This window comes from Columba livia, chromosome 20 (assembly GCF_036013475.1).
Source record: "Columba livia isolate bColLiv1 breed racing homer chromosome 20, bColLiv1.pat.W.v2, whole genome shotgun sequence".
Taxonomy (NCBI): domain Eukaryota; kingdom Metazoa; phylum Chordata; class Aves; order Columbiformes; family Columbidae; genus Columba; species Columba livia.
In genome coordinates, this window is record NC_088621.1 from 5,499,061 (window position 1) to 5,565,962 (window position 66,902).

The window sequence follows — 66,902 nt, forward strand, 5'->3', positions numbered from 1 at the left end:
AGTCTTTTCTAGGAAGACTACAGCACAACTTAACTTGGTGTTTAATTGTGTCTTTCTTACAGTGGAACAAGAATAGATAATTATAATACCAGAGACCCTTCCAGGCACTGTGCCCCACTTTTCAACCACTGAAGTGACTCCAGTTTGAATTCTACAAATTCTGCTCTACATAATGCTGAGGTATTGCTAGCCAAAGGAAGAAGGCAGACACGGCCATGAAATTAAGAGGGAAAAATCACAACAGTGTTGTCAGCAGGGGAAAACCAACTTCAAAAAGGGTTCAGGTGAAAGGAAGCAAGAGAAGAATGGCATTACTTATTTATCTACTGTGTTACGTTCAGTTAGTTACAGATCACTACGTAAACTCAAGTGACAGAAACTAATCTCTCTCTTATGAGAGTCAGAGCATGAGTTCCAAACTCAGAACGACAGGAGGCACATTCACAACACATTGAACACCACCACTGGGAATTCACATCTGAAGAGACTTGTGCTGTACGATGTCACCCCACAGGACATCCAGTTATTGCTTAGGTTTCTTATTCAGGCAAACTTCACGGGCCTTGAACAACAAGAGCTCTGCTTGAGTGAGTTTAATTCCTAGTGCTCCTGGCTGAAGGTAAGAAACACGTATTGCATCAAAACCCACAAAATCCTCTAAGTCCAAAAGTGTTTTGTCTCTGACCAAAATTCCTGGTTATGAGAGGTAAGTTACAAGGAGAATTCTCTAGGAACAAGAAACATGGGAGGATACTGGGAGAAATAACTAGGACTGGAAGCTGATACTGATTTACAAGAAGGAACAGCTGAAATGACATACTTGGTTCACTGAGTATGCCAAGCTAAGAACATCAAGCTAACATAGTACAGAATTTTACTCAATAAAGTCCCATAATCAGTTGACAACAGGAGGAAAACATGAAAACAGACAAGAATCAGATCAAATACTTTGTTCAAATGAACAGTGGACTGTGAACTGGCTGAAGGGAAGAAGCCAGAGAGTTGTGGTCAGTGAAGCGGAGTCCAGTTGGAGGCCTGTATTTCGTGGAGCGCCTCAGGGGTCAGTACTGGGGCCTGTATTATTCAATATATTCATCAATGATTTGGACGAGGGAATAGAGTGACTGTCAGCAAGTTTGCTGATGACACCAAGCTGGGAGGAGTGGCTGACACGCCAGAAGCTGTGCTGCCATCCAGAGACCTGGACAGGCTGGAGAGTTGGGCAAGGAAAAATGTAATGAAATATAACAAGGGCAAGTGTAGAGTCTTGTATCTGGGCAGGAACAACCCCAGGTTCCAGTGTAAGTTGGGGAATGACCTGTTAGAGAGCAGTGTAGGGGAAAGGGACCTGGGGGTCCTGGGGACAGCAGGATGACCATGAGCCAGCACTGGGCCCTTGTGGCCAGGAAGGCCAATGGTACCTGGGGTGCATTAGAAGGGGGTGGTCAGTATGTCAGAGAGGTTCTCCTTTCCCTCTGCTCTGCCCTGGGGAGACCACACCTGGAATATTGTGTCCAGTTGTGGCCCCTCAGTTCCAGCAGGACAGGGAACTGCTGGAGAGAGTCCAGTGCAGGGCAACAAAGATGCTGAAGGGAGTGGAGCATCTCCCGTGTGAGGAAAGGCTGAGGGAGCTGGGGGTCTGGAGCTGGACAAGAGGAGACTGAGGGGTGACCTCATTAATGTTTACAGATATCTAAAGGGTGAGTGTCAGGAGGATGGAGCAAGTAAAATGTGCCAGTAAAATGTGAAAATTAGAAGGATTTTATTGACTGGTATGTTCTTCCTGAAAACTCATTAAAATGTACAAACTGGACATTCAGTAACTGATTTGTACATTCTGTATGTTACACTTATTCTTGCAGCCACTTTAAAGAGAGAATATTATTTTCACTGACAGGATGTTCACATCACTGAAGACACCAAAAGTGTTGATATATTATAGTCTAAAAGTGAAACTAAAAATAGAACCAGACATAGTGGTACATACACTGCTTTATGCCAATCCTATTGACTCAACATGCGGCAGTTTCACACATCAACTTGTAAGTACCTACTGTACAGTTAGTGAAACACCCGACCAAGCGTATGTCTGAAGTCATGACTGCTTATTAAATTAAACCCCTTTTCCTAGACTTCCGAGTTATTTAGAGAGATAAGTGTATTTAACTGAACTTGAATCCCTGAACAACGTTCAGAGGATCATGTCTTGTCAGCATCTCTTTGAGAACCGTGGGTCATACTTCAAACAAAGTCTGTAAAGAACTTCACAAAATTAATTTCAGGTGTAGATATCTATACAAATGTGTGATCAGTTTCAACAGGCTTCAGAGTCCTTGCCAAACAGAATGCCCTATTCTCTGTCCATACATTATCACCTGGCAAACAGTATTATCCCCAGCGAATGACTGCCTGTTTGTATAATAAATTTAGAGCTACTTACTGATTTCAGACCTGCTAGAACAGCTCAGTGTATTTTAGAGCTGCCTGAGGGCTTCAGAGCTGATTTCAGAACTCCCACGTGTGTTTTTAAAATCTGCAGTCATTATAACGCTACACAAAGGCCATGGCAACTGTAACACTCCATTCTGCTGCTGTTACTGAACACTGGGCACTGTCTATAGAAAATATATTAAACACTGTATGCCATACTTCACCTGAGGAGCTGTCTCAGACAGGAACTTATGTCGTCTTTGTACTTGTTTTCAGTTAACCAACATTTTAAGTACAGTCCTGTTTTGTTTTTTTCCTGGCACAATTATAAGAGTAAAAGGTCATTAGATTCTGAAGAAAAGAGGTCTCTTTTATAAGCTTAATACAGTACTTTTATATTTCAGACTATGATATACAATGTATACCATAAATTAATTTAAGACAAATACTTGTCACTTTATCTATGTAGGCACAAGTAAATCGGTGACTTTACTGAAGCGGAGAAATCTTCAATGGTATCATGATTCTGGACTCCATTTCCTGAATAAGGGGCACTGAAAAAAAAATTGGGACAGGGTTTAATTTCACTAACAGATCATGAGCAGTTCTGCACACTCAGTTTGAACAGCTATCATTGTCTTCATATTACTCTCCTAAATAGCGCATGCCAAGTCATCAGTAACCACCAACATTCCTGTAACCAAAGCATAACAGTTTTGAGAACAAGGGATTTTTTTTGAATATGATCTGTCTGCTCCTTTGAAGACAAATATTTCTGTTCCTTTTCACCATAATGAAAATTATCTTACGTTTTTCTGGTATACTTCCTTTGAAATGTACCCTATGGAACCAAAATCTGACGTGCTTAGCATACTTCTTTGAGTTTTGTAATGAAAGCTGTCTTTGATCTCAAAGATCTCCTGCCTTCTAGTTCCAAAGTCTAAATTCCCTGTTCAAAGGAATGCATTTAACAAGGCTCCTGTATTTCATGAAGTATTAGTTGCAATGATTTAATACAAAGATAAATTTCACTATTGGCTCCCTAAGTTTTTGGACATAAACTTAAGCATTTACAGAAATCTATTCTTTTACAGGAGAGGTTCTTGTATAAAAATTTACTATTAACATAGCAATTTTTCAGCAATTAGGCAAATTCTCCAAGTTTGTATAATCAATTACAAAGTTCACTTTAGGGCTTAGTGAAATGCTCCTCGTTCCCCTTACAGTGGAGGAACTGACACACAGACACGCACACACCAGAGACGCAAAGCTTTTTATCATTATACAATGTATTAAAGAACAAAAAATGATGGCAGGCACAAAAGTCTGCCTCCAGCATTCCACGGAAGTTAATAGGTTACCTGTGTAATAGACAAGCTCATCCCAGCCAGGTTTATTCCACGCAGCATTCCTTATATCTTCTCTGGTTTGGAGATCTTTGTAAGCTGGTGAGGGAAAACAAGCACAAAGCTTAGAAGTAACTCCTTGTCCTTCTACACATGAGTAGCTCCCTTAAAAGTATTCTAGGACATAATTAGGAGGCTGCAAACACTGGGAAGGAAAGAAGTCTGAAGCTCTTCTCCACAAAAAGGAAAAGCTCCCAAACCAACGCAAACAGAAGGAACTGGGGAAGAGAGAGAATGTCTTAGATGCAGGTAAGACAGATAATGCAACGGAGTAAAGCTCCAGATTTCTAATGCTGGAATATTCTGAATTGTCGAGATATGAAGATAATACTGCACATTTTCTAAAATAAATATTAGACAATCAGTTTCTTCAAGCTGAAATAACTCTAACATGCGGAAAGTAGCTAAGCATTTGTGGAGACTAACACACAGAGAAAGCCAAAACACCACAATGTAGTAATGTAAATAAATGCTTGACTTTCCTTTTTGTAGGTGAGGTATATGTGATGCTTGAAACTAAACCGTAAAAACCTGACTTCAGCATGAATGGGGATGCAGAAAAGAGATGGCAGGACAGGGCTTGTCATGTTTCTGTTACTGAAAGCAAACAAGCAGTCCCTAATAAGAAAGGGCCATTAGACACTGTACATAGAAACAGAACAAAACATGAAACGTTCACAGATGCTTGCTTGCTTGTTTGAGAAATAGTTACCTACACAAAAAATGAAGGAAATCAACACTGTTGATGTAAAACAAAAACAGTCTTTTAAGACATTCCTTTGCCTTGTGCAAAAGCCTCATCTCCTGGGCAAAGTCAAAAGTCTGTTAGGGGATGGATCAGTGAGGAAAAAGCAGAGAGTGCAAACAAATTTACCCCAAAGATGATGAACCATATACAGCTGTCCAATTTGTGAGAAAAATCCTCCAACCGCTTCATTGTTATCCTGTCGGAAACGAATTGCACGAGCCCTACAGAAGAGCAAAGCAGCCTTTAAAACCAGCAGATCTGGGTAAGAAGTGATAATTGAAAGGAAAGCAGAGTTGAAAGGAAGCACAAATGTTAAACAGCATTTGCAGTACACTTCAGTAATTAAAAATGAGGAAAAAATCCACAATACACTGATTTTAAGCACTAATTAAAATATACCTATATATCTTATTAAATGAGATAAGAATAGAGGCTTACAGTTTCACCAGACTGTGCATTAATAACTTTTTGTCTTCAACATTAGATCCGGTATAACAATAAATGCTGGAACAGTGCAGAGTGGCAGCACATTTTTACAGCAGGTTCTTCTAAAACTAAATAATTGAGTTGCAGTCATACCGTCTTTGTCACACTCATAGATTATGTAGTAGTAGAATCCATCTTTTTTAACCAGGTGGACCTTTGCTATGCAGCTGTCCCATGCAATACTTTGTGATTAGTTATGTAAATAAGGTCAACATCTCTTTTAACTATAAATCTGTTGCACTTTCTAAAACAGATTGGCTACCACTACAGATATGCCTATTTAAAAAAAATAATCTAAATGCAATTGACAATACTGATGACAACACAGCATCTAACAACCCAAGTCCTCACCTTTGTTGCAATAATTGAAAATACTCCAAATTATTTAACTATCAACCATTAGAGCTGCATGGACTTAGTGAAGGTAAACTGAAAGAAATACACACTGGTTTTAAATAAGATAAAATCAGAAGCATATACTCAAGAGAAGGCTGTCTCAAATGCTTTTAATCTATGTATTAAAACACAAAGGTGCTGCTGATTAGGTTTTCAAGAAGCCAGAGCAGGAACACCCAGATGAGGTTACACAGGAAGGTGTCCAGGCGGGTTTTGAATGTCTCCAGAGTAGGAGACTCCACAACCTCCCTGGGCAAACTGAAATCTTTTTTCATTCCCCTCAGACTGCAGGATGCAGCTTCCTCCCCATCTGCCTGGAAGATCAGCAGTGGGTAGTAGTCCGTTGGGTGCACCAGGTTGGGGAGCGTCCTGGTGACGTCCCTGATCTGGGCTCCAGGTAGACTGCACACTTCCCTACGATAAGGGTTAACTCTGCAGACTGGGCCCTCTGTGCCCTTCAGAAGGGAATTGCCTACTACAATTAGCCTTCTTTCTTATTTGAAGCAGTCTTGAGAAGTCAACTGCCTCTTTCTAAGTGACCTCGTAGGTGAGCCTTGCACCACATCCTCACCTACCTCCTCTTCAAGATCCAGGGCCTCAAATCTATTACGGAGGGGCACCTGGGGAAGCAAAGCAGGTAGGGAGGGGGGCTGCCCACGGCCCCGAACTAAAATCTGCTTCCAACCCTCTTCGTCTTTTCTGTCCCCTACCTCTGCCCGACAGCGACAGGGCAGGGGCTGCGTCAGATCTACTTCCTCTGCCTGACAGGGCAAGGGGTTCATCACCTTTTGGGGGGTATTCCCCTGGAGCATCTCTGAGTGGCACGCCAGGGAGTTACTCCACCAGTGGGTTTCCTTTTCACACTCCCTGATGGTCCTCAGTGTCTCAATCTCCTCCTTAAGCTTTGCAACCATGCTGAGCAGATCTTGCACCTGCTCACACCTCACACAGGTGGGATGCTGGCCATCCTCACCGGGCAGCAGCAGGCTCTGGCACTCCCTGCAGCCAGAAACCTGAATAGCCACGATTCGGGGCAGACAGTCTGTCTGAGTTGCTACAGTCTTCTTCAGACAAGCTCTCTTTCTGGTCAAGACCACGGTTGGCAACAGTATGAAACAGTGGCAATAGGTGAGAGAGTCTAACTAGCAAAAGTGACAACCTCTACACCCTAGTGCACCACCCGCTGCTGCAGCACAGCATGGGTGCTACTCACCCGCGTCACAAGCCGACTGCCCCTTCCAGCACCTGGTGGGCAGCGATGCTTTGCTGCCTTCCCGAAGGCTTTTTCAAGAGGAGGGGCGGGGGTGTGATTGCCCTCGCCACAGTAACGCCCACTCCGTGTCAGCTGCTCATGCAAGGGCTGCTGAAATTGTTTCTTCTATATTACAATCAAACTAAAAGGGTTAAGTGAAGGAAAACCAAACCACAGAGCCTATGATGTTGTTTGCACACAGATTTCCTCTTTTTTTCCCTTGAAGTATAAATGAAGGGTCAATAACTATCTTACAATTTGCAGAATTACAGAAGCAGGCCATTCACTGGGTGACTGAGCTGCTTTGCTACTGTTCTGCTACCTCCACTTCTTCAAACATACATCTCTCCTATAGAAGAACACAAGTGCTAAAGCAACACTTACCAGTAATTTCCCCACTCAATCATGGTTCCGGGCTACAAAAACAAAACAGACTGTAAGAACCGTAGTTTAAAGAAAGTCAGAATATTTGGACAGTTTTCACAACATTTACACAGGGAAAACACTGTTTATTAACAAAATCGCTTCCTTCAAGCATTAAGCATATTATAATCATCTGTAATTACTTTGTTTACTTACTGTATTACTTCTAAGTCATTTACCTGAAGTTTCCTTCAAATGAAAACAGGCCCTACAGATATTAGTACCTTGTTGGAACCTGTCTTCATTTTGGACCCCACACTTTGAGAGCAACAATGACTCAGACATCAGCTCTGATAAGAACCACATTTCAAAGATGAGACCTGTTTTCCATCTACATTGTATAAACATCCTTGGAACATTTAAAGAAAAAAACATTTGAACATAAAAAGAAACATTAAACTTACTCTAAGCTGATAGGATCTCAGTTCATAAATATTAGGCCCTTCTCTGGGAACAGGTTCATTCCAGAAACTGAACTCCAACAATAATTGGTTCTTGCGTGAGAGAAGCATGTTACCTCTTTCTTTGCGAAACTCTGTGAATTCCTAAAAACAACGTGATCACTGTCAAACTGTGTATTTTGTCTCAACAACAAAAAGCAGTTTAACGTACAGTGGCTTAGATTTTTTTTAATGCTACCTTGAGGTTTTGGGACACATGTTTCTAAGTTTGTACAGGAAGTGACGAGATATTGAACTAAACACGAGTATCCAAATATGCAGTTTTTCTCTCTGTTCTCTTGCAAGTAAAATAACCAATTCTAACAAAATCAATGCATATTACCTTATTTTGACGGAGTTTACTCATGACCTCATTAAGAGCTGGATAGCCTCCTTCATATCTCCACAGATGAACTGAAACAGAAAAAAAGGAAGGTTTTCAGGGATGTCACAGACTAATGCTAAATCTTATGGAGTATCACAGTATCAAATGCTCTTCATACCAGAGAATTATACAAAAATAGAAGTCAGGTAGCAGGTTTAAAAATAGATTTTCTTTAAAGAAAGCACTAGACATTTGAACATTTTAATGGAATTATCTGATTTCTGAAAAGGGCTCTTTTGGAAATTTGCAATCTGCTCTGAGGATAATGGAGATTCATGAAAGGACGTTTGTTGCCATGCTAGTATGATATGATGACTTTACATGACTAGTTGAAATTGAGATTCTATTTAATTGGATGATTTAACTCCAAAAAAGTGTTTTATACAAATTTAATCTAAGAGCAGAGTGGCAAACTTTTTAGTTCAGTAAACTACTCAAGCACAAAGAGCAACACACTTTCTGTAGGACATGAAAAATGGGCAACAATATTTCACCTCAAAGAGTCACAATAGCTGTTTTCTCTCGTCTAAAGCAGCCCTGTGCCTTTTTCAAGAGAGCGGACTGGACACTAACGTAAGGCCCTTCACTATGATAACAAATTCATCCAGTGCACCTGCTTCTGCTGTCTTATCCCCAGGGCAAATTTGATAAATCCAGCTAATATTAACACAGCCTGGGCACAAGTACTGAACAAGCCAAAACCCCATAATCTGCTTTATTACACTGCTAGAACTGTTGCAATAACATTTTCCAGGCAGGCTATGGATGCATTTACAAATACGGTCTGTGTTAATATGTTACAAAAGCAACGAATGAGACTTGGCCAAGATATTCTCATTTCAATTGTCTTCATTCCCCAATTGCCCTTCAACTTCTAGAATTGTTTCTCAGATGTTTTTTGGTTTATCTACTGTTATTTCTTTGCTTTTGTTCAGTGTAAATATTGCAATATGCTGCAAATGCAGGAAAAATTAATGTGGACATGAGTATATTTTTCTGTAACAAGGCAATGACGTTGCTGCTAATAAAGCTCTAAAAATGGAGCTACATAACAAATATCACCACACCACTCTGCAGTCATGGCTTCCCATTCCTTCAATGCCCAGAGCCTAGGAAATTTTTCAGGTTCTCTCTCTACACCAGACTCCTTGTAGTTACCTCTGGAGCAGCTCTTCAGTAATTTCAAGTTCCCACATATGTTCAGTCTGCATAGTCAGGCTGTATCCATACATGAACAGAAACATTTTCACTTTCCTCCAGTAAAGGCCTAGCTTGTTGTTGAGTTTACAATGCAATCATTTTTTCAGATGGCACAAATGATTTTCATTTCATTATCATACAGCAATTAAAGTATCAAAGTCTGAGTATAGCTTTTATACCGGCCAATGCAAGGTAAATCTGTCGGTTTGTTTGTTTGGTTTTTTTAAGCCTTTGCCTTCACCCTAAATATTCAGGAACGTGATCTGTGCCTGCAAAATAGCACAGGAACAAATTTTACAAGCATTTCCCCAAACTGTTAATATACCACCTGGAAAACATGAAAGTGTATTAACAACCGGACAAGTTTTAGGAATTAATGCTTCACTGTAAAACTCAACAAGACAAAAAGCAAGCACTGTAAATGTTAATAAGGCTACTGATAATTGATGCACACACACCCTCTCTGTATACATTGCTAAAGGTTTACTGTCAACAGAGATGATTTAAAGAGAAGAAACCTGCCAAGCACACGGTTCACTTGTATGGTTTTACATTCTGTTGTACTTCTATCTCCTACCAGCCTGATCTTGCTCTCCGTACCACGTGTTCCAAGTCCCCACCAGTGCACATGGGTAGTGTTTTTCTTCATGAATCTTTGGCAGCACCTCTTGACTTGAAAACAAGGAATACAGACACTGTGTTGCATTTCCTCAGGGAGGCTACAGTTGATATGTATAACAAATCACCACACGTTTATCATTATGGTATAAAAATTCACAAGCTCTACTTTTCAGAAGAGAAAGCCGAAATGCAAAATCTGCTATACCAGGGGAAGGATAGCGACAAGACTACGTAAATTTAAGGTAAGCGTTACCATTTCTTAGACTGTATGACAAATACACAGCATGGTAGAATTCTTTCAATGCAATAAATTATGTCTATCACCTAAAAGGCTACCCAAAGCATTAGGAAATTAAACATCAGGATGGCTTACCTAAAGAAAATGCAGCTTAACTACATGGGTGATTTGCTTTCAGAAAAGCTTTTCTTTATCAAGGGAGGTAGAATATCCAAAAATAGGGAAGGACAGTCTTCTGTACCCATTACAACGCTATTAATTCTGTTGAGCTGAATGAGTAAAACCAAGTATTTTGATAGATCAAATGACCATACTTCATAGTATGCAGCCTTATTGCCTACTGCTGTTTCAGAAAGCGGTCTTAGTTGGAGGCAACTTACCCATTAAAGCAAACAGTGAAACTGCCTTAAAAACACCTCCGACACAACATTTCTGTTGGAGTGTTTCTAGTATTTCTAACATTTTTTTTCAAACTTTACGAGTGACCTACATTAGCATTAGAAAATTAAGTTTTACTGATTGCTGACTTGGTTAAGACAGCTTTCATTGCACTGTACTCTGATTAATACATCAATTAGTTAGGTTGAACTTTGCCTTTTCATATTTTTCCCTGAATAATTACCCCTCTTACTCGGTTTGGCTCAAGGGTAATGAGTCTCTACACACTATCAAATAATAGGAACAGGCTGGTCTGTGGCTGAGTCATTAGATATGAGTTTTTTCTCTTCATCCTTACACTGACTTTCCAGACAACCTTAAGCAAATCTCATCACCAATTCATTCCTCAAGATTTTTCACTATGTAGTGTAAATAATATGACAGAATGATTTTCCAAGCATGTTTCACCATTGCTTCATTTTTGCAAAACATAATTAGATCCTAGAAAGGCAGCTTTAAACAGGAATGTTAAATTATTGCAATAACCCTAAAATGTATTTTGTTGTAAATTACAGAAAAAAAACAGCCAGAGATTACCTTGGAACACCATATTTTCCCTTTTTAAAAAGAACTGCTCCTAATTCTTCAGAAGGGGTCCTTAACCACTGTGATTATTCTAACTTGATATAGAGTAAGGAATTAACCTGAACATCTTGAATTTAGGGAGAGGAGCAGAGGAAGTTCAGAGAGGCTTAGTTTTTTTTTTAATTACTTCATTCTTAGTTTTTTTTCTTCCCCAGAATACTTGAATTTGGGTTTGTTTGGAAAGTATAAATCTAACCATACATACTTCATCTGATTACTGTCAGCTGTTTCTTTCTCTGCTGTTGTCTCTTTCCTTGAAAATAAAAGCTTCTGCTTTCACTTGACATTTATGTAGCTCACCAAATAATGCAGGGAAATTGTTCCCTGTCTTGTATAATTGGACATGTTTATATTAAGCTTTTAAACAGCAACCTGGATGAATGCTAATTGTGCTCGTCTGTGTAATTATTTTTTTAAAACAAAAAAGCTAAAAATACCTTATGACTGAATGTTATTCTGGTGGATTTCTGTGTTTGCATAGCAAGGAAAACAGTTCTGCATTATCTAGCCCCATTTCAAAGCTGAACACACGAAGGCACTGAGATGTCATTTGACCTACTCGTGGCTGTACAGCCAATCAGTAACAGAGCCAAGGACACGAACTGGGAGTTGTGAACTTCTCCCCCACCCTGTTGGTGTTCTCGCAAATACAACACGCTTGTAAAAATGGTTGCAGTAGGGTATCACTATGCTAAGAATGTTTTATTTAACTGACAAGATGGTCACTGCCAGTGAGAAAGAGCTATTGTTGGAAACATGTGAGGCTCACTATGTTTCCAAATTTAAACATACAGTGGACTGCAAACTGGCTGAAGCGAAGAAGCCAGAGAGTCGTGGTCAATCGGGCGGAGTCCAGTTGAGGCCTGTATCTAGTGCAGTGCCTCAGGGGTCAGTACTGGGGCCTGTATTATTCAATATACTCATCAATGATTTGGATGAGGGAATAGAGTGCACTATCAGCAAGTTTGCTGATGACACGAAACTGGGAGGAGTGGCTGACACGCCAGAAGGCTGTGCTGCCATCCAGAGACCTGGACAGGCTGGAGAGTTGGGCAGGGAAAAATGTAATGAAATATAACAAGGGCAAGTGTAGAGTCTTGTATCTGGGCAGGAACAACCCCAGGTTCCAGTATAAGTTGGGGAATAACCTGTTAGAGAGCAGTGTAGGGGAAAGGGACCTGGGGGTCCTGGTGGACAGCAGGATGACCATGAGCCAGCACTGGGCCCTTGTGGCCAGGAAGGCCAATGGTACCTGGGGTGGATTAGAAGGGGGTGGTCAGTAGGTCAGAGAGGTTCTCCTGCCCCTCTACTCTGCCCTGGTGAGACCACATCTGGAATATTGTGTCCAGCTGTGGCCCCTCAGTTCCAGCAGGACAGGGAACTGCTGGAGAGAGTCCAGCGCAGGGCAACAAAGATGCTGAAGAGAGTGGAGCATCTCCCGTGTGAGGAAAGGCTGAGGGAGCTGGGGCTCTGGAGCTGGACAAGAGGAGACTGAGGGGTGACCTCATTAATGTTTACAGATCTAAAGGGTGAGTGTCAGGAGGATGGAGCCAGGCTCTTCTGGGTGACACCCAATGATAGGACAAGGGGTAATGGGTTCAAACTGGAACACAAGAGGTTCCACTTAAATTTGAGAAGAAACTTCTTCTCAGTGAGGGTGACAGAGCCTGGAACAGGCTGCCCAGGGGGGTTGTGGAGTCTCCTACTTTGGAGACATTCAAAGGCCTGGATGCCTTCCTGTGTAACCTCATCTGGGTGTTCCTGCTCCAGCGGGGGGATTGGACTGGATGAGCTTTTGAGGTCCCTTCCAATCCCTAACATTCTGTGATTCTGTGTTTCTTGAAAAGGTGGTTGTTCTGGCTCCAGAGCAGTGATTATGTAGGCAGAACAGGATTAATATTTCTGTCCTTAAGGTAATAAAACTAAAATGTTGCTAATTCATACATTTTTTGGAAAACTCACAACAGTACCATTCCCTTAGGAGGATATCGCCCCAATGAAAAGATCCTATCCAAGGATTTGCAGAGTTCTTTAAGATCTCGGCAACATTACTTCTGTAGACGGATATAGATGAGAAAGTCAACCCCATGGCTTTTAAAATCTCCTTGAAGTTGTAATTCAATTGAACAGTGGCAGATGGCTTTACTTACCAGTCATCTCTCCCTTCCTTCCTACATACAGACAATAACCACCATCAGCACATTCCTACAGGGCAGCTGGAATGGGACATGCTGGGACACCAGGATCTACCTGCACGGACCAGCAACTGGGGGACAGCTAAGGGAAGGGGGAGAGCTCTCCCAACAAATGCCACCAACATTTGCACAAAAGGTATCATCCTAAATTCCAGCTTAGGAAATGACACCTCCAAGAGTGAAGGCAGATGGTGAACTGAGTGAAGTATCTTCTGCCATCTCTCTCCAATTTTATTATCTATTTAACACCATACCATGAAAGTAAAAGGATTTTTCCACCTCCCTTCTAAATAATCATATTAGCCAGTTTTCAGAAAAGCTTGCGATCAAATCAACATATCTAGAATATGAAAACATAATACGCACACTTACCAAAGCTTGTTGTAGGCATCTAGACATTCTGGTTTTACATTGTGAACTGAAACAACAACATTACATGAGAAATGCAGGAAAAGAATAAAGACATGGTAAAGGTAAGTATAAAAAATATCACTCACTCTGTAGTTTATACAGACTGCTGGTCTCCCTTTTGGCTAGAAGGTTGGAGTGAGCATCTTTCCTTGGATCGACTTTGCGAACAAATAGCGATTTTAACCAACTGTCTTCACGAGGTCTGCTAGCTGAAGATCCCAGCCCCCTACATATTAACAAGTACATTATACTGTCACTGAGGGTGTCCTAAAAATGCCCACAATGCAGAGAAGGGTGCAATCAAGTTTAATGCAAACACTATCATAACACACAGTTACACATAGGTCTGTCGCTAAAACTTTTCACTGAGCCACTCTCTAGCAACATAAAGATTTCCCCACTGAGATTTACCTCCTCACAAACTATTTTACTTGATCCAGAGCTGAACTGTTAACCATATACTACCCACTTTATTCTTTGTGCACATGGCAGGGGATGGGTGGATGTCTGCTTTTGCTGCCTATTTATCTTCTTTTTAATCGTGTCTTTGCTCAAGAAGGCTGGGTCTGTCCTGCACACAGACGAGTAAAAAAGAGCAAAAAGACAGTGTGCATAAGGAAAAAATTGTACTGTGTAAACAGGAAAGTAACTGCCATATGTTCCTATGTTGCTTAAAGGTAGCTCTGAAAAGGGAGAAAGTTTAATAGTGCATATTTCAAGAGAAAAAATATAATGAAAGTCTAATATGGGGAAAATTGCAAGTGGCAGGAAACAAACAGCCTGCAAATATTTCAATTCCAAATTGTACTAAACAGGGGTACAGATCCCCATTCTTTGTACATTCACAATTTCCCTTTCTTTGAAACAGAAGAATTTCACTGTCTTTTTCAATCTAACTTTTATGCAGTTTCTGCAAGTGCTCTTCCAAAGTACCACCACTTCCTTTTACACCACAGAGTACACAAAACATTACAACTGATACCTCTCATTTTAAAAATGTGTTAAAGGAATCAGTTGTCTCTTTTCCAGCTGGCAGAGGACCCCTCAATCACCAAAAATACATCAGCTTTCTTGTTGATTTTCTTTGAGAAAACTATCCTTGTGAACATGCCTGTCTGCATTACACAAAAGCAGTTCATTCTAGCAGTGTTTTTCAACAATCAACCTCTTAGTCTCAATGTCTGAAAATAACACAGTGAACTGGTTTACGCTGTGGAAGCGGGATGGAGGAAAGGAAAAGTATTTGATAGCAGAGAAACAGTAACAACCAGCAGCACAAGTGCAGCCAAGATGACCTTCAATGTTAAGAAGTAACTGGTAAATACCTTGTTGGTGTATTTATTGAAAATGGTGCCTTCTCCAGTCCTACGCAAACACACCAACTTGTTGCTGTGCTGAAAGCTGAGCAGCTATTCCTGAGCACAAGCATTTAAAGGGCGTTCCATGATAAGACTGGTGCTGTTATAGAATAAAGGGCACGTAGCTGCCTGGAGCTGATCGCGGCTGGAGAAGATGAGGCCCAGGTGGCTGCAGCTGAGTTGTCATATCTACAGCAGGTGCCACAAGGAGCAAAAGCTGTCCCAGATGGTTAAACCCCCCTGCATAAATCCAAGTTGTTTTAAAAACCTCCCTTAAATTAAGTGCTCATGCTCACTGGACAGCAAAGGGGGCTTTAGGAGACAGAACTCAATCCCAGGCCTGCAGTGCTCATTTTTGCAACTCAAATGTGTAAATTGCCATTTTCTCTCCTTTATTAAATGGAGTTAGCAAGCTAATATTTAGAACGCTATTCTATGAGGACTATTGCTTGCAGCAAACTTTAAGGATAAAAGAGACAAATAATCATGCTGGGTTTTTTGTGAACCAGCTTTATCAGCAGCCAGAGTAAGCTGGAGTTACAGGGATAATACTGAAAAGCAAATTCCTTTGCTATTAGGAGAGTCTCATGACTTGAATGTTAAACTGCACCTAAAACTGGAGGTATATTTAATTTTCAATACAATGAAATGAGTAATACTTTACATTTATGTAAAATCTTCTACCCAGCTATTGTGGAGTTCCTCACGAACAACTGACTAACAAATCATGACTATCCATCTAAATATATATATTCTATGTATAATAAAGAATGGTAACAGCTGAAGTTCAATAGATAGTGCACCAAATCTGAGATACCAGGGCCTTATTTTTAATCCATGCCCTTAGAGAAGTCCTGTACTACCGGTGTCATTCTAGACACCCACAAATCAAGAAGCCCTGAACCAATTACTAATTCACTTGTGTGGGCAATTCTGTACCCAAGATTAACCCTGGAAGAGTAGGAACTAAATTCATGTCCTTGGGCTTGCAGTTGTGAACATCAGTCTCAAATTAGTTCAAAACTAATCCATCATCTAAAAGATCTATTTTAAACTAACTTCTTAACATTATGTCCCACAATATTATAATAGCTGTTCCAAGTAAAACAGATATTGTATTCAAATTGTTCCAAAACTCAAATACCACTAATTAGTATGTGAATATACAAATAGAATTAATGTAGACACACTATGTGGAATTACCATCACAACTGACAACTTTTTATGTTCTGGGAACAATACTTTAACTCTCTTTAATGTTTTCATGCAATCTTCTAAGGCACTGCTTGTCTTTGCTAGTCAGTTCTTAACCTACAAGTGTTACCTATGGGCTTGGCTTTCTTGCTGTAAATATTGGGCTGTGAACATGAAAATATAACACTGAATAGCTTGCCTAAATTAAAAATGATGGTGAAACACTTCTATCCCACTTAGCTTCTGCTTTAGAACAAAATATAAACTGGGTGGGAGATATCAGGTCATATATTTAAATTCTGTAGAAAACCATGTCTGCCTGCAAGAAAAACAACTTGTCTATAATTTACTGTTTTTGATTTGTGGTCTAAACAGACATCCAAGTTTATTAACTAAAAAAAAAACCCAACAAAACATGCACATAAAATCTCACAACATATCGTACACAACTCTCCCCATCCCTGTTTTAAACAGCTGCTTGCAGTGATGCCTTTTGTCTTGCAAAAGGGCTGCTGCCCATTCTGAGGCTTGAGACAGCAGCTTTCCCTGTTTCAAAGAAAAGGAGGAGAAAAAAGTGTGTAGACCCATCCGAGCTTGGCCGATTTGGTCTCCAACACCCAGGTAGCACGTGCATCTGCTGCCTGTATCCAAGCCACATGTGTGCACATCTGTACCAAGAGCTCTGTGTGTGCCCCTGCCACCCAAGTGGGATGTCTGACCCTTTGCACATCACACACGCGGGAATACAACCATCTGCACCCCAAAACTTGATGGATGTGTCTGTGCATGTGCCCTGACACCCCTGGGGTCGCACACATGTGTACACACATGACAGCTCCTACGGGAAGTGTGAATATGTGTGCCCTGACACCTGAGGGGCATGCACACTCGAGGGTCCATGTGTGGCTGTGCACGGTGAAGGCAGGAGGATGCTGGTGTGCGCAGCCATGCAGCCTGACACTGGGGGAGATGGGGATGTTTGGTATGGTGCAACCTGGCACCATGAGTGGTTATGTGCCCTGACACCACAGGGTGTTGTTGAGTGTGCAGCCACACCCCCCAGCACCACAGGCTATGAGGTGCAGGCTGGCTGTGCACCCTGTTGTCTGCTGGAGTTGGGATGCAGAGTAGCTCTACACCCTGGAGAGATATTTGGGTGCAGAGCATCCATACACCCCAGCACCAGGGATACGTGTGTGCAGGGTGGCTGCGCAGCCCGACACCCGGCGGTGAGTAGCCGTGGGCTGTCTGTGCAGCCCGAGCCCCGGACGGGCGGCAGGGACCGGCGGGCACCCAGCTCTCGGCGCGGCCATCACCCCCCGGGGGCGGACTTGGGGACGGAGAGGAAGGGGCCGGCCTTGAGGCCCATGACCTTGAAGGCCACCCCGAGCAAGTCGCACTCCCCGCCCCACGGGAGGGCCGCGGGCCCGGCCCGTCAGCTGCCCCGGCGAGCGGGGCGCCATTTCCAGTCAGAAAAGGGGAGGGGGGGTGTCTACGCGGCGAGGGGAGGCGCGGACAGCGTCGGCTCCGTCTCCAGCCTCCCTCGGCGGCCCTCTCCCGCCCGCCTCACCCCCTCAGGGCTCACCTGAGGGCCAGGCCGCCGCCGGGCGGGAGGCGCGGGACAGCGCTGGCTCCCACCAGGCTCCGCCGCAGCAGCACTCGCGCCGCCATCTTGCTCCGGCCGCCTCCCTCCTGGGCCGGCGCGGGAGGGGAGTGCTGCAGCGGCCCCGCCGGCCGCCAGGGGCGCACCGCCCGCAGGGGCAGGCGCGCACGCGCAGATCGCCCCAACCCATGACCCCCCCCGCCTGCCCCGGTTTTGGGGTGACCCCAGCACTGGTTTGGGGTCTGACCTAAAAGGCCCACTAAATAAAAGCCCAAGCATTTTTTTTTTTAAGATGATTAATGATGATTAAATTTTTCACCCCCAAAGAGCTGAAATGCTTTCTTTGCACCATTCCAGCTACAGCAGTATTTAATTAAAATTCAGTTTGGCTAAACTGGTCGTGTGTGCTAGCATCAAACCCTTAAATTACTTGAAATTAAGAATAATTAGGCTAATAGTTACAAGACAATTCTAAAAGCAACCAGCCAATAAACACAGAAAACAAGTTATTAGCAAACCTTGCCTAGAATTTCTACAGAGGATTCAAGTTTATATCACTTCACTATGCTACTTCCATCACCATTTTATGACTTATATATCAATGCTCTGTGAGAGCAAATCATAACACAATGTGCTTTAACAACAGTACATTGTGGTCCTCTTTAAAAAAGTTTAACCTACGATTAGCATCAATCTTTTAAACAAGTTACTATACAGTTCAGACCATGAACATGTAGTCACATTTAAATCTGACAGCACATTGGGATCGTGAGCAACCCTCTAAAAACCTACCTGTGAAGTGAAAAAAACTGACAACCTTCTGTGATGAATCAATCTTGGAGGAAAAAAAAGACATTTTTTCACAGCTACTCAAGAAAAAAACTACAGGCAATACCAGGAAATATTTACTTCCCCAATTAGATGTGGATGCAATTCATTACCCAAACAGGAAACTTTTAATATTTCTTATAATATATGTCTATTAATAGTTATTAGAACACTCGTATCGCACATACTGAGGGTGAAGCTCCTTTACTGCCTGCTTGGGTAAATCTGAAGCGCATTTTCCAGAGCGTGGGGCCACGTTCCAGCCAGGGTCTGGTTTCTCTCAGTCTCTGCTGGGGATAAAGTTTCACATTTTACATCCACCCAAGCAGGAGGCAGAGCCCAGATTTCCTTCCACTTCAATAAGGGCCTTAATCAGGCAGCCACAGTTACTGAGTAATTTACATAAACCTAAACCACCTTGACAAACGTATCAACCAGAATAACCTACAGGCACATGTTTAAGACACTTCCTCAAAGTCAGAGACCATGTTCACATTATTAATTTACACAGAGACATCACAGGATAGCACTTGAGGACCAGCATTCCAAAAGCAGTAATTTTTGGTTTGAAGCACTGAAGAAAATTGAAGTTTTTCATTCTTCCTGGCCCAAATAATTTGCTGAGTTCAATAGGACTGTGTTAGCAGTTTGCAAGCACCTAAAACTGATTTTCCACAAGTGAAGGTAAAGGGCAGATTTACACCACTGGCAATAGAAGAGAACACAACTAAGAGCTTGCTAGTGCAAGCTGGCTCAGTTTCTTAAAGTAGGATATTTTAGGTCACAGGAACTCTGTTCAGACACACCAAATTTACCTTCTGATCCTAAAGACCAGTGAGATATTTAGACACTTCAAAAAGAATTTCTTATATTACATACTTCATTTGGACAGGTTACAAAGTCAACCATGCTAAGCTGCCCAAAGTCTTTATTCTCATGGCCATTATAAAGGCAAGTGGCTGTGTTCTTGTTAGAGATTTTGGAAGCTAGAAGATACTGCAATGTGGAAGGAGCAACTGTAAGAGGAAATAAGGACACATGCAGGTAGCTGGTTTTAAAATTCTACACTTCCTTTCAAAAGGTTTAATAGCATTATCTTAAGTAATCCTACAAAACACAAGAGACTGTCTGAAATACAGAACAATCAAATATAATGACCCTCCCACCAAACTTAAACATTATACAGTTATATTTTTGTCTTTCTCAATACAGAAGAGTCATTCAAGTGAACAACCAGCTTTTGAAACAGTCAAGGATTAGGGCAAAGCTACATGAAACAAAATGAAGTGTTGACACTAAACTCACACTTTCTATGTATTTTAATTTAGAGTCAAGGTACCTATCAAGCTGCAACATCCACATCCGTTCTTATAAGCAACTATATATTTACTATTTATTTTGACTACAGATTTCACTGAAACATTTAACATAAACCAGCAGGGCCTCAAACATCCCTGGCAGAGACAAGCTGAAAAGCCCTCTGGTTAAACTTTTTCCCCACTATTTGTTGAACAAACTTTAAGTTCCTGAAGTTTTTCACTTAGATAAGTAGTATCTGCCTCCGTCAGATTTTCTGAATCTGACAGATTTTCAAGGAATCTGGTTCCTGCACAGGGCTTTCCTGTTATTGGATCTATGACTTTTCCAACCTTGAAAACAATTTCAGCCAGTTCGTGTTTCACGTGTTTGCTCCTCCGCTCAGGCAAAGCTTTCAGAAGAACAATGTCTCCAACAACACACTGCTGCAACGGATCGTGGGCAAAATAGGTTTTTCGTTTGTTAAAGAACTGTAGAAGGAAAAAAAGCAAGCCTTGGCATTAGATTTCAAAATTAAGCAATTGACAAATATATAGTTAATAAAGAACCAACTAAATCACACTATGGAGAAGTCTTTTTTTAAATGAGATTCAGTTTGGATCATGAAGATAAATGCAACTGTACACTCTGCTGTTTTTCCCAAGGAAGAACACAAGCTGAATGACTTCCCTGTGCAGCCCACACTTCAAGAACTAATATTAATTCTTATTCATCCTAATATGTCTAAAGATCACCAGCCCTGAAATCAGTATTTTGAAATTCGTCATTTGAGACTTTTCTTGCTCAATTTTCTTTCATCTAAAAAGTCAATATTTTTTCTTATTGGAACACCAGAAATCAGATTTATTTTTTTAAATAAAAAATTAACAGGTTCTTCTACTGGATGAAGTTTCATACTGGGATCCACTAGATCATCACCTAATCCTGACTCTATTCTTAATCTTCTGGTCACCAACGGTAAATTATTTCACCTACATGTAGCACAGCTTCCCTTTCTATAAGTGGAGAAAATACCGATTTTTTTTAAATACTGATTTCTTTTAAATCTCTAAAATGTATTGACAAGAAGTGATAAAGACAAAGGTTGTGTAGCACATCACAGTACAGATTCAAATACCAAGTATGATTATGCAGGCAGGAAAACTGCTACAGAATTTGTTGTAAAAGTGACTGATACAATGTCAAGTTTCCAAAAGAAAGCATACTCCAAGATGAAAATTTAAATCTATGTATAGAACAACAAAAACTTACCTTCTCAACCAACAGCAAATGAAGTGAGTGCATTAACAAAGCACTCCAAAGAAACACACTTAGCAGATAATCCGTAAGGAGGTATCCTCACAACAAACTGCTTTTCATCCTTTGCAGTCACCCCCACAACCAAATCATTACCAAGTTCCTTAAAGAGTTTGCATTGCAAAGAGATGCCAAAAATTCTGAGACTCAAAGCAGTAAAGCATTCTTCCACACAGTACAAAAATTACCATGCAAGGCAAGGTGTTAACCAGCTTTTACCTTTAATAAGTAAGGATCTAGCACCAGCCTCGTCACTCTCACTTTGGCCGTTTTCTGCATTTTGGTTCCTATGACTTTCCCGACTATCCATTTTGCATGGACAGCTCCACGTGGTACAGACATGGTTTAGTTATGGTCATCCAGTGCCTGGCAACATGCAAGCAGACATGCTAGTTTAAGAAAGAAATAAGCAGTTTCTGATCACTACCAAAATTAGGATTTCCATTTCAGATTAACAGCTTAATTAGGTTGCTTTGTGGGAAAAACAGGGTAAACACAAACAGCTCAGAACTCCATATATTGCACTATCTCAGCCTTGTTGTACAGTATAAGAAAGGATGTGAACATGCCCCCAGTTACCAGGGAAAGTTACTTCAGGATGGTAGTGAAAATAGACATAACAGTGTGAGGATGAATCCTTATCTCACAATGTCCAAAAGTTCCTGTGAATCATACCCATTATCACATACACAAGACAGATGTGTGCAGCTGCAGAAGTTACTGCTAATTTACCTCATACTCCAGCAGCTGTTTTTGCTGGACACCTGTTACCCAGGTCTGTGTATGTTAACTCAAACAGAGAGAAGCTTGTCACTTCTGGTCAGCACGTAATTTACTCCTGTGCAGCTCCCGATTATTAGTCAAGCTGACAAAAGTCTACAAGAGGTAATAAACTCCTCAAAATATAAAGGACATATCAAAGAGATGCCTGATCTACAGGAAGCGTAATCACTTTTGAGTTAGCTCTTTCCTGGCAGTAATCACACTCCATTACCTTACTTACTTAGTTTAATTAGTGACAGCTTTCCTGTACCACCCTTGCAAGAGTCACAAACAAAATAGACATGTAAGCATTAGAAGACTTGAACCAATATTAAAACTGATGAAGACCAATGACCATTTTGTCTCCCACCCAGTTACATACAGTTAAACACAGCTGACATCTCTCGAGTGCCCCATTTTATCCATTTTGCAACATTAATTAACAATTGCTTTGACACTGCAACACATCCAAACACAAGTTTAGGAACGCAGAGACACATCCACAGGATAAAGTGCTCCAAGCAGCAACACCTGGGGTTGCTTTTACTATCTTTGACTCAGCTGTGTGACCCACAGGGCAGGAGAAGGGAGTCAGGATGAGAGGCTCTCCTGTAAAACAGGACGAGCCACCACCAGCCACACTGTGACCAGGCTGGAGAGAGGCAAACAGGTACAAAATAAGCAATAACCACAAAGCACAGGGGAGCTATAAGGAGGACAGGAGTTAGACAGCTAGACAAGACATCTCTCATAGGGAATAGGAGAATAAAATAGGAAATTTATACAGATTTAGAGCCTTCTCCCCCACCTCTCCACAGCCCTCCGCACCAGGCCCAGCCCCAGCAACCTCCACAGCGGCAGGGCTGAGGGAAAGGCCCTGTCTCGCAGGCACCGGGCCCCAGCTCAACCACCTCCCACAGAGCAGCTCCATCCCCGCGAGTGCCCCATACCCCCCACCCATTTCTCCCCACAACCGCCCCATCCCCCCTCACCGGCAGCACCGGCCGCCGCGCCTCAGGGCCTTAAAGAGACGGAGCCGGAAGCGGCGGAGCCGAAGCAGGAAGAGCCGCGCGGCAGCGGGGCGGGGCCAGTGGCGGGACGGGGCGGAGCCTCCTGGGAATGTTTAAAAGCGCGGGAGCCCGCGCTGGCGTTCGTGGAGGAGGGTGGGGTGGTTGTATTGTGTTCTTCGTGCTGTGTGTGAGGCTGTCACAGCGCTTAGCAAGCGGCCAAAGTCACTGCAAGTGAGGGTTTTTTTTCTCCCTTAGACTGAGGGGGGTAGGGGCAATGAGGAAGCAGGTCCTGTTTTCTCAGCGAGCCACTGTCTGTGGGGAGACCTGCCCTATCTCTGGCTGCTGTGGGTTCACACAGCTGAACCCAGCCTGAGTTTTTGGTACAAATAACTGGTCTGGGTCACCTCATGCAGCAGCAATGTGTGGTGTGGTGGGGCTGGCCTTGGCCTGCAGCTGCTGAAGGAGCTTGAGGTGGGTGTGAGAGCTGAGGGGCTGTTTCTCACTCTACATTTTGGGGGGGTGAAGCTCTTGGGTGAGTACAGGCTCATTTTGTCCCTGTGGCACTGAACCTGTTTGCCCAGCAAGTAATTTTATGCTCTTCCACCTGCTGTTAAATTATGTAAATATACCAAATAAATATACAAAGTCTTGAATATTTTTCCATTTAGTTCTGAAGTAATTGTAACATATATGAAGTAAGAGCTGGCCTAGTGTCCTTGCTTATCCATACACTGGTAAAAGTACAGTTTCTTTAAATCCATATCTAAGGTAAACAATTGAAAAAAAAATCTGTACAGTCTGAATAATGGCAAAAAATCCAGACTTTGCCGTCACCTTTAAGGTAATGAGCCCCTGGTGGCTCATGGAGCCTGTGGTCTCTGTTCCTGTGACTTCAGGTTGAGGCTGTGTGTGGTGGTTTGGTTTTTTTGTTTTTTAATTTAAATGTGTTCACTTACCTCTTTCCACTGGCAAGATTTTTGGCTGCTGCCCACTTTTCAGGCTGGTTGTCTTCAGGTTTTATTGTCCCATCATCTCTCACCACAGGAAGAGGGCAGGTAGGGAATTGTATTTACTTAATAGGATGACACTGTGTAGCTTCTCCTTTTTAAGGTGGCTGGGCATGGTGAGAACAGGCTATTCTTTGTATGGTTGGAGACACTGTTGAAATAGTCTGATCAAATATGTCAAAAGAGTTATTTGGAAGTTTATTATCAGTTCTTACAGATATTGAAGTCAGGATTAATGGGCTTCTCTTGTTATAGTGCCTTATTGCTTGAATTACAGTGAAGTTGGGAGGAGTCTTGCTGGCCTGGGCAGGAAATGGTTAAGAGCTTTTCATATCACCTGGGAAAGCAATTCTTTGATTTTTCAGAGGGCGCTAACATGCTGCAGTTCATAGGAAACAAAGGAAAGGGGATCAAGTATAAAAGTTGTTCTTGGATTTTATTTTCAGTGGCAGAACTTGTGATGGCTGGATATTGATGCCTGCTGAGAAATACGGAGCTTTGGATTGAAAAGGATATTTTTTTCTTCTTACCTTTGTTCAGAAAATGATCTGCAAGGTAAGTCTTGATTCCAGCTGGTGACTTTAGATAATAACTTTTTAGATTGAGAGGTAAGAAAAACCTTTGTATTGCTGACCCATTTTAAAAGAGTGAATTATTTCCTTAAATTGTTACTTGGGCAGGGAGCTCAGGCAAGAAGCGTGAGTCAACAACTGTAAAAAGCCCACAACACTTTCCTGTATTGTCTGCATTCAAATTGCTTGCATTAATTTCTATGCTTAGGTATAGAAATTCAGGAACTGGAAGAAACATAATGAGTTGGGGGAATTTGTGATTAAGAGTTGCAGCAAATATTTCAGCAGTGACAGGAGACTTTCAAATCGTAGTGCTATCTGCATTAATGTAGTTTTGCAGTTGGTGCTTCAAGCATCTTCTATTGGTGGCTCTTAAGTGCTTCCTAAACCTTGTTTCTTTAAGCCACACTCTGCTCCCAAGGGTTTTATATTTCCAGCTGGTGTGAGGACTTTGCCAACAGATGGTATAGTTGCTGTGCTGATCCTGCTTTTGGGGGTGTAAGGGGGGCTTTACCAATTATCATTAATTCCTAGCCTGTCTACAGCTGAGACTGAGGAGATCTCACTTTAAAAAGTGCTGCTGGCTTTTTTGTGTGTGAGAACAGATGCTTTTTCACTTGAGTGTGGCTGCCCAAAGTGTGGTTGGATGGTAATAGTCACTGAGAGCAAGCGCCATGTGAAGGGAAATCGTTATATCCTGTGGAGAGCCCTGCAAACCATCTATTCACCTTGGAAATGCTAAACTGAAAGTAAATTGTAACACTTGGGCAGGTTAATTACAGCCTGTTTGCTGAGGTATTTCTCTGTGTCTGTCTCTAATGTGATGAATTCTGGTGGATTTATTGAGCTTTTGGGGGAAACGCTGGTTTCCTTTTCTTTCTCTTTGGACTTTCAGTTACTACAGTAAGTGGTATCTGATGTGTGGGTTATTTCCCATTTGGATAAAGTGTGTAGTGCTGTGACACCGATAAGCATCAGTCCCTGCAAGAGTCACCTTGCCAGTTCTTCTTGCTGCTGCTGCTGGTCCCAGTTTCCCTCGCACCCCCACATTTTGCTCAGGTGTTGGTTTCTCATTGTCAAGAAGGGAAGTGACTATAATCCCCTCAGAGCTACTGGATGTCACTGCTTTTATCTTGGATGCGAACACACTAAAAGGCAGAGTCAGGAGTGTTTAGTTCCCGCAAGTGATATTCCTCATCAGCACATTTGTTTCCCTCATCAAACAAAGCTTTTATTGGGTTTTTGCTGGTTTTCATAAGGTACAGGAGAAGCTGTGGACATCCATGGCTCCTGAACTATCTGTTCCCAGATTCTAGCTAGACAGGAATCTTTTATCACCCTGCCCTGTTTTGAATTAATGTGTTATTTGGTGGGGTTATGATGTGCTCTGATCTATCGCATTTTGCAGCATGTGGTTCTTGAGCTCAGATCCCTTTGGCAATAGCAGAAATAAACCACTGGAGCTCAGTGACAGAAACTGTCTCGAAACAAGTTGCACATGATTCACAGTTAAGTTGTTATTAGTGAGGATCTAGCGTGGATTGCTTTTGCATTTAAGCAAAAGATTGCAAACCCAGATTGTCTTATTTGGTGAGATTTCACTTATTTGGAGAAGTTATTTTTCTAAAAGCTTGGCTGTTAAGTGCTTTTGCTTATGTTGTCAGTATTTGACATTCATTTAGGCTGTTCAGTGTGAAAACATTCTCTATTTCTTTACCAGTGCAATTGATTAAAATGCAGTGTACATTTCTTGGGAAAATTTGATATTCAAAAATGTCTTTTTGCTGTGAGTCAGAATGTACTTTTCCATGGAATAAAAATTCTGGAAAGGGAAAAAAATGCTATTGGAAATGTTCAACAAATTATATTGTCATTTCAACCAGGTTATATAAAAAAGAAATGAACTTCAAAGTTAAAATGAAAGGGTCTGGTGTGTTTGTCATATTTTGTGAAAATTAATACTTTTTTTGTAGTCGTTCAATTTTCTGTTCAACATTTTCCATATGAAACTCTTTGAGAATGTTCTGTACTGGCTCTAACTCCAGGTTCCTATTTAATTCAATTGGCTGTTTCAAATTACATATTTAAAATGAATTGCGAAGCTTTTTTCCTCCTTTGTCTTCAGCTATTGGTGCTGCTTCTAGAACTAATAGGAGAAGGGGTTATTTTCAATGTTGTATACTAGTTTGTAGTTCTCATGCTTTAACTGCTGTATTCAGTGACACAACTGTTTACAGCAAATCTCTGATATTGAAGAAAACTGGACAGGAAAGACGTCTGGAGTATAACAGGTTAAAATACAGTTTTGCTGTTAGTTGTGTTGCAGCTTGCAGATCAGAGATCAAAAAATTACTGGCATAATTACTGCTGGTTTGGATGCCTTCACGTGATGCTCTCCCTGTCAATATTACTGTGCTCACATTAAACCACACTATTGTGGTCATTTATTGGTTTCTAAATATTCCTTTCCCCTTAGTTGAAAACAGTTTTCTATGCTATATAGAAAGGACTTGAGCTTTGCTAGGTAGTGTGTGCTGAGGTGTTGCCTAAATTACAGAGGAAATGCAGCCCATTCCTTTAAGGAAATATTTCCTGAGAACAAGGGTGTCCCCTGGGGTGATGGGATTTGAACTGTGAATGTGTCTGTCCTCAAAGCACCTGGGATTGCACTGGTTCTAGGTGGTGTGAGCTGGTGGCAAGGACCAGTTTGGGATGGCTGCTTTGGGGGTGGATAGTTCCTCCTGTTCTTGAGGTGGGAGCAGATAATGGCAAACTGTTTTGGACAGAAGTTCAGGAAGATAGAAATTTCATCCTATGATTTTCCAGCATCATAGTATTGTTAGTGATTTTTTTTCTCGGCGTGCAACTTGTCTGTGATTTAAGCCCATTATTCCTTGTCCTAACCATTGTGGTCATGAAGAGCAGACGGCTCACCACACTTGTCCATTCCCTGTACTAACCAGTACTTTCATTTTACCACAGATTATTTTCTAGACTTTGGATTCTCTCCAGTTAGCTCATTACCTTTCCTGAAGAGCATTGCCCAAACCAAACAAGACTTGAGCAGAAGCTTTACCACAGCCAGCTGGAGGGACAGGACTCCTCAACTGCTGTCAGATGAATTTCCTCCCGAGATTCACTTCCCCACTCTGTGTTATCAAAAGTACTTGTTCTCAACTTTGCTGCTGATGTCCATATGATTTGGTAATTAACTCATCTGTTCTCTGTCTCAACACGAGTTGAAAATAAACATTTCCATATGTATTTTGCCTCCTATTTAGCTACTTGACATTTTTGGATGAGGGGCACATAAAAAGTAAGTGGAAAATGATCAGTACATTTGGAAGCCAATTTAGAGCTCAGAGAAGCAAAGAAGGTTACAAGATATTTTATAAAATCCCGGAAGGTACAAACGAATGGAAATTTTCGGATTAAACTAGAACTTTATTTTGGAATTCCTTAAGGAGAGTTTCAAAGTCTGACACACTGTAATAGTCTTATATTGTAGGAAGCAAAGAATGCCTGTCTCTTCTTGACCTCTATAGTTCATAGATACAATATAGGTTGTGCAAGTCAGAGCTATTAGTTTTATAAAGAAATAAAAAGAAAACTTCAGACTGATTCCTGTGCTCAGAAGTAGACATGAGAACTGCATAGTGCAGATTCAGACTGTCATTTGGTACAAACTACAGAGACCTTTGAGAATGGGAATTTTCCTAGGATATGTAAAAGTGATGAGGAACGTCATATTCCTGGTGGCGTTATTCAAAACCCAGATATTTCATGCAACTGTGAACATGCATCCACTGCAGAGTTTTGTTGTGAGACGCTGCTGAATTGCATGGATACAGGTGACTGTATGGATGTTCTTTCTAGTAGTATAGGAGCCCAGCGTTTGCTGATGTCTAAGGAAAGACGGGAGCAATTTAAATTTAGTTTGCTCCTTAAAATAAAGGTCAAATGATTTTTTTTGTTGTTTCAACATCCTTTATTGAACACAAAAATGCATATTTAAAGGTGACTTTATTCTGCAAGTTTGGACTCACCCTACTTTGGAATCTATCCAAGAAAATGTTACTGAATTTCCAGTTGTAAGTGTGATGCATGTTTAATTTCAGGTGTGGCTATCCTCGTAAACTGAAAAATATGTCCATCCGAGGCCTGAAGAAGAAACAACCAAAGACGTTTAAAGTCAAAATTATAACAGTGGATGCTGAGATGGAGTTCAGCTGTGAGGTAAGTGTCCTCAAGAATCCTAGAGAGATGGAGCCTGACCTTGGTATTAGCAAGGCATACATTTGAGAAGTTCAGATCATCACTTCTCCACAAAATCATCTTTCTGTAAGTGACATGGCTCTTTAAGACACTGCCAGATTGGATAAAGAAGTTGGGTCAGAGCTGACACAGTCTTCCACAGCATCCTCATAGCTAAACCAAGGGAGTGCAGTCTGGGTGACCGGGTAGTGAGGTGGACTGGGAACTGGCTGAAGGGAAGAAGCCAGAGAGTCGTGGTCAATGGGGCAGAGTCCAGTTGGAGGCCTGTATTTCGTGCAGTGCCTCAGGGGTCAGTACTGGGGCCTGTATTATTCAATATATTCATCAATGATTTGGACAAGGGAATAGAGTGCACTATCAGCAAGTTTGCTGATGACACCAAGCTGGGAGGAGTGGCTGACACTGGAAGCTGTGCTGCCATCCAGAGACCTGGACAGGCTGGAGAGTTGGGCAGGGAAAAATGTAATGGAATATAACAAGGGCAAGTGTAGAGTCTTGAATCTAGGTAGGAACAACCCCAGGTTCCAGTGTAAGTTGGGGAATGAGCTATTAGAGAGCAGTGCAGGGGAAAGGGACCTGGGGGTCCTGGGGACAGCAGGATGACCATGAGCCAGCACTGGGCCCTTGTGGCCAGGAAGCCAATGGTACCTGGGGTGTATTAGAAGGGGGTGGTCAGTAGGTCAGAGAGGTTCTCCTGCCCCTCTACTCTGCCCTGGTGAGACCACATCTGGAATATTGTGTCCAGTTGTGGCCCCTCAGTTCCAGCAGGAAAGGGAACTGCTGGAGATAGAGAAATTATGACTGCAGAAAAATGTGGAAGAAAACATATAGCAATTCATCAGTTGCCAAATGAATTGAGCTTTGCTGTTGAGGAGACAGAACTGGGCCTGATTAATTCCTAATCATCCAGCAGTAGCAAAAAAGACAGGTTTTTTTGGGGAGGTAGAAAACTGAGGTGCAGTGGGACTGCATATTCTGATGAGAGACTTGACTGCCTTGTGGGACATTTAGTATTTAATTTACTAGGTCCCTCAGAGACAGTATAGATAGTCACAAACAGTGTACTTCTGTGCCTTACTGACCTAGAATACTTGCAGAGTTGTGAAAATAAAGGATTTGGAAGATTTAGAGATCAGAGTCCTTGTTAACAAATCTAGCTTGATGTATTATTTCCTTTGCCAACTCTCCCTTCTCCCCAGATATTGCTCTTTTGCTGGGAGGATTTCCTGCTTTCCATCCAAATATTGCACAAAAGTTGTGTTATTTTGCCATTAAGTTTTTAGTGGCTGACCCATTCAATTAGAAAAAATATTTTTAACGTGTAGCTAAATAGAAGAAACAGATGTGCGGCCTCTTCAGTGAAAAAATGACACACATATGTGTGAATTTTGGGACCTTTAATCAAAGTTTGTTCTCCATGGAGCCCGTTTAGCAAATGACTCTAAAAGACAGGCTCCTGTTCATTTAAATCTGAGTAGCATAAAGACTGGGCTTGGTGCCACTGAAATACCTGAGCTATGTGAAAACTGGATTTGCTTTGATTGTTTGGCATTTGTACACTGTGCCCTGACACTCCTTTGGTTTCCCCTCATCGTCTCTCCAATTTATATAAGCTATTGCGTAACATTTTAATGAATATTGATAAAGCCTTGGTGTGTCCTGGGGAATCAATAGCACAATCCTCATTCTCTGTGCTCATAAAATGCCTGATGTTAATGGTTAAATGACCAGAGCTGCCCTGTAAATGTGTCTCTGGAGGAGAGAAAGAAGAGGTAGAGCATTGGACCTACTGCACCTTTGCTGTAGACAAAAAAAGGGATCTTTCATTGGAAAGACAAAGGTAAAGAAGAGTTCATAGGAGTAAAGCAAATGGTAGCCTGGTTTCCTTGGCTAAAATGTAACTAATTCATTTAAGATATACCTGATTTTCTTAATTTTCTTTCTCATTTTTAGATGAAGTGGAAGGGAAAGGACTTGTTTGACCTGGTGTGCCGAGCACTTGGTTTAAGGGAGACGTGGTTCTTCGGCTTGCAGTACACAATGAAAGGAATATGCACCTGGTTAAAGATGGACAAAAAGGTACAGGAAACAAAAAATAGTGTGGCAATTTTCTACTTACAGAAAGATTTACTTTTTTTAGCTCAGGAGCTAAAGGAATGTGTTATATGACAACTCATAATTTTAGATGGTATCATTTTTTAAGACTAAAGTTTGTTGTGGTAATGTGGTCTAATTGCTTCTATGGCATTTGATGTGAAGTGTGGCACACTAATCGCCTCTATATGCACTGATTGCTGTTAGATTAAAGCTCAGCATTACCCTTACTTCTAAAATATGGGAAAGTTGCTTTCAGTGGATTATTGGCTGTTTTCTGAGTTTCCTCTGGAATATTATTTTTGAGACACTTATGTACAATTTTTACTGCTGATTTTATTTCATCTTCGAACAGGTTCTAGATCAAGAAATCCCCAAAGAAGATCCCATTAGCTTTCATTTTTTGGCTAAATTCTACCCAGAGAAGGTAGAAGAGGAACTATTACAGGAAATTACCCAGCATTTATTCTTCCTTCAGGTCAGGAACAGTGTTTTGACTATGAATTCCTTCTGTATTTACCTCAGTCCTTTTGTGTTGTCTTTGATCTCATTGGCAGCTGTTTGTCTCAGAATGATTCTGCTGGCTTCAGCTGTATGACTGTGTAAAGATCTCATTTATATTAAATACAAACCTCTCTCTTGACTTATGTTTTGTGTACTGATAACCTGAATGCTGGTTGCCTTCTGCTGGCTTTGTGTTCTCTTGATGGCTTCTCTTACTGTTTGTGATAGGAATGGGAGTTAAATTCCTGAGGCCTGTAGTATCATGTAAAATGACTTTTACACCTGGATGTTTGGGTGGTAATTCCACACCTGGCTACTCTGGGTTTGTTTTATTCCTATAGTATGTGTTTGGAAAAAAAAAATCCATGCAAGGCTGGCACTGATTGAATAACTGTGAGGCTTTTGCCCTAACTGATCACTGCTGAGATTTATAAAGTGAAACCATCATTTTATCAGCTGAAGGAGCTTTCTTGAGGACTGTGGCTTCTGCTCTGGCTGCAGATGAGGTGGATGAAGAGTCTCAACAGCTCCTTGTCATTGTTGTCTTAGACCTGCTGGTGTAGCCTGTGGTGTAACCATTCCCTAACCTAGTTCTTTCAGAATGAGCAGGATTAGAAGAGGCCTGTTATTAGATGTGTGCACTGTGTGGGGGAGTGACTACACAGGCAATTATGGTGGCAGTTGTGAAAGTGGGGAAGGAAGGAATGGTGATAAACCGTTGGACAACCAGCTTTTTTACCCATATCAGGTGTAGATGGAACAAGACCTCTGACTACAGCCTATCTCTGTACCTGGTCTGCACACCATGGTGCTGCTTACAAATTTCCATGAGGTGGAAGCCAGTAAAAGTAATAAAATCAACCACACATATGCACTGATGCGTGTAGCTTTGCAGAAGCAGTTTTATTTGCCGCTTGGTTTTCTTTTGTGTCAGAAATTTGGGGTTCTCTTGGCTCTCTTAAAGTAAACGAAGGAGCAAACTCTTGGAGTGCAGTTCTTTGTTATCAAAATAAAGCTGCATCAACCAGTAAAAGCCATAGCTGCAGGCTGTACATGTAGCAATGGGCATGCAAGTGAGTTTTGGATGGTCATTTTTGGTCAGTTTTGTTCCAATTGTTGTGACATACAGCTTCTCTCCTGAGTTGCTGTGGAGTCTTCTGCAAGTTACAGCCTTCTGGTGTTGCTTTATTCTGGTGGCTTTCAGCAGGATGTGTCTGTGCAAGCAGCTTGGGTGTATGGAATAAACTGTCTGCATCTGTAAATAAACACAGTAAATACACTTGTTCCCTGAGGAGCATGTGTTAATGAAGTAATGGGAAAATGTTGTTCTGAGGGTTAATGTAATAACTAGAACTTCATCCAGAACCCTTAAACCACTTGGCAATTTGTTTTTTTAAGCTAATTTTGGAAAGGAATGAGAGGGGCAGAACTCTTTTCCTTGCCTTTTAATCCTGATTTTTTTCACTTTTTTCTTTTCTCCTTGAACCTGCCTTGACTAGCAGATACGCAATTAGCAAATTCCTCTCATTCCAAAGTAGAAAAACAAGACTGAAACAAATTTGAACTTGCAAAGTTTCCTGACTATAAGAACCCAAGATCGCACCTGGATGCTAATAGGAAAAACATGTACGGACATCTGGATGCCTGCAGATTTCAGCCCTGCTGTCTTTTCAGACCTTTACAAATTAATGTGGCATAACAGCTTTTTGCGAAATGTGTGAATAAGTGTAAATGACTAGAGTTGAATGTTGTATGTTTAAAGATCAGGTGATTTTCTCTTTCACAAATATAACAAAACCTTGTAACAACTGATCAGAAAAAACCCCCAGACACTTATGGGGGATCTATCTTAAGTTGCTCTGAACTCTGAAATGTATGATTTGTACTATGGAGTATGAAAGCTGGAGCTTTCCAATTTGGAAGAAAGGTCTTTTCAGTCTTTTCATTCTTTCCATTTTAAGAGCTTAGAAAGAATTTTCCCTGTACTAAGCTCAGGTTTATATATTGTGCTCACTAGAGACTAAATTTTAAAGAAAAACTTTCTTGATGGTTCATTTCAGTTCACAGTACCTACAAAGTGTATTTGTAAAGGTAGCTTGAGTAATTTTTCTTTTTGTGTTTAACACTGTGTTATGCAGAATTTTTTTGTCTTGTGCTTGTTAGTAGTCTGAGTACATCACACCTGAGAGGAGGATTTGTGAGATTAATTTCCCCTTCTCTCTTTAGATTTTTAAGTAAATTACCCAACTGATTTTTAAATCAAGCAACATCTTACAAACCATTACACCTCTGATCTTGGCAGCAGCATAGGTTATTAAAATGAAAAGGAGGATTCTTTACCACTTATACTGAGCTTTTACTTTTAAGCCCCTATGGTTTTGTTGTGCTTAGACCAGTACACTTGAATAAATTCAGTGCTTTGAGGCAGCTTCCCTTTGTGGGGTTTCCTTCATTCTCTCATTCTGGTAATCCTGAGAACACACTATTATGGTTTTCAGTATGTCCTTGTCAGTATTAGTCAGCTGGACAACCCTGAGCAATTGGGCTGGTTGGATGTCCTTTGGCTATGTGACCTCCAGAGGTCCCTTCCAACCCAAAACGTGATGTTTTACATCTTGTAAAGCTAACCTTTTGCAGCAAAACTACCTTTGTGCTTGTTGTAGTTGTGTAGCTCTTTAGTGTCATCTTAAATGGGAGGTCAAATCACTGTTTGCTGTATCAAATTGCTGTTTTCCATAGACCATTTAGTACATTGAATACAAAGGAATTATGCTGATTTGCACTAGCTGAGGAGTTCACCTGCCCTTTTTATGGCTGAAGGTAAAGATGGTATGGATTAATTCTGGGATATGTGTTGGTAAAAGGGACGATGAGAAAGGTCCTTAATTCTATTTGTATGAAGAAAGAATAATGAAAAGACTAATGAGATGAGATTGAAAAATTTCCTCTGATTTATGGAAAAGGCTTTTTCCTGTTGTTCTAAACTGTATAATTAGATTGAAAATTTAACAGTTGCTGGTTATATTTTCATTGAGTTGTCTTGCTTTCCAAAGTTTCTTTTTCTTTCATTAAATGTAATAAGTAAAGGCTTCCTGTGTTTCTGAATGCCATTTTATTGTTGCTGCTAACTCATAATGGTAATGTTTGGTGCCAAGTTATAGTCTGGGCATGTCTAGTTTCATGTCAAGCTTGACATAAGGCCTCATTTTGAGCTTCCTTAACTTGCTCCTTTTTTCCTCTTGATTTAGGTCAAGAAACAAATACTGGATGAGGAAATCTATTGTTCTCCAGAAGCAACAGTTTTACTGGCTTCTTATGCTGTTCAGGCCAAGGTTTGTGCACAGCAGTGCCTTTTTTTATTAACACGTATACATGGTGTGGTGTTAAAATTTGCTGTTAAAGTAGGTCATCCTGGGAGGTACAGGCGCAGCTAGAAAAATAAGCATTAGATGCCCTCTACAAGGATTTTGGTGTTATATACTGTGCTTTCACACCTTAAGGGATTTCTTTGGACATAACATTTTAATATAATCTTGGTCCGAGATGGAATTATTTCCTGTTTTTCTAAACAAAAGTTAGAGCTGCAGGCTGAGTGGAGGTTACAGGCCACTGGAGTGGCTGTATTGGAGCCACCTGCATAGCACAAAGACTGGAAGTAAATTCCATGGACAGTTCAGATCAGGGGAGCTGTTTATTATGTTACTTTGTATGTGGGAGAACCAAAACAATCTGTCTCAAGCAATCATGTCAAACTCTACAAGCAACAAGTTCTTCAGCATTCTGGGTGTAACAAACTGAAATATTTTTTCTTTTCTTGGGACAGTATGGTGACTACGACCCAAATTTTCATGAACCAGGCTTTCTAGCCCATGATGAGCTTTTACCCAAAAGGGTAAGTCTCTTTTCTGTATAAAAACCAATATTTGAATCTACTCTGCAGCACAGATCTTGCTGTAGGATTAACTGTTTGTGTCTGCCCTGAACCTGGCAAAATGACCGAGCTGTGAACTGCAGTGCTGTGTTCATGTTGCTTAGGTAAGGTAGCATGTGTTTTTGGATCGTGAAAGGAAACCAAACTCCTTCCTTTCTCTGCAGGTCCTCAGGCAGTATCAGCTGACAGCAGAGATGTGGGAAGAAAAGATTACTGCTTGGTATGCTGAGCACAGGGGTATCGCCAGGTATTGAAATAATTTCATTATTTTGAAATCTCACACATTTCAGTAACTGGTTATTTGCTGCGTTCAGTCAAACTTGGCTTTTGTAGGGTGAGCAAAGAAACATTGGTTTCCAAGCTGTGATGTTAATAGGTTCATTTAGACTAAGGATAGACTCCCCCACTTATCTGGGGTAAAAAGTGTCTTGTGTAAGGCTCCAAGTGCTTGTAAACTGGACTTGCTTTGAAGTGAACAGAGAAGCTGGCTGCTCTTGTAGAGCTTCATGACCTAACATATCTAAGTCAGGACTTCTGTCTCATCAGGGTCTATATATGCTGGCAGAGAGAAGTTTCTGCAGCAAGTTTGAGTTTTGTTGAATTTGCAGTTGGCCCTGAGAGTTCAGCCTTTTCATGTAAGGCCATTAGCTCCCTGGAGTTGCTGGTGTGTCTGCCCTGTGCAGCAGCTGCCTTTCTGCAGCCACATCACGCCAGTCTCCCCCTAGAATAAAAAGAATGAATCTGATATTTTAAACCTTGTGAAAATCATGCTTCAAAAGGTTGTCAGCATACTTATCAAGGAACTGAAACGCTAAGATGCAGCATCATAGTTCCTGGACTGAGTTTCAGTGCTAATCCATGTGGACATCCAGCTGCTTCAAGGCATCCAGCGTGCCTGGAAATTCAATTAAACAAGTAGGAGCTGTTGGCACCCAGAGACAGCATTTCCTAATAGTTGGGTTAAATTTCTCTTTGGCTGTTCTAGATGCTTCTTAGCATTATTTTTACTGAATATTTTCCTCAAGAATTACTGATGCCTCACCTTGAAGGTGCAGAGATTCCTGCATTTCTTTGGCCTCTGCCCAAAGCTCTGTTTAGAATTTGTTCAGGACTCATTTCTCAATGAACTCCATTTCCTGAAGGAAATATCCTCATGTCATGGAAAGCAATTGTAGGGTTGGTCTCTGACATAATAATGGAGTGGCAAAACTAACACAAGGATAAGACTGGACTTGAATTTTAATCAAGATTACACTATACATGATTCAAAATAAGCACAGCATTACTGTCTTTATTCTCTAGAGATGCTGTTTTTATTATTCTTTTTCTATTTTTGAGAGTAAGATGGCAAAATTAAAAGTACAAAGAACTAGATTGCCTGTTCTTTGCTAAGTGGGAAATGTACTGCCAGCTAGAAGAGAAAGGCTGGAATCTCCAAGTATAATCATGGTCTTATTCTCTAGGGATGAAGCTGAGATGAACTACCTGAAAATTGCCCAAGACTTGGAAATGTATGGTGTCAATTATTTTCCAATTGCTGTAAGTGCTTTATTTTAGCAGTTTTCCATTGCTGTAGATGTCCTGTCCTTTTAAAATCCTCCAAGGTGTTTGGATCTGGGACTCTTCCTGGTTCTCTGTGCTGATGGTGGGCTGTGTACTGGTTGTCCCGACTTGGTTTACATGCCTGCTAAATGAGTAGGTGGATAAAACAGTTAAGATTAATGTTTTACAATCTGAGAAAGATCTTGAGTAGCTCTGGGTATGTAACAGGAAGGAAAAATAAACTCAAAGTCTGAGCTGCTGAAGTCAACCTAGAGGGCTGGGTATATTAGCTAGCAGTGACAACATTTGTAATATTTTGTGGAAACATAAAATTCCTAAAAATACTGATAAATATCCATTTGTTAGAATAAGTGTGGTTCTTGTCTGTGGTTGTTTAATGTAACCATAAATGGTACTTACTGATATCTATTGTTTTTTAGCAAAATAAAAACCATACTGATCTCCTACTTGGAGTGGATGCCAAAGGGATTCATATCTACAGCATTAATAACAGGTTTTCTCCAAATAAGTCGTTTGAGTGGAGTGCTATCAGAAACATTTCCTATAGTGAGAAAGAGGTATGATGGCTTTGATATATTATTCTTTTTGTATGGGCATGGGTGTGGACTGGGATTCTTGGACCAGGCTGAAAGCTGTCTCTGTTTAAATAATTTGGGGGAGAAGGGGAAAATCCTAGGGAGCTTTGTTATGAAACTAAAAATAACAGACCTGCCTTTCAGATGTGCTGCATAACCTCAGTTCCCTTAAGAGCCAGAGGCTGCTCTGAGCTCTCCAGATGTGTGGAAGCACTGCTGTGGTTCCTTCCCTGCTGCTTGGCCTTTGCAAAACAAGTGTGTTGATCTCTGAAAACAGATACTATATTATGAATGCCACCGTGACTTTCTTCAGTTATCTCAGCAGGAATTAGATGATCTGTAAAGACTTAATGCCATTTTCACATGCAGAAGCTGTCCTTGTAGATGAGGTCTGAAGCACGCTGGCAAGAGGAGATGCAGGGAGATGTAGATGTTTTTCTGCCTGAGTTCTGCCAGTCTGTCAGTGCAGGATGTCAGTCTTCAGCACAACCCCACCTTTGCAATTTCACTATCATTTCAGAGCCTGTCTTTTACTTGTAGAAAGTACAGTGGGGAGTGGGTGGATTTTAGTCTCATGACAGATCATGTGGCTACGTGGAAGGCTGTAATCAGAAAAACCCAGGAAAAAAGTACATTGATACTGAAATACTTGGAACTTATCAGCCAAAGGACAGCACAGCCTATTCCATTTTCAGTGGGCCTCTTGAGAAACATTGAGGATGAGATTTGCTGCCTGGACTTAGATGTACATACATTCAATCAGGCAGGGCAGCCTACAGGAGACCTCCAGAAAGTTTTTGGTCCTTAATGACATTAAACTTCTTCTCTGGTCTCTGAATAAGCTGCTCTAACTCCTTGTTGTTGGGAAACTGGGCAGCCCTGTATGTTCACTGACATGTTCAACCAGTTGTTACCTACAGGGTAAAACAAACTGTAGGATGTTATGATGGCTTGAAATTATACATTGCATTGCAAATGAATTATAGGAATAGAGTGCTAGCTAACCCATGAGTCACAGAAAACAGGATCTTGAAAAATGGAGCCGTATTTTGTTATGCAACCAAACTGAGCACAATGTACGAAGTGAAACAGCGTGTCCTGACCTGGCAGCATGAAAAGCCCTTCATGTCGTCTGGAAACAGCTTGAGAGACAGCACTGAAAATGTGAGAAAGCAGGAGCTCCAGGGCTGCTACCTGATGGTCAGAAGAACAGATCCTTCAGGCCCTCAATGCATTTTGGTATTCAGAGTGGTGTTTGACATCTCCCTGACTTTAAGAACATGACTGCTCCTGGGGATTAGTAATGTATTCTGTTTTCCTGATAACCAGCACTTGTTCCAGTGTTCCTGGTATAGTTTGCAATGCACAGGTGGTATTATGAAAACCACCATCCAAATTGGCTTTATCTTATAACACCTGCTATGGGAGCAGATGAGGAACCTGTGTAGCAACAGCCCTGGTTCTGATGCTTTTGAGCAAAACATTTTTGCATCACTCTCCCCTTGTTTGCAGCATAAATCACTGCTTCCCTGGAGAGAAGTGGAGAAGGGCTGAAGTTTGCAGTAGTATCAATAGCTTCAGTTTTGTTTTTACATCTTCTCACTGTGTTTATTTTTTTCTTTTGCCTGGATAGTTAACTATTAAACCCCTTGACAAAAAGGCAGAAGTCTTCAAGTTCTTTTCCTCTCAACTCAAAGTGAACAAATTGGTAAGTGTCCTGCTTTCCTTCTTTAAAACTGAGCCTGTTAATACTGACTGATATCTGAGTGAGAAATATTGTTTGTAAAACCTGTGGAGGGGCCAGGGAGCATTGAGTTTCATGTGTTTTCCTGAGGATTGCTCTGTCTGGGAAGTCAGGGTGCATGAGTGTCCTCTCTGGGAAGGGGAAATGATGGGTGGAGAGTGAGATATGGAAAAAGGCCCAAATCACAAAGGTAAATCCAGATACCTGAAGGGGAGGATGTAGTGTATGGAAAGGTGCATGCCTATCTGGATGGTGTGTATTCTGAATCATCTACTGCCTCTCCTTTCGTGGGAGAAGCAATAAGGAAGGGACCAACTGGCCAATTGTCATCTCTGATTGCTTCCTAACACAACCACAGGGCCTGGCTCACTTCTCAATGGGCTTGTGGAGGGGCCACCACAGGTGACCATTCCCACAGCTACATCTTGTATACTCTTGGCCTAAATCTATTGCTTTCATCAAAATAACATTTGCTTTCTTGTTCAGATTTTGCAGTTGTGCATTGGAAACCATGACCTGTTTATGAGGAGAAGAAAAGTAGACTCAATAGAGATCCAGCAAATGAAAGCACAAGCCAGGGAAGAAAAAGCTAGAAAAAAGGTAGATTCTTTCTGCTCCTATATTGTTGAAAACACTGATTATTATTCTGGCTGGTGCCCTTGCTGTCCATGCGTTGCATCAATATGTGTGTGGGAGGTGAGAAAGTGCTGCTGCAGGATTGAATGTGGGAACAGCTCTAGTGTGTATGCAGCACTGGAGGATGTGTTTGTGAAACAGAATAGGTGATTGCAAAGATTTGGGGTACGTAACAAATGGATCCAAGTGCTCTCTCAGCAGTCTGAAATAACCAGTATTACCCGCTAGAGGAGTTCTGTCCTGCAAAGTGCCGGCAGCTTCATCATTGCATCTCTGGTGAGTATCAGTCCACCAGCTAGAGAGCAGCCTGTTCTTCATTAGGTGCGTTTGCTGTGCTGCCTCAGGCCCAGATGAGATTCTGCTGCAAACCCACAACTGAGGTATTGCTCATTCTATTTCCAGATGGAGAATCAAAGGTTGGCCAGGGAGAAGCAGCTCCGAGAAGAAGCCGAGCGAGCCAAAGAAGAGCTGGAAAGGCGTCTTTTCCAGCTGGAAGATGAAGCCAGGCAGGCCAATGAGGCCCTGGTGAGTAGCGCATTAGTTTGAATATTCTTGTGCTTGATGGGCTTTCTTAGCTTGGAAGCATTTTTTCTTGTCTCCTGCAAGACACCAGGAGCTATGGCTCAGATAAGGCTGGAGAGTTTGAGTGCTGGTGGAGGGGGCGCGCTGGAGTACTGGGGAGAACTCTCTGCCATAACCTCTGTTTGCTCCTCGTGTTTGATTCACAGTGCTTTTTTCAGGCAAAGAGGGAAGAAAGGAAGCAACCTTACAGCTGAAATTGGAAGTTTTTGATTGATGTTGAGTTTGTCTCCTTTCTTTGCAGAGGTGAGAGGGAGGAAAGAAGTTGGGCAGTTCTGGAGCAAAGGAAGAACACCAAACCTTACAATTATGTTTATGATACTTTTTATTTTAAAGAATAATATTTTTGACTTGATCTTTTTGGGAAATATGTCCTCTTCCTGACTCTCTGCAGGGGTGATTTTGTAGATGCTGGACATGGTAACTAAGAAATTATTTCCTCTTAGCTCCGATCCCAGGAAGCAGCAGAGTTACTGGCTGAGAAAGCTCAAATTGCAGAGGAAGAAGCAAAATTGCTGGCTCAGAATGCTGCAGAAGCTGAGCAAGAGCGACAGAGGCTGGAGATCACAGCTCTGAAAACCAAGGAGGAGAAACGCCTGATGGAGCAAAAGATGCGGGAGGCAGAGCTGATAGCAGTGAAGCTGGTGAAGGAGTCAGACCGGAGGTAAGATTTGCTTGAGTCGGGGTTGTGTGGTCCCTTCTGGGTGGAGAGTGCTGCTATTCTCAGAGCTAAGTCCATGAGGCCGTGATTGTTCCCAAAGCAACACTTCAGAGTGACTCAGCCTTCTCGTGCCTTGTTTGTTCCACCTGGTACCAATGGTTATGATGCAGGTCAAGAAGCTTATAGAGGATTTGGTGCAAGGCTTTAGAGATCTTCAGTGTTAAACATCCAAAATGCAGAAGCTTTGGGGTACTGAGCTATCTAATTTGAAACATGTATACCCTGTGAGTTATGAGGCTGTTTCCATTCATTACTATGAAGTGATGGTCTCTTGTATCTCTTTTGGATCTTTGAGAAGCGTAAACCAAGTAAACTCATGTGGAATGTAAACCATGCTATAAGTGTTTGCATGTTCCATAAGACACTGGTGCCTGAAGGTGCAGAGCAGACCAGTGTTGACAGAGGGTGTTTAACTTTGCTATTAGGGATACTGCTATGCTATTAGGATACTGCCAAAAAGCTTGCCAAAATAAAGAGCAGATGTATTGCACCTCTCCTCATGCCAGGGAGGATCTCTGACAGCCTGGAGAATCTGTATCAGCAGGTCATAACTGAGCCCACGGAAATTAGGAGTAGGAAAAACATGTTAATACATGTAGTTTGTGCAGGATTGTCCTTGAAAGTGTCATGCTGTGTCCAGTTCTTTGTGTAACCATCCTACCGCAAGTGTCTTTAGGTAAAGGAATCACTTGCAGTAATGGATCTTGTTCTCTGGAAGCTAGTGAAGTGCGTAGCTCTGAAATCCATGTGTTGTTTTATACTGGAAATCATTAACCATTCATGTCAGGATATTTGTCTTACAGAGCCAAGGAAGCAGAGCATCTGAAACAAGATCTGCATGAAGCCCGAGAGGCTGAACGGAAAGCAAAGCAGAAACTCTTAGACATAACCAAGCTTAATTATCCTGTAAGTTTCTACTTCACTGGTCACCACTTCAACTTCAGAGATAGTCAGATGTTAATTGCATTTTTATAGCCCCCATCAAGCTGAGTAGTGGCATGTCTGCATCCAGCTGAGGGACAAACACCAATAGGACCAGGACTTAAACACAGTGTGGCCAGGATGGATGCTGTTTGTTCAGGGCAGTGAGTCAGAACGATAAAGGTAAGACAAAAGTTAAAAATAGGGCTGGTGTTGGGACTTAAGGAGTAGAGATTCTCTTGCCTTCATTTCTCTGAGAAATAGATAGGAACACTGCAGTCAGAGTGATTCTATGCCCTTGGATCTATGGGTTGTGGACTTCAGTGGTTCATCCCAGGACACTCAGGTAGAGGGGAGGCTGCAGGAACATCTGTGTGTCTCAGAATCCATAGCTAACTTATAAAATGGCTCAACATGGTGTCCTTGGAGAAGCTGGGGAGATAACCCCCCCAACCAATCAGCTATTACTGACAGTGCCTGTTTTGCCTCTTTTAGCACATGGTCAAGTACCCACAGTCCTTGCCAACTGACAGAGATGCCAACTTTGACAAAGGATCCATAAAGCTGGATTTGAAGGACATTGACCTCAAGAGACTATCCTTTGAGATAGAGAGAGAAAGGTATCAGTGTGTTTATGATGTAAATAAATGAAAATGTTAATCATGGAAAGGAAAAAAATCTCTGGGAATCACAGTTTATTCTTTTAATAACTTGGGATGGCCTCCTACTTGGACATACAGGTGGAAGTCTTTTACTGAGCTGCTGTGGGTTGTCTGTGTAACACCAGTTATTTATACAGAGTGTTCTGGTGGCATCAAGCCATGAGAGGTCCAGAACCCTTCTGTCTTGGAGAGCATTATGTCAGGGGCAAAGTAGTTTACTGGAGAAACAGCATGTTAGAGGACAGAACTTTCCCTCTAGTGTTGAAGTGTGGTATTGCCTTGATCTAGTGTATCAAATATGTTCATTTTGCTCATAAAAAAACCCTGAAATGAAACAAATCTTCCTGTTTCCTCCTTATACACACACACCTGTTTTTGAGCTATGTCATGCAAAGAAACTTTTTGTCTCCGATGTGTGAATTACAGGCTAGACTACTTAGAAAAGAGTAAAAAATTTGAAGATCGACTGAAAGAACTGAAGTCTGAAATTCTTGCTTTGAAACTAGAAGAAAAACAGTCTGGGCTTTACTCTCATTGGAATGAAGTACTGGGATCCTTGGATCGCTCCATAGGAAATGTATGTTCCCAAACACCTATTTTTTCGACATGAACAGTAAAAGAATAGTGTGTGTGCCAAAGGTAGTTGCTCTATTTCAGTTCAAGGCACTTGCTTTAATACCCTTGAGAGTAAAACGTTAAAAGTGTAAACACAGACAAGGAAAGTTCATGTCAAAATGAAATCCAAGAAGCTTTACCTGGTGGGATACCAGTACCAGAAGCAAAAAATAATTTTATAGATTGTGAAGCCTAATTGTTATAACTTAACACATTAAAAGTGCTTTCTCACAGTTTGCATTACATTTTCATTCACATGCTTTGTGGTTGGTAGAAGTCATAAGTCTTGATGTATTTTAAGGCAGTGGGGAACTAACCCAGATTTTTGTAGGTTTCTTGTTATTTATATAAAGAACCTCTTGTGGAACCAGGACAGGAGTAGGACTGGATTTATCTTTCCAGGTTGTTCCACATGTAGCAAAAATGGCTCTTAGTCAACTGTTTCAGAGAGAGAAGGGAGGCTTGGAAAAATTATGAGAAGATGGCCTGTATTCTCTGGCTCTGCATCTGATGTTCTTTTTGGCATAATCAGCATTGATACAGAGAGGGCATTAAATTTCCATGTGTTCTTTTCTTTTAAAGACCCCATCATGGATGAAAACCTTTGAAACTGGAGATTCATTGGATATAAACCTTCAAAGACCTTTCCCTGCTTACTCATTAAATACTACAAGCAGCTGGCCTTGTACCAACAAAATTCAACACACAGTGCCAGTGGTGAAGTCATCTTTTGAAGCAAATTCCTTGGTTGCTAACAGTGTGGGCACAGGAACCAGAAAGCAGATCATAAAGGTAATCAGATTTGTAAGTAAATTCCCAAATGTTGTTTAAAAGTGTGGAGTTCATAGAGGTGAAGAATGGTTGGCTTTAGGGACCTGTTTGGTTTTCCAGCTCTGTTACAACCTCTCAAATGTCAAGTCAATGTGTGGCTGTTGTGTGAGTTTGGAGAACATGCATTGGTGCACAATTCAGGGCTCTTTAGAACTTGAGGCCACTTGTTTTTTCTCACTCATAGTCTAAGTGAGAATGCAAAGCTGTAAGCCTTGGTAGATTAAACAAAAATGCCTGTATGTGGTAGGAGGATCTGCGTTAAATTTTTTGTATCAGCCAGGCTTGGAAATAAGAATGTGTTTCCAGGTATAGAGACCTTAAAACATAGTGCTTGTCTCCTGGTTTTAAGAGGCAGGGAATAAGATACCAGTAAATGCCTAAACTTCTAACAGTTCAGTTCTCTTACAATGTATTTGCTGTCAAAGAGCTATGAAGAGCTACTGAGCTGGGTCTTGTGAGAAAACAACCTGCCTTAAAATTTCACTAGCCTGGAGAATCTAGCACGCATTCAAGGAGAACTGTGAGGGCATGTGGTCTTGAACAGTGGGAAGGAAATCAGCTTTCTCTAGGCAATGGTAGTTGTGCAAGGTATTGGGAATAAAGAAATTTTGATGTATTTTCTGGTTTGGATGAATAAAACTGAGGGGTTTTAGGATCAGTTAGAGGCTCTAGTATATAACATTCAAGGCCTGGATCTTCAGGGTTCTGTGCTGAACTAGAACTAGAAGGAACACCACTGAGTGTAGCAACAGATGGGGAAGCAGCTCTTTCTGATGCAAGTAACAGAAGCAACTTTTGAGACTAACCTAATCCAAATAGGGGTGAGGCAAATATACTTGTTTCAAGAAGGAAGAAAAAGCTATTTCAGAGCATCTTGCAAAAAGCTACAGAGTCAGGGGATAAAGGAAGAGCTGGACCAAAAGGAGTTACTTTCCTTTAAGTAGGAGTTCAGGGCAAAAACTGATCATTCCTATTTGATTTGCCTCTAGGTTCAGCAGCATGACTCGGATGTGATCTACATTTGAAGCCGCTCATTTCCTTACCAGACTGGTAGAACCTGGGGGTTATCTTTTTTTGGCTGCTGCAAAATGCACCTACATAAGGATGCTCACGCAGCTCTGTCTGCTTACAGACATCAGCATAAGAGATAGTACTGTGGTTAGAGCGGTGCCCTTCAGGTTCCAGGCAGGTAACCTATGCTGAGAGTACTAAAACCACCAGAATAAAATGGTTGATGTCTTTGGGTACAATGGTAAATGTACAAACCCAGAGGGTCTTGTTTACTACTTATGCACTTTTGAAGAAACACTTTTTATACCTTGCTAAACCTTCTTCCCCTAGGTGTTTTTACACACTGACTTACTATGGTACTTGACTTCTGTAGAAAAGATGATAGCTATCAAGTATCCAGGAGATGTTTGGGATGAGGAAAAAAATGTACACGAGCTTGGTGGTTACCTACACAATAGACCACATCTTTGGGCTGGTCCATGAGATGTGCCTCTCACAGAGCTGCTCAACATTTTAGTGTTTGCCTGCCAAATATTTTCTTTTTCCTGCCCAAATGTTTCTTGGTTTGCTTAATTGATTTGCATTTCTCTGTGAGAAATCTCAGCTTTTAATTCCAGATGTAAAAGTGAACATCTTCAATAGCTCTCATTCCTAGGGGAATCCTTTGTTTGGAATGCAGGGCTTCTGTTCTCTTCCGGTTTCTTTACTAGATCAAGCACTTTGTTGCTTTTGCTGCTCTGGCAAACTTGGCATACATTAACTTGTTCCCCAGTTTTGTGTAACACAGCTGCCAAACTAGACAAAGACAAAAGATGCTATTGGTGTCTGATAAAGTTGGACTTGCTTCTTATGGAGAGGTGCATGCAGCAAAATGTCTGCCTCGTTAGTAAAACATACTTTCATTTTCTGGTTCTGCTTGTGTTTAAGTGTCTGTTTCACTGTAAATCTTCAGTCTGAGAACTTCTGGGGAAGCTGACAATATGCAGCTGTAGCTGTAGTAGTAGCACAGTTGAACATGTGATGTAAAAAATGAATGTTAATGTTGTTAAGTATCTTGTTCTAAAAGCTAAGATTAAAAACTACATGCAATAAAAAGCTTCAATTTCCATTTGCTAGTAACAGCTTTGAAGTGATTTTGTCAACATTACAACAACATTAACAAGGTGAGTTCTAAGAACAAACACACTAATCTCTATACACATGTACAACAGCCTGAGAGCACAGCGGGGGATAGTGTCAGCAGCCAGCTCTGTTCCCAGATGTTACCAGCCCTGGCAGTTACATGGTGAGATGCACATCCCAGCAATCTGCAGTGCTGTCCTGGTGTCTGTTCCCTCAGCCTCTGGAGGAGTTGCTGCCTCTGGTGTGCAAACAGAGGGAAGGGTGTTAATTCTTTTCACAGCTCTGTCTGATATGAGATGTTTGCAAACTTCGGTTATTACATGTGTAGTTTCTGATTTGTCTGGGAAAAGCCTCATCTGTGAGATGGAGCAGCTGTCAGAGGTGTCAGATTGAGGCAGCATATGCTGTCAAAGTCCCAAGGTTGGGAAGGTGGTATTAGAAGAGCTTGGACAGTGGTGAGATAGATGGTCCTGGAATAAAACAGTACAGATTTCCTCTTTTCCTGTTTCTTTTGTCTTGCTGCAGTTGAGTAAGCTTGTACTCTCACTTTGCCACATGTGCTGGGGCTTTCTTTTGTTGTTGTATCTGGTCTGCATCATGGGACAGGGAATAGAGGAAGAAAGCTGCTCCACATGTGATTGACTTATGTCTTTGGACTTGGTCCTGTATATCACTATAAAGACAAGGACAGGGTCACACTGCTGCTGCCTGTATGCATGTGCTGTTCTCAGCCTGCTGGCTTGTAGGTGTTCTTGCTCTGCATTGCTCATGTACAGTACCATGTTCCTGCATACTTGTATGGGTGTTTGAAAGATTAAATGTGGCAGGAGGAGCTGGGATCTGCTGGAGAAATGCTTGCACAGCTACAGATGTACTGAGCTGTTGCTGTGAGGGCACTGCAAAGAAGAGTGCTATCTGGGTGTTAGTTTGCTTAAAACCTAAATAAATATTTGCAGCAATTAAAGTTTGTTGGTGCTTTTGATGCTCGTACTCACAGTATTGACCACTTCTTAAAACAGGCAGCTGCAGATGTGTTAAGGAAGCTGGGAGGTTGTCTTTCAATTGAAGAAAATGAGAAGCGTGAGCCTTGGTTTCCCCTAAAGCAGGGAACAGAATGCAGTTATCTTGTTTTAATCAGTAATTGCAAGGTTTGTCACTCTAAAGGGAAAGGCATTTATCTGATGGTGCTGTCAGCATCTTTGAACATTCCAGGCCCAACACACAGCTCTGGTGAAGATCTGTGGACCTGCAGTCAGCAGATGGTGCTGTGATGCCGCTCTGCACAGCTCCTGTGCTGGACAACAGCTGGGAAACCCTGCATCAGTCCTTGGGACTCTCTGCCAATTTCTATGTTCCCACACTAACCTGAACTTGCTTGTTTTCTCTTCCTGGAGTTTAACCTGACATAATAGTTGATGGGGATCCAAAATGTGCAAGCACTATACTCTGAGAAGGGATTATTGCACAGCTTAGTCCTGTGGGTATGAGCTAGCTCCCTGTATTGTGGAAAAATCCTGTAACAGTTCTGACACGTTGTCATCCCAGACTGTGAAAATGGCTTTCTCAGTGGATTTCATCTGACTGCCAGCAGCATGTGGGACCCAACGGGTCTGGTGGTAAGTGATATTTTTGTTAATACTATTTGAAACAAGCATAGGCCTGTTAAATTTGCAGAGTGTGGGAGAATTGTGCTGTGTAATCTAGAGAGCATGGAAGAGGCCTGAGAATGATCTACAAGGGTCACTGCAATGAGGAGAGAACAAATTAATCCTTTGTTTTCATGCTGGATAGGATATGATGGTCTAGTCTCCATACTACAGCAAAAAATGGAAGAAAAAATATAGCAGCAGTGAGGAAGTGCTAGTAGATCAACTGGAGAGTGAGGAATTCTGTTCCTGGGGAGACACAGTGAGTGTTCATTTTCTGTGTGGAAGTAGATAACTCTCCCTTTTCTCTGTTTTGCTGAAAACCCACTTGTTCTAACCCCAAGGGGCTCTCCCTGCCCTCATAAAACCTTAAATGGGAAACCACATGTTCTTGCTTGGTTTTAGTGCTCCTGATCTGAGCTGTGGGAGTGAGAAAATGTGATTTAGTCCTTAGAGAGGGCCCATCCTCTCCAGGGACATGTCTCTTAAAGACCAGGCAGCTCATATTTGCCCATCCTTGATGTGAGGTTAACCTGGTCCCAGAAAGTAGGCACAACGGTGTGTGTGGCTGACCTCTGAGTTGTTGAACTTGACCTTCTTCTCCATGTGCTGCTGCTGTTCAGCAGTCCAGTCACCAGCAGCATGATGAGTTCACATCCTGCCTTCATGGAATGCTCTTGCAGAATTATGCACAGCCAAACTTCTTCCTCTTCTCCCTTGAAAACTGGCTGTTCTCCCCACATCTCACTGTTTTGCCACCTCACTTCTCTCTGGCCTCGTGCACCCTGTGCCAGCAATGTCTGCTCTTTATTGCTGGAGGCATCTGACAGCTTCTTGTGTCCTTCCCAGAGCATCCCTGGCATTTCTGCTTGAACTTAAGGAGTCGGGGGGCTCTAGGCTGGCACCCCTGATGTGCTGTTGTCACATGTGCTCCCAGCCTGCTGCTCTTGGTGTATAGTGGGGACAAGATCCCGGCATGGGGACAGCTGCAATGAGTCCTTGGTGGCAAAAATCACAGGTCAAGTGTGTTCACACTGGTCTGTGGGCAAAAGTCAGGCTTGGGTGCAAGACTGAGTGATGTGGTGTTATTTCTGGTTCTCTGCACTCTTTCCATTTTCCTGCAGGGCATTTTAAGGGGAGCAGGGTCAGCTTTTTGGAGGGGCTCTGGGCACAGAGGGGAGCCCAGCTCTGGGACTGCACTGAGCCATTTAGGCTGGAGTAGAAAGTTTTCACACCTAAGAGCACTCTGAATCAGGAGGATACCTCTCTTGGGAGGAGAAGGCTTTGTCAGGCTGAATTACACCCAGCAGGGCTAGGGCATGGAGTCTGCAGGATGGGGCCATCTCTGAGAAGGCAAATAAAGGGCTAATGGTAGCAGTTACTCCAGGCTGAGTCCTAAAAGCAAAGCCAAGATGTGATGGCTTATTACCTGCTGGGCCATAAACCTCTGTGCTCTCACTGGGGAATTCACTGTAAGAAAAATCAGTCTCCTTCAGCTGAAAAGTGGAAGAGACTGTCCAAAGAGACAGCTTTGTGGCTGGGCTGTGGGTGTGGGGGGATGCTGGGGTCATAGACTGGGGTGGGGGGACACACACAGTAGAAGTGAGAGACCTGGAGGGATCACTAAATAATCCTGCTTACAGTGTGACTCAGTCCAGTGTCCCGTGATTGAAAGGAGCAAGGGGAAAGGGATACAGGCTGACCCCAGAAATAGTCTTGTGGCAGTAAATTTGAAAGGGAGATTCCAGAGAAAGAGGAAGTCAATAGAAAAAGCCTGAAAATTTAAAATAGTGTTATAAAGATCTTTTGACTCAGCAGAGAGGCAGCTCAGGAAGCTCTGAGGGACCTGCAGGAGGCGATGAGAGTGGAATAGAAACTCCTGATGGCCCCAAAGGAGGTTAGATGTGGTTAGGTACTGCAGTGTAGGTGTCTGTGTGCGGGGGGATGTGGCAGCAAGGGTGGAGAGCTGGGAAAAGTAAATACAGGGACCACAAAGAGTTAAAGTTTGCCATGGCAAAACTAAATTTGCTTCTGGGGAGCAGAAACAGCAAGTGGTCAGCTTAGGAGACAGGGGATGCACAAGAGCCTCTGCATCAGCCCAGGGAAAGAGGAGCTGTTAGAGATGAGTGTCCTAAAAGGGTTCTCTGGAGGAAATTTGTAAGAAGTGCTATTATTCAGTGATTCTAGACTCAATGGTTGAGCTGAGCAGGCCAGAGGGTTTTCAGAGTGAAGCAGTTAATCACATACCAAAAACCTGCAGCCACTGAAGCCACCTCCAGTCCTGGAGGGGAAGAAGTGAACCCAGCATTTGTCCTGGGAACACAGGAGCAGCAGCTGCCGTCTGCCCGGCCTGATGCCATTTGTACAGCCTTGTAGAACACTTGATTCCAAAACAACATTGTGGTTAGTGATGGCTTTTAAAACAGGATCCTAAAATGTCTGTGAGTAGGCCCTTGGAAAGACAAACCAGTTCCAGTTCAGAGGGAAGATCACACCTCTGATCTGGTCACCTTCTCCAGCAGGCGGGTTGCGCAGCAGAACTGAGATAATCTTGAGTGGTGGCTTTTATTTGCCCTGCTTGGGTCAGAAACCTGCATGAGAAACTTACTGCTTTCACGGGGAAATCTTAATTTCCCACCTATTTGTATTCCCAGCCACTTTCTAGCCTTGTGTCCTTACACCAGCAGCGTCCACTACATCTCTTTCCCACCCTGGTGTTGACTTTGTGTTCACACAGCTCCAGTCCCCCGTTTTCCCAACCCCTCAACCCGAGCTCTTTGTGTTTGACTTGTCTTGTGTTATGTAACACTGGGGTCTTGTCACAGTCCTGTGATTTGTAGATGGTGCTTTTCCTGCCCCAGACACTTCCAGCTGACAGTTGCTCAATCTGGAATGGCTGCCACTGTTGTCCCTTGTCCCTAAGAGCACAGTTGCACAGTCCATGCTGCTGAATCAAATCCCTTCCCCATTACTCCAGTCCTCAAGGTCATTATGATCTTTCCATGTGATGTCTTGGCCTCTTCTAGATTGATGATAGCATCTCGTTTTGTCTCATCAGCAAATTTCCTTTGCATTCTCCTGCTTTCTTGTGCCAAGATCATTAATGCAAATGTTAAGCAGAATAATTTTTGAGGCAGAAACTCAAGGAACTGTACTGGTAAAGCCCCTTTGGTCTGACATGTCCCCTTTCAGCTGAAGCAATTACCATGGCCCTTTTAGGCAGCTCTTTACTTACTTTACATTTCATATGCCAGTCACATCTTCTCCAGCTTAGCTAATAATTTACTATGTGGCACCATTTCAAATGTCTTACTGAAGCCCAGAAGAGTGAGATCTACTGCATTTCTTTATCGCAAATATCTGTGAACTTATAAAAGGAAGCTGTTAGGTTGGTGTTGGTTTTGCATCAGGACCATACTGTGTGATGTACTGCAAATATGTTGCATGTTGTGCCATGCCTGAGGATCTGGAGAGGGGAGTTCAGTGGGAGGCATATGTCTGCAAAATACAAGATTCTTTACATTAATCTGTGTTGGAGAAGTCTGAGGCTTAACAGAGTTAGTTGATGAAGCAACGTGCTAGCAGATGACATTCACTGTTGGCAAACGTACTCAGGAGTCATTTGAAATACTAATTTCTGTTTCTAAGGTCAAATGAACTACAGTTACTCAGGAAAGAAAAAGGCCTGTGATCATGTTCTTGAGTTTGTGGCCAGATTTTAAAGATATTTAGGTCCTGAGTATTTGGCTCATGTGACTTAGAAGTGTCTGTTCCATTCCTCTTCAATGACATTCAGGTCCCCAAAATGCCATTTTCTTCAGAAAATGAGACTTAACATTTCCTTGTTTTCTAAAGTTGTTTTTTGGAGCTGCAAGTCCAAGGATTAAGCAGAATATTGGAGTGTGTGAAGGATGGGACAGAAACTAATTCTCCAAATGCCATCATGTTGTTGTTAGAAACTAGGGGAATGATTTCCGAATACCACATTCAGCTCTGATTGCTTTGACTCAGAGAGGGATAGAGCTGGCACAGAAGACTTTGAGCCAGGTAATGAAAGCATTTAGCGACTTGGAGATGAAAGGCTGAAAAGAGTGGGGCAAATAGATGAAGGGAGCTTAAAAAGAAACATTCAATATTGATTATTTACCCTTTCATGCAGGAGAAGAAAGGGACATCTATGTGGCTAAAACCATTTAAAGAGAGTGTACTAGAGAAATATTTTGACACAAGGCATTAATTAACATATGAAACCCTCTGCTAGAAGGTCTCATCAAGGGCAAAAAGTGGAAAAGAAAGAAGCAATTGCTATGACATAACCCCAGTTTTGTAAGTTTAGGTAACTTTTTATTTTTAGCCTGTTTTTGTGGAAATGGGGCTTATGCAATCTGCTGTCTGGGTGCAGGAGTTAATGATAGTTGGTGCCTGCAAACTCAAAACTGAAATTGCTTCTTGCATGCAGACGACTTGTGTTTTAAATCCTGGCGCTGCGTTCACGCAGGTGGGTGCAGGTCTCTGCAGAGGCAGCAGCCGGGAGCCCCTGGTTCTGTCCGGTTGCACAGAAGAGCTGTAGGTTGGTACATCTGGGAGGCCAGAGTCCATGTGCCCTTTCCAAAACTAAACCCAGCCCTAGTGGGAATTAGACCTGGGGTTTTGCTCTGCTTGAGGATGGGGACGGGGACTGCAGGTGCAAGGCATGAGTCAGAAGAGAGAAGGAGCAGAATGGAGGCAAAAACTGTGTGAGAGCAGAGGGGCTGTGGGTGCATTTTTGGGGAGCCAGGGCAGAGCAAAGGTGCATGCACAGCATGGAAAGAAGGTGCCTATGTGCTGGCAAGTGAGCATCTGACCTGGGTCTTTCCCTGTGCCTTGTGCTCTGAATCCTGCTGCTTACAGAGGGATGGATTCACATTTGGGTGAAGCATGGTGGTACTTTCTCGCATAAATGCTTCCTTCTGTTATGCAGCATTTCTCTTCCCTGGGTTTGTTTAAAGAAATGTCTCTGCCTTGAGGAGTGAAGGGTGCTTGAGGCTGGGGACTTGGGGTCAATATGGGGAGTCTGGGAGGGGGTGAGAGAAGCTGTGGCTGCAGCCACCTCTTGGTGAGATGCATCCCTTGGGGGAATCTCTAAGCTCTCAGACACGGTAACCAGCTCCAAGTGTCCCTGTGGTTTGGCAGAGCTGTGCTGCGTTCCTGGAGGGTGTCAGACACATGTGCCTGCAGTGTCAAATTATTTTACTAATCCCCTTGTGTTTTTCTGTAATGTGTGTGTGTGCTGCAGCCTCCTGCCTCGGGAGAGGTTATTTTGCTCCTACTGCTCTCTCTCCTTTCTGTCTAGTGTAGAAGTCACTGAGGCTGGTAGGGAGAACAGGTTTATCTTTGATCCAGGACCACAGAAAAACCTCTGTACTAGGTTGTTGGTCTTTGTGCAGGGCAGAGCATGGGTTTCTATGAGGGAAATGGGACATTCAGAAATTTGAATCAAAAATATATTGGTGGAGATGGGTTTAAGGAATTCCACTTGGAATACTAAATTCCTTTCATAAAACAATACATGCAAGGGTCAGTGATAACTCACTGCAGGGTGATGTGTGTTCCTTGCAACCTCTAGCCACGGGATCCCTTTGCATAATTTTTATCAATGATGAGTGTCACTTCCCAGATGGATGTTGTGTAATGCCACGTGGTTTTCTCTGCACTTGCCTGAGACTGTGGTGTTGGCAGTTTCCTTCATTTCTTTTGGCCTGTGGTTTCCTTCTGGTGAAGGCAGAAGGGCTGCTGTGGTCCTTTTAGCCCCGCAAAGCCCAGTGCCCCACGCGTCTGGTGCAGAGAGCATCCCCCTGCCCTGACTCAGGGTCAGAGGGATGTTTCTACCAGGGATTTGTCCTCAGGGAAAACTCTCTGCAGAGCTGGGGAGGCTTCCTGAAGTCTGCTGTAACCGAGGCAGTTGTCTCAGCTTTCCTTAGCAGGCTTGGGGATCAGAAGCGATGCTGCTCTCTTTATAATGACTGAGATCATCCCTTGTCTTTGTGTCTAAATAAATCCTGTGATGTTGTCTGGCTGCCCTGTTTGCATGCAGGGCCTTATTGCTGCTCCTTTCTAGCTCTTCTGTCACTTATTTCTTAAAATGTGAGGCCCTAAGGGGCAAGTTCCTCACCAGCACCAGTTACCCTGGTACTGAGCCGATCTGGGGGCTGCTCTGGCCACACACTGTCCCTCCTGTTTCTTCTGGCTGCGCTCCAAGTGCAGCTCTTCACATGTCACCATGTCTTGACTCTGTCCTGCCCTCAGGTCAGGGATGATGCTCCCTCTGCTCTTTTAACCCTGCTCACAGTCCCTGGTGGAAATGTGGGTTTTAGACTTAAAATGCTCCCTTTCCTTAAGGAGACATATGCAAGACAGTGCCAAAAGCATCCGATAATTTAAGACTAGTGTCCTGTTTGCTAATCACTGGTTTTCTGGTCCCTCTCCCACTCCCTGTGAGCTCGTCCTGCTCATCACCAGTGACCCAGAGATGGCCACAATCTGGGGCCTTTTTGTTTGATCATACCTTCCTTATCTGCCTCTTCCTTACTTTTGTTCTCTTTTCTCGCCCATGTGCCCTAAATTTTGTGTTGAGTACTCGACCCCAACCTCTTGTTTTCTTTATGCAAAGACAATACAAAAAGAGGTGGCATCTTTGGTTACTTGCTCCCCTTTCTAACTAACGGGCTTTTACTTCCTTTTGTTTTTCACATTTATATTTGTAAAGCTGGGTTTTCTGGCCTACTGTGTTTCCTCCCGTCCTTCCCCTGCCTTGAATTTCTCGTGTGTTCCTTTGCTGGATTAGAAAGTCATCTGCTTACAGAGATCTTCCGTGGCAGGAAAAATAAAACCATAAGTAATTTCTTCACTCTCCCTTTACATCAGTTCCTTATATTTAATTCCTTAAACATGCTCAAACACAAATAATATACTTTTGCTGAGCTGCAATTTTGTGCAATTCATTGAAATATCCTCAGTTCCAGTTAGCGTGGAAAGTATTTCATCAGCATCCAGTAAGAAGTCCTATCCGGCTCTCATCTCAGTGGAGAACTGAAAGTTTGGCCAACCACTTCTGCAGCAAAGAGGAAATATTTTCACCATTTCCATCAGAAATAATCTTTGCAATTGTGAGATTTTCTGTGGTTCCTACCAGACAAACAACTTTCCTCTGGTTACTGATATAGCCAGTGCCCACAGATCATAGAATCATAGAATATTTTGGGCTGGAAGGGACCCTCAAAGCTCATCCGGTCCAACCCCTGCTATGAGCAGGGACATCTTCACCCAGATCAGGCTGCTCAGAGCCCTGTCCTGCCTGGCCTTATTCATTCATAGCCTCAGGCATGGCAGTTTAAACAGAAGGAGCTGAAACACAGGCAGTTGCAGAAGGGAGCTGGAGAGGTTGTTTCTGTTCCTATCACTGCCCTGAGGCCAGACCAGCTCCTCTTGAAGTCTCCAGTGGGATACTTTACACTTGTTCTCTCCTCTGCTCCATCTTTTCTAAAAGAAACAATCCTGACCTTTTCTCCTAATCCCTTGCCTCCTCTCAAACAAGGTCTAGCTTGGAGCAATACATCCTTCAGACAGGGACCTGTTGACATGGGAAGGCAAAAGACCATTGCAGCCACTGTGGGGCTTATCCCTTCATGCATATGGGGAGCATCACCCCACCATGTGGTGGGGATGGGAGGATGGGCATGACCACTGCTCAGCATCTCGGTGAGTTGGACTTTCCCCTTGAATCAGGGCAGCAGGAATGAGCCATGCCTGAGCAAGGGTCAGGAGGAGGGTGGGAAGCCAGCATTTGTGTGGGAGCTGAGAGCTGGACATCCAGCCTTCTGTGGCATCAAGAAGCAGCATCGGGGCAAGGCCAGAAAAAAGGGGGAGAAAAAATTAGGAAGTAGAAACTTCGAGAGCTCTTAATTTCTGGGTGTTCACCCATGGGGGTGTTTGGGAATTACCCTTTGGGATTGCAAATGCTGCCCCTTTTCTGTCACGCTGAGATCTCCTCCAGGTTTAATCTGCAAGGCTGCAATGAGCTGATCCCAGTGGGTGCCAGCAGAGTCCTCTCCTCCCTCCAGCTCCTACTCTTAATGCCCTTATCTCCTGACATGGGTGCATTTGTGGGTTTTTGGGGGGCTAAGCCAGTAGAGAGAGCTTTTTGGACAAAATTATCCTGCTTGGTAAGAAGCAGGCTAGCAGTAATTACAACAACTTGACTGAAAAGAGGCTGCAGATTGCAGCCAAAACTAAAATCTTTGCAGAGGTGTAAATCCCCTGTTCAGGCAGGGGATGGGGAGGCTGGCAGGCCAGGCTACAGCCTGAGCCCGCTGCTCCAGCCCTGGAGCAGATCAATGGAGCCCAGTCCCTACAGGGCCCCCAGGCCTCCATGTCCCTGCAGCCTTTCCAGCACGAGAATACTGTCTTTAACCATATTGCTGGCAAAAAGGGACAAATGTGAAATGCCTAGTGACTTTGAGCTCAACACAATTTTGTTCCTACATGATCTTTCCTAAGTGTCCAACCAAGAATTGGTATGATGAGTACAGATGAGTATATGTGCAGAGCATCATTGTGGAGACAACTCTGTTCCTGCTGTGATGGTGGAGCAGGGTGAGAAGTGGTGTTTAAGGCAAAACTGTGTGTCATGGAGGTTTGGGGTCTGACCAGTCCCACTGGGCACCCAAATGGAATCTGAAAGTTGCAGCCCTGTGGCTGGCGCTTCCTCTTCTGCAGTTTCCTTCCCCAGCTCAGCAAAACTGGCTGCTCCTGACATAATTTCCCCGGTATGATGCACTCATTTTTCCTTTCCTTGAAATCCTGTGCCCGCCCAGCGTACAGGGATAAAAGGAGGAGATGGCACAGGGTCCGGAGCATCGTGCGGAGAAGAGCCCTGCAGCCCTCAGCTCCTGCCCCGCTTGCAGATCCCTCGGCCCCCGCAGCACCATGAAGGTCCTCGCAGCCGCCCTGGTCGCTCTCCTGCTCATGGCTACCTGCTCCCCGTCCCAGGCCCATCTCGGTGAGTCCGGTGTCTCAGCATCCTCCCCGGCACACGGTGTGCCATCACTCCATGTCAGCTGCTGGGCAGCTGCAGAGCCCTGTCCCCATCAGCTGGGACCCTGTGGTTCTAGCCTGGGGTCTCATTGGGTCTGTCTGTCTGCCCTCACAGATGGTGTTCCCACCGCCTGCTGCTTCAGCTACCAGCAACGCCCAGTCCCGCGGAGCCTCATCGCCTCCATCTATACCACCAGCAGCAGCTGCACCGAGCCGGGGGTGATGTGAGTACCCAGTGCTGCTTGGGGCTTGGGGGTGATGGCAGAGGCAATGCCCCAAGGGTGACGGGGAGGAGGATGAGGGCAAAGATGGGGACACTGGGGTGCTGCAACAGAACCCGGCAGGGACACCTGCTGTCCAGACAAGCGTCCTAATGTGGGTTTTCTCTTGGCAGCCTGGTCACCAAGAAGAAGAGGGAACTGTGCGTGGACCCCCAGGCTCCCTGGGTGCAGGCGCATCTGAAACAGTTCCAGAGCCTGGAGAACTGACCCTTCCCCACTGCACCTGCCCTGTCCTTACTGCTGTCCCTGCTGTGTCCCCAGTGCTGCCCCTGGAGGGCTCAGCTATCAGCCCCTGTCACGCAAGAGACTACTTGAACTGCAGCCTTCTTCAAGGGGAAATTTATTCTATTTAACTTATTTAAGGTCAACTAAATATTTTTTGCTAAGAAAAGTGAAAAAATGTAATTTATACTATATTAAAATAATAACTTAAAGTAATTTAAACTATATCAATGTGCCTGTTAATGAAGAGAGAGGAGTTTTGATGCCTAAATAAAGTGTTTGTGTACCCTTTGGGTGTGTCTGAAGTCCTTACTAGAACCCTGACATGGGAGAAGGGACCCACGGGGATCCTCACACGCTGGGCTCGCTGCTCCTGTCTGGCAAGGTAAATTCATCCCCGTGGCAGCTCCTGCAGTGCTCACTTGAACTCCCCAAAGAGTTGGGAGCCGCAGCCATGGTGAGCTGAATGTTTGGGTCAGTTCTCATGGATTCAGAACCCATCCTGACATCACAGCCACCCAACTGCCTCGGGGTCACAGTTTGCCCATCAGAACAGCTGCACACTGCCAGGGGACAGCAGCAACACCACCCACAGCACTGCATTGGGGTGCCAATAGGGGTAATGCCTGGAGCAAGATATGGTGCAGTGTCACACCACAAACGCACTGGGCTGAATAAAAAGCCCCATGCAACTACCCATTGCTCAGTGACACGGTTGTCACAGATTTTGGAAGATCGGGATGTTCAACTGCACCTGCATCCCCATGGCCAGACAACTGCTTTGCTGCAGCCACTTGTGATAGAGCTGACCTCGTGGCACCGCGTGATGCTGAATTTGCCCCCCCCACAGCGTCCCACGGAGGAGCAGGCAGGACCCTCCTGTGCACCCACCCTGTGCAAAAGGAAGCGCCGGGTCCCCAAGAAGGAAGGTGAGCACAGAGCATCCCCTGTGCACCTGCCAGAGGGGATTTTGTCTGTTGAAGAGAGGCCCCTGCACGGTGGGAAATTGCTCTTGCCCCTCCCCAATCCTGGTGTTACCCTCAGTGACACCTTACCATGGTGCTGGGGATGATGGTGCTGTTGTCCCCGGCAGTGTGTGGGCTGTGCCGCCGAAGAAACTGTGACCCTGATGTGGTTGGGGAGCTGTGCCATCAGGATGGGCTCTGTGTCCATGAGAACTGCCTGGTGAGGGCTTGAAACTCCTTGTCACCAACAACCCTTGGTTCCCAGCCCTACGCACCTGGCAGCCCCCAGCATGTCACCCTTTTCCCCTCCTGCAGTACCATGCTAGTGGGCTGGAGCAGAGAGGGGCTGATGATGAAGGCTTCTATGGCTTCCTCTTCTCTGACATCCAAGAGAAGCTGAAGCAGGTGGCACAGAAGGTGAGGCTGGGATGTGTGTCCACACCATGATCTCCATGTCCCTTGTCTGGCACCTCAAAGGCCAGAAACCCTCTAGGGATGCTCTGGCAGTCGCCTGCAAGAAAACCCCAGATCTTCCTTGATCATAAACGGACATTTCTGCAGAAAGTTGGGATTTGGAGAGGGGAGGAGGCTTTATCAGTGGCCTGGTGCCACAATCAGATGTCCCACCAAAACACAGTGGCAGGGCTCTGCTGAATGAGGGCAGAGTTCCCTGGGGTGTGTGGCCATGACACCATCCACCTCTGTGCTGTCCCCAGAGATGCTGCATCTGCCAGCTGCCGGGAGCCTCGGTCACCTGCCGGGGCCGGCGCTGCCCCCGAACGTTCCACTTCCCCTGCGGCAGCGAGCGGGGCTGCGTCTCCCAGTTCTTTGGGGAGTTCAAGTGAGTGCAGCCGCCCCACAGGGCTGGGGCAGGGGCAGAGCAGGGCTGGGGCTGAACTGTCCCCTGGGTCCCGCAGGTCCTTCTGCTGGAAGCACCGGCCGGTGCAGCGGGTGCGGGCGGTGCAGCAGGACCAGACCTGCTGCCTCATCTGCCAGGAGGCAGTGGCGGGTCGGCCCGGCTATGACACACTGGTCTGTCCTGCCTGTGTCAGCGCCTGGTTCCATCGCCGCTGCATCCAGGTAGGTGGCATAGTCCCCAGTCCCTGATGCCATCAACTGTCATCACCTAGTCACCCAGTTGCGAGGGGATGAAAGAGACCTCCCAGCTGCTGATGGTGATGCTGGGTCTGCCCCAGGGCCAGGCGCTGCGCTCTGCCCTGCACCATTTCCGCTGCCCGCTCTGCCAGGACATGGTGACCTTCCAGGAGGAGATGTTTCGCCTGGGCATCAAAATCCCCAACAGGTTGGTGCCTTTCTACCTATCTCCCTGCCTCCCACTGCCATGTTTTGGCTGATCCCCTCCTGCATCCCTAGATGCTGGTGTGGTTTCACACCCTGCCCCTGGGGCTGATCCCTCCCCTGCTCCCACAGAGATGCTGCTTGGGAGGAGGACGGGACCTTTGACGACCATTACCTGCGGCACAGCTCCTGTGACGCCAGCCAGTGCCTGTGCCCAGCGGGACGGGAGCAGGTAGAGAAGAAGGGGTGAGTGCAGCTGGCCCCGGTCCTTACAGCCCCAGCAAAGAGATGATGCCTTCATCTTTTCCTTTGGGCAGTGCTGGAGCTTCCCTGGGATGCCAAGCCAGGCACAGCACAGGGTGTATGTTACCATCTCAGCCCTAGGGCTGGCAGCCCATAACTCAGGGACTTTTGATAACACGGGGTCCCGTTGCTCCCCCAGGCCCTGGAGACTTCTGCTCTGCAGCTCCTGTGGCTCCCGTGGGACCCACCAGCGCTGCTCTGCCATGGGGGAAGATGACGACTCCTGGGAGTGCATCGACTGCAGAGACCCGCGCACCAGCTGGGGCTGGAGCTGTGTCGTGCTTTAACCCCAGCCGGCAACCCGGACCACGCAGCTGCTCGCTCAGCACCCATGTTGCCATTTAGCTCTGGGCCTGCGACTAAACAACAAAACAGTTTCTCTCTCACCGACTCTGGGGGGAAGGAAGGGTAAGAGAAGGACAGACTCATGGTTTCAAAAAGAAGCAGATTTAATCAAATAACAATAAAAGAATAATGATGCAAAGCATTAGTTGGCCACTAGAATGCATACTCCTGTCAATGAACGTCAGAGATGGACACTTGAGCGTGGTTAGTCCAGTAAAGATGCGGCTGTGAACAGCACTGCATAGGGAAGTCATGCGAACTGGGGCCTGGGAGCAGGAACAGGAGCAGGACCCCGCAGGGACAGTGTCCATGAGGAATGAGAGCTGTTCCCTGCAACTTCCTTCTTAAATACCAAGAGTGATGTTCGTGTTACAGAATACTCCTTTTGGCAAACTTGAGTCAGCTGTCCTGGATCTAGTTTAAGTGCTAAATTAATATTATCTATATAATATGTTAATGCACTTGAAAACTTATGGTGAGAATATAGCCTTAGTAGTATAAAATGTCACTATCAATTGCAATATTTGAGAATTTCTCATGGTGAACAGGGAGTATTTGCTTAGATGTGCACCAAACTTTTCACACAAAATGATCATAAGCAACTGACTGCAATCCCCTCTGGCCATGGGTCTGGAGTCTGGGCTGGCTCGAACGGGTGTCACTGCAAGGGACAGGGAGATGATGAGCATCACAAGCCCATGCCACACTCCCTCCTTCCCCAGATCCCAGCCCTGCACCTGTCCCCAGCTCACAGATGCAGGAAGGGAGATGACTGGGGTGGGGACCATTGTGACCCGGCTCTGCACATGCAGTGCCGTGTTGTGATTGTACCTCTGTACAGCACACAAACACCCTGGAATGCTCCATGCAACTGTCCCCCGCTCAGCGGCATGATTGCCACACGTTCTGGAGGATCAGGACAGTCTGTGACAGCACTGACATCCCCACGGCCAGCCATCTCCTTTGCTGCAGCCGCTTGAGGTGATAGAGCTGACATCGTGGTGCTGCAGGATGCCGCAGTTCCCCCCTGTGCAGTGTCCTGCGGTGCTGCCAGACGAGCAGGCAGGACCCTCCTGTGCGCCCACCCCGTGCAAAAGGAAGCGTCAGGTTTCCGAGAATGAAGGTGAGCACAGAGCATCCCCCGGGCACCTCCCAGAGGGGATTTTCACCAGTGTCCGACTGCGTGTGCAGAGACCCTCATGCCATGGGAAATGGCTCCCACCCCCACCCCTTCATCCTGCCAGTGTTACCCCCACCAGCACCCCACCATGGTGCTGAGGGTGACGATGCTGCTGTCTCCTGGCAGTGTGCAGGCTGTGCCAACGGGCAGACTGCGATCCTGATGTGGTTGGGCGGCTGTGCCGTCAGGATGGGCTCTGTGTCCATGAGAACTGCCTGGTGAGTCCCTGGGGCTTGACAACCCCTGTCACCAACATCTCCCTGTCCCTAGCCCTGCCTCTGGCATGTCACCCTTTTCCCCTCCTGCAGTACCACTCCAGCGGGCTGGAGCAGAGAGGGGCTGATGACGAGGGCTTCTATGGCTTCCTCTTCTCTGACATCCAGCAGAAGCTGAAGCAGGTGGCACAGAAGGTGAGGCTGGGGGACACGTGTCCCCACCCCGGTCTCCATGTACCTTGTCTGGCACCTCCAAGTCCAGCAACGCTACAGAGTTGCTGCAAGCAACATTCAGATCTTCCTTGATCAAAAAGGAACACTTCTACAGAAACTGGGGATTTGAGGAGGGGAGGCAGCTTTATCAGTGGCCTGCTGTCACCAGCTAGGCAACCCACCGAAATGTGGCAGGGCTGTGCTGGATCAGGGCAAACGGGGTTCCCTGGGGTGTGTGGCCATGACACCATCCACCTCTGTGCTGTCCCCAGAGATGCTGCATCTGCCGGCTGCCGGGAGCCTCGGTCACCTGCCGGGGCCGGCGCTGCCCCCGAACGTTCCACTTCCCCTGCGGCAGCGAGCGGGGCTGCGTCTCCCAGTTCTTTGGGGAGTTCAAGTGAGTGCAGCCGCCCCACAGGGCTGGGGCAGGGGCAGAGCAGGGCTGGGGCTGAACTGTCCCTTGGGTCCCACAGGTCCTTCTGCTGGAAGCACCGGCCGGTGCAGCGGGTGCGGGCGGTGCAGCAGGACCAGACCTGCTGCCTCATCTGCCAGGAGGCAGTGGCGGGTCGGCCCGGCTATGACACCCTGGTCTGTCCTGCCTGTGTCAGCGCCTGGTTCCATCGCCGCTGCATCCAGGTATGTATCACTGTCCCCAGCCCCTGATGTGATCATCCCTGTGGTCACCCTGTCACTCAGCTTTGGGAGTATGAATGAAACCCCCCAGCTGCTGATGGTGATGCTGGTTCTGCCCCAGGGCCAGGCACTGCGCTCTGCCCTGCACTATTTCCGCTGCCCGCTCTGCCAGGACATGGTGACCTTCCAGGAGGAGATGTTTCGCCTCGGCATCAACATCCCCAACAGGCCAGTGCCCTCCTCTCTTGCCTCTCTCTCTTCTGTGATGCTCTGGCTGATCTCCTGCATCGCTGGGTGCTATTGGGGTGTCCCCACCCGGGGCTGATCCCTCCCCTGCTCCCACAGGGATGCTGCCTGGGAGGATGGGACCTTTGACGATCATTACCTGAGGCACAGCTCCTGCGATGCTGGCCAGTGCCTGTGCCCAGCAGGACGGGAGCAGGTAGAGAACATGGGGTGAGTGCAACTGGTCCCAGTCTCCACAGCCCTAGTGAGGAGACGATGAATTTGTCTTTTCCTTTGGGCAGGGCTGGGGCTTCCCTGAGATGCCGAGCTGGGCTGCCAGGATGAGGAGCGTGGAGGGGGCTCAGCACAGCACCAGGGCTGGCATCCCACAGCTTGGGGACCTTTGTTGACACTGGGTTCCATTGCATCCCCAGGCCTTGGAGACTTCTGCTCTGCAGCTCCTGTGGCTCCCATGGGACCCACCAGCACTGCTCTGCCATGGGGGAAGAAGACGACTCCTGGGAGTGCAGCGACTGCAGAGACCTGCACACTGGTGAGGGGTGCAGCCACCAGGGTCCCCAGGGCCACCACAGCCATCTGGGACCTAGGGACAGATGTAGCGTTGTGATCCAGAGAGGGAGAGACTGTGGCATGGGCTTGTGCGCATCATCTCCCTGTCCCTTACAGTGTTCCTCACTGCTGCCAGCCCAGAATCCAGCCTGCCGGTGCAGGGACCGTCGCATAGCACCCCGGCTCCTGGCACTTCGACTGAGGAAGAGGAGGCCAGGATCCCTGAAGGACACCCTGATGACCAACTCCCCTCCCAACCTGTGTCCCAGAAACCTGCAGATTCTCCCTAATAAAAGTTGGAGCTTCACAGGTAGGTTTGCTGATGTGCTTGAGCACTGCAAGGCAAGAGCCTCCACGGCGGCTCTGATCCTCCTGTGGGCATTGCGGGTGCTGCCAGGCCTGGTCCCAAATAAGAGCTGGCAGTGGCAATCCCAGGGAGATGCTGCTGTCCCCCTGTGGGGATGTGCTGGCTGGCACTGGAGCTGAACCCGGGCTGGGGAGCAGGGAGCACCACAGTAGCTGCCGTGGGGCTGACTTCACCCTGCTCAGAGAAGACCAGTGAGCCCAGGGCATGGGGAGGGCAAGGAGATCCCCGTGGGTCCCTTCTCCCATGTCAGAGCTCCAGCAGAGACTTCAGAGACACTCAAAGGGGTTGATAGCAAAACCATTTTATTTAGGCATCAAAACTCCTCTCTCTTCATTAACAGGCACATTGATATAGTTTAAATAACTTTGTTTTAAATTATTATTTTAATATAGTATAAATTACATTTATATTTTCACTTTTCTTAGCAAAAAATATTTAGTTGACCTTAAATAAGTTAAATAGAATAAATTTCCCCTTGAAGAAGGCTGCAGTTCAAGTACTCTCTTGCGTGACAGGGGCTGGTAGCTGGGCCCTGCGGTGGCGGCACTGGGGACACGGTGTGGACAGCGGGGAAGGGTCAGTTCTCCAGGCTCTGGAAGTGTTTCAAATGCGCCTGCACCCAGGGCGCCCGGGGGTCCGCGCACAGTTCCCTCTTCTTCTTGGTGACCAGGCTGTCAAGAGAAAACCTGCATTGGCATGCTTGTCTGGGCAGCAGGTGCCCACGCTGTGTCCTGCTGCAGCACCCCAGGTGTCCCTGGCTTTGTTCCCGTCCCCCTCTGGGCCACCACCCCGACCATTGCCCCTGATCCCCTGGCAGCACTGGGTACTCACATCACCCCTGGCTGGGTGCAGCTGCTGCTGGTGGTGTAGATGGAGGCGATGAGGCTCCGCGGGACGGGGCGTTGCTGGTAGCTGAAGCAGCAGGTGGTGGGGACGCCATCTGTGAGGGCAGACAGACAGACAGACAGACCCAGTGAGACCCCAGGCTACAGCACAGCCTCTGGCCCCACTTCTGCTTGGGGTTCCCCAGGGATTTGCCTTCTCCCTTTCCCCTTTGTGTCATATTCCCTGGCACTGGCCCCCAGGACACCTGTGTCCCCAAGCCTGAGTCCCAGCATTGGGGTGGTCTCCTGCTCCCAGCTCCCGCCCCACCAGCCATGGGGTCCATGCTGATGGGGATGGGGTTCTGCAGCTGCCCAGCAGCTGACATGGAGTGATGGCACACTGTGTGCCGGGGAGGATGCTGAGACACCGGACTCACCGAGATGGGCCTGGGACGGGGAGCAGGTAGCCATGAGCAGGAGAGCGACCAGGGCGGCTGCGAGGACCTTCATGGTGCTGCGGGGGCCGAGGGATCTGCGAGCGGGGCAGGAGCTGAGGGCTGCAGGGCTCTTCTCCGCACGATGCTCCGGACCCTGTGCCATCTCCTCCTTTTATCCCTGTACGCTGGGCGGGCACAGGATTTCAAGGAAAGGAAAAATGAGTGCATCATACCGGGAAAACTATGTCAGGAGCAGCCAGTTTTGCTGAGCTGGGGAAGGAAACTGCAGAAGAGGAAGCGCCAGCCATGGGGCTGCAACTTTCAGATTCCATTTGGGTGCCCGGCGGGGACTGGTCCGACCCCAAGTCCCCATGACACTTACCCTGCTGTTGCTGCAAGTACCCCACTGGCCATGACCCAGGTTGGGGCATGAAGCCTCATGGCCAGAGCTCCAACTACAATCCCAACTGGTGGCCGTGGAGCAACAGCATGAGCTCCAGGCAGGGATTTGCTTGGCTACAGCCCCAGCAGCATCACTGTGTCAGGGGGCTGTGGAGTCAAATCCCAGCTTATCCCCGGTTTTGCCACAAATACCACTTCTCACCCTGCTCCACCATTACAGCAGGGTTACAGAATTAGCTCTGGAGCACTGTAGCTGGAGCCCTGATGGGAATCAGGGGGATGAAGGATGCTCCAGGTTCCCTGTGCTTGCTGGTAACGTGCACAAAGTATCTGATTTTTCTATTTTTTCTTGTCTTTAAGGAAATTATTGACATGAGTGACATGCTCAGTATGGTCCAATTTCCTTCATTTGCCCTCCCCATTGCTGCTGTGGTGAGTGGATGGGTTGTAGGGGCTACAGGAGTATGTTCCATGTGATGAAGTGATCCTGGGGGACCTGGACCACCCCAGCACAAACAAGGTCACCCCCATGGGTGCCTATCCCCAGGGGTCTGGCTGAGGCTGAAGGACAGTGCTAAACCTCCAACCACCTCTCCTTCTGCAGCTGCCCCTATTCAACCCCTTGACCCATCTGGGAAAAAACAAACCAAGCCCCAGGTGTCCCCCAAACACAACTTTTCTCCCATTGCCAGCCTCTGCCTGCCTTTTTCCCTGCATCAATCTTCATCCCACCAGGCAGGCAGCCTGGGCAGGCGCTGCTTCATCTTGAAGAGGAGCTGGGAAGCATCAGCCTTGGCCCTTTGGGTTTCCCTGCCCTCCCAGGGGCTCCTGGACTATTCCTGGGATGCACACCCTGATGAAACCCCTGTTTTCTCCCACAGGATTTACATCAACTCACTCCAGCAACAGGTCAGAACATAGCATTTTATTAAACCCATCAAGGGATGTACAGTAGTGTAGAGGAGGTGACAGCAGGGGAGGGGATGGAGCCGGGTCCATAGCTTAACAAGATGGAAACATAAAGGTAATTATGGGATGCAAATAAATAAAGCTTAATGGGAAGGTAGCTTCATGTGGAGGCACTGGGTGACTCTTTCTGCCGCTGGTACTGCTGGAACCAGCTCTCCTCCGGGTCCACACAGAACTTCTTCCCCTTCAGCAGCTCCACACTTGGGGGAGAGAGGGGCTGTGTTAGTTGGGAGGGTGCAGGATCTGGCCATGCCTTAGGCTTCCCCCCTCAGCTTAGGAATGCCCACAGCATCGTGTCCCACATCCCAAAAAAGTGCTGACTTTTAGCAGCCTCTGAAACCTCTGGCTT

General features: G+C 44.7%; 8 protein-coding genes and 1 long non-coding RNA gene across 13 annotated transcripts in view; 5 read left to right on the forward strand and 4 right to left on the reverse strand.

Moving 5' to 3' along the window:
- Window positions 1-1,745: 1,745 nt before the first annotated feature.
- NIPSNAP2 (nipsnap homolog 2) lies at window positions 1,746-17,957 on the reverse strand. The gene is made up of 10 exons (XM_065037041.1): window positions 17,792-17,957; window positions 13,741-13,880; window positions 13,616-13,661; window positions 9,744-9,838; window positions 7,925-7,995; window positions 7,546-7,686; window positions 7,103-7,134; window positions 4,711-4,805; window positions 3,792-3,875; window positions 1,746-2,984 (listed from the first exon to the last, which is right to left on the reverse strand). The coding sequence occupies exons 1-10, from the start codon at window positions 17,875-17,877 to the stop codon at window positions 2,920-2,922; spliced, it is 855 nt and encodes a 284-aa protein (XP_064893113.1). The 5' UTR covers window positions 17,878-17,957; the 3' UTR covers window positions 1,746-2,919.
- LOC110358523 (uncharacterized) lies at window positions 3,947-13,367 on the forward strand. The gene is made up of 3 exons (XR_002413002.2): window positions 3,947-4,085; window positions 9,961-10,029; window positions 13,230-13,367. It is a non-coding gene; the product is annotated as an uncharacterized LOC110358523 (long non-coding RNA).
- Window positions 17,958-19,689: 1,732 nt separating the features above from the next.
- On the reverse strand, window positions 19,690-23,108 carry MRPS17 (mitochondrial ribosomal protein S17). Its single transcript, XM_065037049.1, has 3 exons — window positions 23,005-23,108; window positions 21,470-21,616; window positions 19,690-20,424 (listed from the first exon to the last, which is right to left on the reverse strand). Exons 2-3 carry the CDS (start codon window positions 21,590-21,592, stop codon window positions 20,122-20,124), a joined length of 426 nt encoding a protein of 141 aa, XP_064893121.1. The 5' UTR covers window positions 21,593-21,616; window positions 23,005-23,108; the 3' UTR covers window positions 19,690-20,121.
- On the forward strand, window positions 23,081-46,371 carry LOC102090529 (merlin). 5 transcript variants are annotated; one of them, XM_065037032.1, is made up of 21 exons: window positions 23,081-23,493; window positions 23,996-24,077; window positions 24,476-24,584; window positions 27,584-27,805; window positions 28,720-28,837; window positions 30,830-30,955; window positions 31,326-31,448; window positions 34,723-34,806; window positions 35,298-35,366; window positions 35,570-35,652; window positions 36,869-36,944; window positions 37,388-37,525; window positions 39,177-39,251; window positions 39,774-39,887; window positions 40,326-40,448; window positions 40,949-41,166; window positions 42,027-42,129; window positions 42,640-42,764; window positions 43,233-43,383; window positions 44,004-44,213; window positions 45,242-46,371. In XM_065037032.1, the coding sequence occupies exons 4-21, from the start codon at window positions 27,798-27,800 to the stop codon at window positions 45,275-45,277; spliced, it is 1,980 nt and encodes a 659-aa protein (XP_064893104.1). In that variant the 5' UTR covers window positions 23,081-23,493; window positions 23,996-24,077; window positions 24,476-24,584; window positions 27,584-27,797; the 3' UTR covers window positions 45,278-46,371. The 5 variants fall into 5 exon arrangements, with proteins under 5 accessions (XP_064893104.1, XP_064893102.1, XP_064893103.1 ...); XM_065037033.1 differs by having other exon boundaries at window positions 23,166-23,253; XM_065037030.1 differs by lacking the exon at window positions 23,996-24,077.
- Window positions 46,372-55,625: 9,254 nt separating this feature from the next.
- On the forward strand, window positions 55,626-57,897 carry LOC102084337 (C-C motif chemokine 3-like). The gene is made up of 4 exons (XM_013366857.3): window positions 55,626-55,768; window positions 56,884-57,068; window positions 57,219-57,327; window positions 57,498-57,897. Exons 2-4 carry the CDS (start codon window positions 56,906-56,908, stop codon window positions 57,589-57,591), a joined length of 366 nt encoding a protein of 121 aa, XP_013222311.3. The 5' UTR covers window positions 55,626-55,768; window positions 56,884-56,905; the 3' UTR covers window positions 57,592-57,897.
- Window positions 57,898-57,930: 33 nt separating this feature from the next.
- LOC102090344 (PHD finger protein 7) lies at window positions 57,931-60,614 on the forward strand. Its single transcript, XM_005502104.3, has 8 exons — window positions 57,931-58,535; window positions 58,700-58,791; window positions 58,887-58,988; window positions 59,288-59,412; window positions 59,489-59,651; window positions 59,768-59,874; window positions 60,003-60,116; window positions 60,313-60,614. Exons 1-8 carry the CDS (start codon window positions 58,073-58,075, stop codon window positions 60,458-60,460), a joined length of 1,314 nt encoding a protein of 437 aa, XP_005502161.3. The 5' UTR covers window positions 57,931-58,072; the 3' UTR covers window positions 60,461-60,614.
- A 727-nt stretch (window positions 60,615-61,341) lies between these two features.
- LOC102090167 (PHD finger protein 7) lies at window positions 61,342-63,955 on the forward strand. The gene is made up of 9 exons (XM_005502103.3): window positions 61,342-61,641; window positions 61,825-61,916; window positions 62,007-62,108; window positions 62,399-62,523; window positions 62,600-62,762; window positions 62,881-62,987; window positions 63,105-63,215; window positions 63,419-63,537; window positions 63,672-63,955. The coding sequence occupies exons 1-9, from the start codon at window positions 61,530-61,532 to the stop codon at window positions 63,842-63,844; spliced, it is 1,104 nt and encodes a 367-aa protein (XP_005502160.2). The 5' UTR covers window positions 61,342-61,529; the 3' UTR covers window positions 63,845-63,955.
- Window positions 63,956-64,206: 251 nt separating this feature from the next.
- LOC102084147 (C-C motif chemokine 3) lies at window positions 64,207-65,413 on the reverse strand. Its single transcript, XM_005501981.3, has 3 exons — window positions 65,183-65,413; window positions 64,753-64,861; window positions 64,207-64,592 (listed from the first exon to the last, which is right to left on the reverse strand). Exons 1-3 carry the CDS (start codon window positions 65,343-65,345, stop codon window positions 64,499-64,501), a joined length of 366 nt encoding a protein of 121 aa, XP_005502038.3. The 5' UTR covers window positions 65,346-65,413; the 3' UTR covers window positions 64,207-64,498.
- Window positions 65,414-66,494: 1,081 nt separating this feature from the next.
- LOC102083958 (C-C motif chemokine 7) overlaps window positions 66,495-66,902 on the reverse strand; it is a 1,412-nt gene continuing 1,004 nt past the window's right edge. The window contains exon 3 of the mRNA XM_005501980.3: window positions 66,495-66,753. Within this exon, the coding sequence (XP_005502037.1) occupies window positions 66,654-66,753 (100 nt within the window). The 3' untranslated portion in view covers window positions 66,495-66,653. The remainder of the gene's footprint in view (window positions 66,754-66,902) is intronic.

Coding starts and splice junctions, on each gene's coding strand:
- LOC102090167 (XM_005502103.3), top strand. CDS start 61,530: ATGCCGCAGTTCCCCCCTGTGCAGTGTCCTGCGGTGCTGCCAGACGAG. Junction 61,917..62,006: donor GTGTCCATGAGAACTGCCTG/GTGAGTCCCTGG, acceptor CCCCTCCTGCAG/TACCACTCCAGCGGGCTGGA. Junction 63,216..63,418: donor GAGCAGGTAGAGAACATGGG/GTGAGTGCAACT, acceptor TTGCATCCCCAG/GCCTTGGAGACTTCTGCTCT.
- LOC102090529 (XM_065037032.1), top strand. Junction 30,956..31,325: donor GGTTAAAGATGGACAAAAAG/GTACAGGAAACA, acceptor ATCTTCGAACAG/GTTCTAGATCAAGAAATCCC. Junction 40,449..40,948: donor GGCAGGCCAATGAGGCCCTG/GTGAGTAGCGCA, acceptor ATTTCCTCTTAG/CTCCGATCCCAGGAAGCAGC.
- LOC102090344 (XM_005502104.3), top strand. CDS start 58,073: ATGTTTGGGTCAGTTCTCATGGATTCAGAACCCATCCTGACATCACAG. Junction 58,536..58,699: donor CCGGGTCCCCAAGAAGGAAG/GTGAGCACAGAG, acceptor TGTCCCCGGCAG/TGTGTGGGCTGTGCCGCCGA. Junction 59,413..59,488: donor CAGTTCTTTGGGGAGTTCAA/GTGAGTGCAGCC, acceptor TGGGTCCCGCAG/GTCCTTCTGCTGGAAGCACC.
- LOC102084147 (XM_005501981.3), bottom strand. CDS start 65,345: ATGGCACAGGGTCCGGAGCATCGTGCGGAGAAGAGCCCTGCAGCCCTC. Junction 64,862..65,182: donor CCCGTCCCAGGCCCATCTCG/GTGAGTCCGGTG, acceptor CTGCCCTCACAG/ATGGCGTCCCCACCACCTGC. Junction 64,593..64,752: donor TGCACCCAGCCAGGGGTGAT/GTGAGTACCCAG, acceptor TTCTCTTGACAG/CCTGGTCACCAAGAAGAAGA.
- NIPSNAP2 (XM_065037041.1), bottom strand. CDS start 17,877: ATGGCGGCGCGAGTGCTGCTGCGGCGGAGCCTGGTGGGAGCCAGCGCT. Junction 7,687..7,924: donor GTAAACTCCGTCAAAATAAG/GTAATATGCATT, acceptor CGTTGTTTTTAG/GAATTCACAGAGTTTCGCAA. Junction 3,876..4,710: donor TATGGTTCATCATCTTTGGG/GTAAATTTGTTT, acceptor TTCCCTCACCAG/CTTACAAAGATCTCCAAACC.
- LOC102084337 (XM_013366857.3), top strand. CDS start 56,906: ATGGCACAGGGTCCGGAGCATCGTGCGGAGAAGAGCCCTGCAGCCCTC. Junction 57,069..57,218: donor CCCGTCCCAGGCCCATCTCG/GTGAGTCCGGTG, acceptor CTGCCCTCACAG/ATGGTGTTCCCACCGCCTGC. Junction 57,328..57,497: donor TGCACCGAGCCGGGGGTGAT/GTGAGTACCCAG, acceptor TTCTCTTGGCAG/CCTGGTCACCAAGAAGAAGA.
- MRPS17 (XM_065037049.1), bottom strand. CDS start 21,592: ATGTCTGTACCACGTGGAGCTGTCCATGCAAAATGGATAGTCGGGAAA. Junction 20,425..21,469: donor TAGATCCTTACTTATTAAAG/GTAAAAGCTGGT, acceptor TTCCTTCTACAG/TTCTTTAACAAACGAAAAAC.